The 59,384-nt window shown below is 45.3% G+C and overlaps 5 protein-coding genes across 5 annotated transcripts; all 5 read left to right on the plus strand.

Annotated features, from left to right (window-relative positions):
* The first annotated feature begins 29,940 nt into the window (after positions 1-29,940).
* On the plus strand, positions 29,941-32,844 carry LOC120701496 (beta-glucosidase 38-like). Its single transcript, XM_039985517.1, has 11 exons — positions 29,941-30,172; positions 30,290-30,348; positions 30,448-30,523; positions 30,615-30,686; positions 30,807-30,894; positions 31,037-31,280; positions 31,370-31,485; positions 31,673-31,884; positions 31,964-31,995; positions 32,113-32,215; positions 32,342-32,844. Exons 1-11 carry the CDS (start codon positions 29,956-29,958, stop codon positions 32,614-32,616), a joined length of 1,494 nt encoding a protein of 497 aa, XP_039841451.1. The 5' UTR covers positions 29,941-29,955; the 3' UTR covers positions 32,617-32,844.
* A 548-nt stretch (positions 32,845-33,392) lies between these two features.
* LOC120699320 (chloroplast stem-loop binding protein of 41 kDa b, chloroplastic-like) lies at positions 33,393-36,126 on the plus strand. The gene is made up of 9 exons (XM_039983284.1): positions 33,393-33,583; positions 33,698-33,841; positions 33,982-34,068; positions 34,288-34,378; positions 34,575-34,629; positions 34,729-34,789; positions 34,880-35,218; positions 35,352-35,441; positions 35,566-36,126. The coding sequence occupies exons 1-9, from the start codon at positions 33,494-33,496 to the stop codon at positions 35,740-35,742; spliced, it is 1,134 nt and encodes a 377-aa protein (XP_039839218.1). The 5' UTR covers positions 33,393-33,493; the 3' UTR covers positions 35,743-36,126.
* Positions 36,127-43,024: 6,898 nt separating this feature from the next.
* On the plus strand, positions 43,025-43,558 carry LOC120700945 (wall-associated receptor kinase 3-like). The gene has a single exon (XM_039985136.1). It carries the CDS (start codon positions 43,025-43,027, stop codon positions 43,556-43,558), a length of 534 nt encoding a protein of 177 aa, XP_039841070.1.
* A 3,594-nt stretch (positions 43,559-47,152) lies between these two features.
* On the plus strand, positions 47,153-49,793 carry LOC120699322 (tyrosine-protein phosphatase DSP3-like). Its single transcript, XM_039983286.1, has 5 exons — positions 47,153-47,558; positions 47,663-47,756; positions 48,965-49,022; positions 49,140-49,183; positions 49,280-49,793. The coding sequence occupies exons 1-5, from the start codon at positions 47,404-47,406 to the stop codon at positions 49,505-49,507; spliced, it is 579 nt and encodes a 192-aa protein (XP_039839220.1). The 5' UTR covers positions 47,153-47,403; the 3' UTR covers positions 49,508-49,793.
* Positions 49,794-50,219: 426 nt separating this feature from the next.
* On the plus strand, positions 50,220-51,517 carry LOC120699321 (photosystem I reaction center subunit XI, chloroplastic). Its single transcript, XM_039983285.1, has 2 exons — positions 50,220-50,559; positions 50,800-51,517. The coding sequence occupies exons 1-2, from the start codon at positions 50,425-50,427 to the stop codon at positions 51,289-51,291; spliced, it is 627 nt and encodes a 208-aa protein (XP_039839219.1). The 5' UTR covers positions 50,220-50,424; the 3' UTR covers positions 51,292-51,517.
* The last annotated feature ends 7,867 nt before the right edge of the window (positions 51,518-59,384 follow it).

A 59,384-nucleotide genomic window follows, 5' to 3' on the forward strand; every position in this document is an offset into this window, starting at 1 on the left:
CTCCAAGATCGATCTGAGGTCCGGATATTTTCAGCTCAAGATTAGGGAAAGTGATATTCCGAATACGGCCTTTGTCACCCGATATGGGCAGTTTGAGTTCACAGTGATGTCTTTTGGACTGACAAATGCACCTGCCTATTTCATGAACCTCATGAACAAAGTGTTTATGGACGAGTTAGATAAGTTTGTCGTAGTCTTCATCGACGACATACTTATTTACTCGAAGAGTATTCAGGAGCAGGATCAGCACCTGAGGGTAGTTTTGGAAAAGCTGAGAGTGCATAGACTATACGCCAAATTCAGCAAGTGTGAGTTCTGGCTGGAGAAAGTAGCCTTCCTTGGTCATATTCTGACCGCAGAAGGAGTAGCAGTGCATCCCGAGAAGGTCAAAGCAGTCTCCAACTGGCAGCAACCAACCAATGTCAGTGAGATCAGGAGTTTTCTCGGATTAGCTGGGTATTATCGGAGATTCATTGAGGGATTTTCCAAGATAGCCCGGCCCATGACAGAGCTACTCAAGAAGGAGAAGAAATTCACTTGGACGGAGTCGTGTGAAAGGAGTTTCCAGGAATTGAAGCGAAGACTGACGACCGCCCCAGTGCTGACCCTACCGGATATTCATTGGGATTTTGTCATCTACTGTGATGCATCGCGACAAGGGTTGGGTTGTGTGCTGATGCAAGACGGGAAAGTTGTTGCATATGCTTCCCGCCAGCTCAGGTCTCATGAGCAGAACTATCCGACCCATGATCTGGAACTTGCAGCCGTAGTGCATGCCCTTAAAATTTGGAGACACTATTTGATTGGAAATAAGTGCGAGATTTACACCGATCATAAGAGCCTGAAGTATATCTTCACCCAGCCGGATTTGAACTTGAGGCAAAGAAGATGGCTAAAATTGGTTAAAGATTATAACTTGGAAATCCATTACCACCCGGGAAAAGCAAACGTAGTAGCCGATGCCCTAAGTCGGAAATCCTATGGACCCAAGGATGATCATCTGCGAGAGGAAATGTCACGATTAAATGTGCACATTGTCCCTCGAGGCTCCAGCCAAGTGCTGAACGTCCAATCCACGCTAGAAGACAGAATCCGAAAGGCACAAAGTTCGGATAAGGGGCTAATGGAAATCCGAAGGCAGACTGGAGAAAATAAGGCACCAGATTTTAGAGTGGATAATAAGGGAACCCTATGGTATAAAGATAGCATTTGTGTGCCCCAGAAAGGAGACTTCAGGCAGATAATCATGGATGAAGCTCACAACTCGGCATATTCAATTCACCCAGGGTCCACCAAAATGTATATGGACTTCAAACAAAAATATTGGTGGAACGGGATGAAGGCGGATATTGCGCGGTTTGTCGCCCGTTGTGATACCTGTCAAAGGATCAAGGCCGAGCATCAGAAGCCAGCAGGGCTGTTGCAACCCCTACCCATCCCGGTTTGGAAGTGGAACGAGATAGGAATGGATTTTGTAGTGGGTTTACCCAGAACCCAGAAGGGACATGACTCCATATGGGTAATAGTGGACCGACTCACTAAAGCGGCTCACTTCATACCCGTGCGAACCAACTATGGTGGAGAAAAGCTAGCCAAGCTCTATGTGGAGAACATAGTGAAGTTGCATGGTGTGCCCAGCCGCATTGTTTCAGATAGGGGGACCCAATTCACCTCTAGATTTTGGAAAAGTTTGCATAAAGCCATGGGCACCAAGTTAGATTTTAGCTCCGCTTATCACCCGCAGACAGATGGCCAGACAGAAAGGGTAAACCAAATTATGGAAGATATGCTGAGAGCGTGTGTCCTCTCTTATGGCAAAGATTGGGAGCAGAGTTTACCCTATGCCGAGTTTTCATACAACAACGGTTACCAAGCAAGTTTGGGCATGTCACCGTTCGAAGCCCTCTATGGGAGGAAGTGCAGAACACCGCTAATGTGGTCAGAAGTTGGAGAACGTGCCCTAGTCGGCCCCGCACTTATAAAGGAAGCGGAAGAAAGAGTTGCTGAGATTAGAGAAAAGCTGAAAGCATCCCAGTCCCGACAAAAGAGCTACGCGGACAAGAAAAGACGGGAAATCAGTTTCAACCTGGGAGATTTCGTGTATCTCAAGGTGTCACCTATTCGAGGAACCCGAAGATTCCAGGTATAAGGGAAATTGGCCCCTCGGTACATTGGACCGTACCGAGTTCAGAAGAAAGTCGGAACAGTAGCATACCGTCTGGATCTACCGGAAGAAATGTCGGATATACATCCGGTGTTTCACGTCTCACAATTAAGAAGGTGTCTGAAGGTACCCGAGGCAGAGCACGTGCCAGTGGAAACGATAGATTTACAGCCAGACCTGCGGTACCAAGAAATACCGATCAAGATTCTAGATACTGCCACCAGGAGGACCAGAAACTCCGAAGTGCGGATCTGCAGAGTCCAGTGGAGCAGGCACGGAGTAGAAGAAGCGACGTAGGAACACGAAGACGCTCTGAAGAAGGAGTTTCCCCACCTCTTTAGGAACCAGCCGAATCTCGAGGACGAGATTCATTTTAAGTGGGGTAGGTTTGTAACATCCCCAAATTACTAAAATTAAATCGTTCGACAATTAGTTTCAAATTTGAGTATTCATCGTTGAGCCCAAAGTTTTCCCTAACCCTACTGTGTCGGGAACTCTCCCGATCTCTATTAGAACCAACCCCAACAACCGAATCCATCGCCCTATTACTCCCTCGACCCGCGCGTCGCGCTCATGCGCGCCCAGGCGCCGCGCGTGGCCGACCGAGCGCCGGTGTCGGCGCGAATCTCTCTCCCTCTCTCTTCTTTCCCTTCTCTCTCTACCCTCCTTTTCCTTTTTCTTTGTTTTTTTCTTTTTCCATTTTTCCTCCTTTTCCTTCTTTTCTTTCTTTTCCCCTCTCCTTCCTCCCTTCGCTCTCTCCTCCCACGTGCCGGGCCCGGCTCCTCCTCCCTGAGCGCGCTCGGCCCGACCCCCCCTCGCCTGCCCCGCACGACCACGACTTGGCACCACCCGCGCACGCTCGCGCACTCCGCCCCCGGCCTTCCCTCCCTGGCCAAAGCGCCACGCCGCGCCACGCCGGCCCGTGCGCACGCGTGCGCGTGCACGCGCCCGCCGCACCACGGCGCACGGAGCCGCGCTCACCCACGGCACCGGCCGCCCGCGCGCAGCTGTGCCAAGCTTACTCCCTGCGCGCACGCACCACCACCGCCTTCCCCGCTCGCGCGTGCACCGCGTGCCGCGCCGCCCGCATTGCCGTTCGTCGTCAGGACGGCCGCGCGCAGCAACCCCGCCCTCGCCGCTCGCGCCATCACCACTGTGCAGCACAGCAGCTCGCCCACGTGCTCGACGACGGCCTCGACGCCCACGCCGTCGCCGCACGCCGCGTCACGACACAAACGGACGGCCGAACGCCATTAATGGCGCTCCGCGCCGCCCGTCGGCCGCCACCTACACCCGGCCTCGTCACCGCCTCTCCTCCGCTAAAAAGCGACCCCCGGCGCCGCTCTTTCGCCCCACGACCGCCTCTGCCACCTCCAGCTCGCCTCTCCTAGCCCGCAGCACCGCCGCCGCACGCACTGCAGCACGCCGTCGCCGCTCCCGTCGCCCCGCCCCCTCGTCTCGCCCCGGCCCAAGGTAGGGGGCGCATTGGGTTCCTTCCTCCCCTCTCTCCCTTTGCCCCATGCCTGCTCACCCCGAGCCGCCCCCGCTCGCGCCGCCCATGGCCGCAGACCTCCGCCGCGACCATGGCCGTCGCGCCCACCCCTGCAGGACCCATGCTCCGAAATTGGAGAGGGGAATCAAACCCCCGAGCCTCCACCTCCTTTTTCCCCACGATCCCGGCCACCCTAGCGCCCTGAACCACCGGACCAAGGCCGCCGCCGGCGAGCCCTCTCTCCCCTGTTCTCCAGCGCGTGGGGAGGAAGGAGACAGGGCATTTTGCCCATAACCCCCTCCCCTCCTCTTTATTTACTAAAGAAACCTCCCACCTTTTACTATTTTGCATAGGAAACCCTGCCCTTTACCCTATTTCAAAATAAACCCTTTCCACATACAAACATAATTCTAAATATATCCTTGACCCTTCCAGAATAGTCCAGATGTTTCCAAAAATTACAACCAGGCCCCTACCTCCTGTAGATTAATTACAACTAGGCCCCTGACCCCTTATCCGACCCACGAATCTTTATAAAACCTATCATTTCATGTACCAAACAACCTCCGATCAACCCGAATCTTTACCACACCTCTCATAACCAAGTTTTGGCCATGCCATTAGGAAACCACTCGAAAATATTACTCTGTACTCCATATCTTATGTGTTTCTGATTCGAGCTCAACGATAAATCTTTATTTTTCTGTGTCATGATTGTGTGCTTGTTTGTTTGCGTCGTAGACCATGGTGTGAACGAAGGAGAGCCCGCTAACGAGCAGTACTGCGAGCAAGGGAACGAGGACCAGTTCCGTGACCCCGAGCCCGAAGGACAGGACCTCCCCGAATGCTACGAAGATGGCAAGTTCTATCTCATCCTTTGATGCATGTTTCTGTCCTAGTTTTTATAAACACAACCCAATGGCCTACTTTATAAAAATTGCATATGTTTTGCTTGCATGAAAACACGGTTGGATAGCCACCCCTTGATTTGTGATGACCATTCTTTGACCACGTAGATTAATGTCTGGTTTTGCTTGGACGTTAATCGATACTAGAACGCTTAGGACCTGATACTTTATACAACTTGCTTTATAAAGAAAAGGTGTGTGTGTGTGGGAAGGAATAAAAGTGGATTTTCGAAAGATGAGTCTAGACGGGATGGATGGCATTTTAGTGTGATTTGCCGATTGGTGTGCTCGTGCCGGTGTGGCAGGGCAAGGAAGGGAGATATCCATCTTGTCACCCCTAAGGACCGAGTTGGTATTACATCTCACCTAACTCCACTTTCGTGCAAACCACTCGACCATTGAATGGGCAACGGCTTAGCATAAATCCCACTAGTTAATTTGATAGCCATCAGGAGAGCTGAGAGCAACGGGTGACTAAGGAGAAGGGATAAGCCCCGAGTGACGTATGCCCGGTTATACCTAAGTGAACGGTCGATGACCCCTTGGTGCATCCCGTGATGGCTAGTCAGGTTTAGCTAAGGTGGGTAATGACTTTGTTGGGATCTGCACCGACACTAAGGTGGTCGAGTTGCGGTACCCCACTTGTGGGTAAAGTTGCACATCTCTGCAGAGTTAAGAATCTATTCGAATAGTCCGTGCCCACGGTACTGGGCGAGTTACGGTGTGGTCTCACAACTAGTGTTTACTTCGGGATGGGTTGGCGTGAGTTGTTTTGGAAATGTGTCCGGCAATTGAGCCGTGTGCTACTGCGGATGAGGAGTCTGGTAGCGGTCTAAAATATGGATTCCGTGTGGATCAACCCTTTGTGTTACTCGGTATAAGGAAACTGGTTTTGGAAATGTTTTCTTTCAAATGAACCCCTGCATAAAATATTGCTTTCCGTAAATCAAACCCTAGCCTTATCCTTGATTTATCCTATGCATTATATTCTGCTTATACCCTCCGTGGGTGTGGTTGTACTTGCTGAGTACGTTGTACTCACCCCATTCTTTATTTTTACAGATGAAGATCCAGACTTTGTGCCCGACGACGTTGAGTAGGGGTACCGTCCTGCACCCAGCCTTGCCTGTGGATTAGGGTCACCCGCAGGAGATACCGCATGGCGCCAGACTCTGATGATTTTCTCTTTGTTTTTAATATCGTTGCGTGTGTGTGGATTGTAATCCTCGCGATAGTGGCGTTCCTCTGCTCACTACCGCGTAGAGTTGTACGGTAATGAACCATCTGATGTAATAAATGTGTCATCAGCCTCCTGGGACTAATGTTTGTAACACATTTAAGTCTTCTCCTATGAGGGGACGCTTCAGGTGAATAGGGTCGCTAATCGTTTTCAATCCTAGGGCTCAATCTATTTGCATAAGATAAACCTAACACGTCCTACACATGCTAGTTATGACTAAGGTTTATCTATGTTACTCTCTACTTACCCCAAAAAGATTTGCAACCTATAGCCAATCCTAATCAAACTAACTAGGAAAGTAAAGGCACGCAATATAGAGTAATGCAGAAACGTAATACGGTAAGTAAAGAGGTAAGGGAGAGAATATGCAAACTCTCGTGAAGACACCAAGACACACAATTTAATGTGGTTCGGTTTGGACACCAAGTCCCTCCCTACGTCCACGGCCACTTGTCCAACACGAACAAGTGTAATGCCGAGTCTCTTCGCTTGATCACCGTCTTGCGTTCGCCACCAAGGCTCCCGGCAAGCAAAGGCTAAGTGACCCTAAGTCACCAAGACAAGGCCACCGCCACCGTCTCTCTTGAAGCGTCACCATTGGCACCGTCTTCACTATTGGAGCTTCTCACCAAGAGGGGTCTCCTTCCCCGCACAAAGTGTCGTTGCCTCTCCACACCAAGTCGGAGGGTCACACGACGAGTACACAAGATGCTTGCCACAGCAAGACTTCTCTCAAGCTAGTTCTCTCAAGAACTAAGACTAAACAAGCACTAAGCACTCTCACAAGTGTGCTTAAGCCTATATGATGTACAATGAAGCTCTAAGATGGTTGGAGATGATCTTTAACTCTTTTATGCTTCCATGGTCTCTAGCACCCTCAAATGACCCGGCCTTGGGGGTATATATATAGCCCACACACCCCAAAAGAGCCGTTGGGAAAGGCTGACAAAATTCCTTAACACCGGTTAAACCGACGCTCCAGTTTTGCCAACACCGGTTTAACCGGTGTGTGTACTTTCCCCTCTTCTAGCCATTACAGTCTTCCAACGGCTACTTGATCAATTGACCGACGCTCTTGAAATCATCGTCGGTTTAACCGGTGAGTGCAAGCTCAGAAACCCCCGAAAAATGGAGTCTTGGACAACTGCACCGACGCTCAATTTTGAGCATCGTCGGTTTAACCGGTGCTAAACCCTAGCCTCAGCTTCTGGGTCCATTGCACCGACGCCTTCATTTTTCCCGTCGTCGGTTCATCCGGTGCACTCTGCTGACTTGGTCTCCACTGAGCCAATTGCACCGGTGAGTGTAATTTGCTTCACGTCGGTTTAACCGGTGAGTGCAAATTACCTCTGTCTTGGTCCTTTCGACCTGATTTATTCGGGGTTTTGTATCTTTTCATCCCTTGGACCTATAAGTCTGATAATGATCATCTTAACACATATATTAGTCCAAGTGTTGTGTGTGTCATCAATCGCCAAAACATTATATTGAAATATGGCATGAGAGGCCATTTTCGCTACAATCTCCCCCTTTTTGGTGATTGATGACAACACAACCAAAGCAAGCAAGATGAATTGCAAGAATATGAAATTGATACCAATTTGAAAAGTTAGAAACTACTTAGCTTGCTCGGATGACATTTCAATGCTCATTTTAAAAGCCACCGGTATTTGAAATTGATACCAATTGTAGAACAATGGCTTGTGTGTGGTTTGAACCATATGAGCAATGAAATTTTTTTTGTACCTTAGTCCATGAGATCATCAAATTGCACTTCTCCCCCACATTGACTAAGTACCTCACCCTATCACCATGCATCCTTTTGCATTGCATTTTTCATTCCTCCCCCTTGCTAATGGCATCATTTACTCCAAACTATTTGCTTGCTTTTAGGGTACATTTCTCCCCCTTTGTCATCAAACACCTAAAAACTTCATAACCACTAGCAACAAGGAGCATTAGTAGCAAAAGAAATTTACTAGTGATAGAGTGTTGTACCAACTAACTTTGGCATATCTGCCTTTGTTTGAACAAGCTCCCCCTTTTTCAAAGCTTGTGGCACCTCCTATCTTGACACCAATTGTGATGCCAATTGTGACTTTTAGGAGTAGTGTTCAAAAGAAATTTAACTTATGGAGATAGCTCTAGGTGACTACAACAAATAGCACTTGCAAAGCATATTAGTCACACAAACATAAGCTATAGAGTTAACTCCCCCTAAATTTGTGCAATAGTGTTTGAATCACTTAACCAAATGTATGCACTTGTATTTCACATAATGGGGATCAAACTCTACAACTTGAAAACATGGCACCAATTTAAACAACATACCTTTGTTGAATTTGAGATACCACTTGTAAGATTTTATTTGTGGAAGGTGGTACCATTTTAAAGTGCATGTGCCATGCAAGAGTGGTGCATTTCACACCAAGAATAAGCTCATGTAGAATGCTTCAAGAATAAACATTAGCACAAGAAAACTACCATATGAAATTTCTAGGAAGGCATATCAAAAGAAAGATACCAATAGTAAAGATAAGATCATGCAATCCTAGAGAGGCATTGAGTTACAATGATGCATGAAGGATATCAAATGAATTGAGATCATCTTTTTACCTTGCTCATTACCTCATATGTAGGGGAGGGGAATTTGGGTCACTAATCTTTAATCCATAACTTGGCTTTACTCATCTTTGCATGATGCATCCCTACTCATGTATCCCAAATCTTGTCAAGCCTCCAAATTCCCCGTTGCACTTGTTTGGTGCCTAAGTCTTAGGGACCCAAACCTTTTGAGAGCCATCCATGGTATGAATAATATCCTTGGGCACCCAAATAGGCCGGTTCCATCCATATGTTCTCTACCCCATGACATGAGCCACCACCTTGCCATTCTTCTTCTTTTCAAGTATGTAGTGGTTGCTCTTTTGCTTGTTCTTGTGGGTGGGCTTGGTGTACATGTATGAGGCCTTCAAGTATGGAGATGTGTTTTTTCTTGATCTCTTTAGCCTTCTTGTGTCCCTTCTTGCTTTTGTTCAAGTTCTTGGGCTTGCCATTTTCTTTGCCCTTTGCTTTGCCCTTTGCTTTGCCCTCTTTCTCCTTGCATTGGTAGGACTTGTGGCCTTCTTTGCAACACTTGAAGCAAGTCACGGTTTCTCCCTTCTCAAGCTTCTTCACGCCCGCGGAGGTGTTATCTTGAGAAGGTTGGACTTGCTCTTGAGTGTACTTTCCTTTGAGCCGCCTCAAGTCTGCCATTAGCCTTTCTACCTCTTGTTTAAGCTCATCATTTTCCTTAGCAATGAGATCGTCACATGTTTCTACAATCACATCCTCATTGCAAGGGGTTAGATCACAAGAGGTAGACGCATCTACCTTGATAATGGGAATAGCACAAGAAATATTGCAAGGAAAAGATTTATCCGATGATAATTCACTTTTTAGATTCAAAGCTCTCATATTTTATTTTAAGTTCTTTATGCTCATTGTCTAACAAATTGAATTTGTTTAGCAAGTTCTCATATCTTGAGACAAATGAAGCATGAAGTTTTTCTTTAGCCTTGAGAGTTTTGATTTCTTCATTTTGTTTAGTGAGATATTCTTGTTGATTATGGAGAAGTGTCATCATCTCACTAATTTCATCGGTTTCAACATCGGATTCATCATTTGAGGAGGAGTCATCACTTACATCGTTATTACCTAGTGGCATAAGACACATGGGTGGTGATGATAATCTCCGAGGGCGATGGGTGGTGGAGCTCTTGGAATTTTTCTTGGTACTTGAGCTTTCACCACTTTTCTTGGGCTTGTAGATGACGGAGAGAGCTTGAGATCTTGATTTGTTCTTTCTCCTTGCCATCTTCTCCATCCCAACTGCACTCCCTCTACTGAGAGTTTTGTACCCAAGCTCATAGAGCTCATGTACGTGCTCGGCAATCTTGCGGTGATGGTATAGCACGGCCCTTGGATATTCTTCATCACTTGAACTTGATTCATCATTACTATCTTCCTCATCCTCTTCTTCTTGTTCACTTGAGCTTGATGAGTCTTGTCGCCTTGGTTGATGCTTGCATGAGTGCTTGGCGGCGAGACTCTTTTTGCTTGAAGAAGAGGTGGAATCTTGCTCTTTCTTCTTTGTCATCCCCATACTATATTCATGGGCAATGATTTGATTGATGACTTGGTTGGGTGTAAGCTTGACTAAGTCTTCTTTTTGCAAGAGTGTATTGATGATGTCGTAGTCGGGCTTGCGAAGGCTTTGGAGAATCTTGCGGTTGATTTCTTCATCTTTCACTTGATTGAGACCTAAGGCATTAATTTCATTGACAAGTGTATTTAATCATGAGTAACATGTCATGAGCATTTTCATTTGGAAGTTGCTTAAAGCTACTAAACTCTTCGCCGAGAATATGATACTTTTGATTGGCAACATCCTTTGTGCCCTCATGATTCTCAACAATTTGCTTCCATAGCTTATGAGCATTTTCATTAGCAAATACACGATTAATCACACTATCACATAGAGAAGATAATAGAATTGATTTTGCAATGGCATCATATTGTCTCTCGGCCTTACTCTCATTTTTATGCCTAATTCGGTGACACGCCAAACATCAAGCCCACGGGCTTGGAGATGTGCTTGCATAAGCATTTTTCATCGAGGAAAACCCGTGCCATCGAAAAACGGAGCCCTATCGGTACTCATCCCTTCCCCAGACATGATACTCACTCGATGGTGAAGTCGACGGGTCTCCTACGAGCTTTCTCACAAATTTACCAATGGAATTGGCTAATCCTCGTAAGAGGTGTGAGACCAGGCTCTGATACCAATTGTAAGGATCACCGGGGTGTCCGACCCTAGAGGGGGAGGGGGTGAATAGGGTCGCTAATCGCTTTCTTTCTAGGGCTCAATCTATTTGCATAAGATAAACCTAACACGTCCTACGCATGCTTGTTATGACTAAGGTTTATCTATGCTACTCTCTACTTACCCCTAAAATACTTGCAACCTATAACCAATCCTAATCAAACTAACTAGTAAAGTAAAGACACGCAAGATAGAGTAATGCGGAAACATAATACGGTAAGTAAAGAGGTAAGGGAGAGAATATGCAAACTCCCGTGAGGACACCAAGACACACGATTTAACGTGGTTCGGTTAGGACACCAAGTCCCTCCCTACGTCCACGGCCACTTGTCCAACACGAACAAGTGTAATGCCGAGTCTCTTCGCTTGATCACCATCTTGCGTTTGCCACCAAGGCTCCCGGCAAGCAAAGGCTAAGTGACTCCAAGTCACCAAGACAAGGCCACTGCCACCGTCTCTCTCGAAGCGTCACCAACGGCACCGTCTTCACTATTGGAGCTTCTCACCAAGAGGGGTCTCCTTCCCCGCACAAAGTGCCGTTGCCTCTCCACACCAAGTCGGAGGGTCACACGATGAGTACACAAGATGCTTGCCGCAGCAATACTTCTCTCAAGCTAGTTCTCTCAAGAACTAAGCCTAAACAAGCACTAAGCACTCTCACAAGTGTGCTTAAGCCTATATGATGTACAATGAAGCTCTAAGATGGTTGGAGATGATCTTTAACTCTTTTATGCTTCCATGGTCTCCAGCACCCTCAAATGACCCGGCCTTGGGGGTATATATATAGCCCACACACCCAAAAAGAGCCGTTGGGAAAGGCTAACAAAATTCCTTAACGCCGGTTAAACCGACGCTCCAGTTTTGCCAACACCAGTTTAACCGGTGTGTACTTTCCCCTCTTCTAGCCATTACAGTCTTCCAACGGCTACTTGATCAATTGACCGACGCTCTTGAAATCACCGTCGGTTTAACCGGTGAGTGCAAGCTCAGAAACCCCCGAAAAATGGAGTCTCTGGACAACTGCACCGACGCTCAATTTTGAGCATCGTCGGTTTAACCGGTGCTAAACCCTAGCCTCAGCTTCTGGGTCCATTGCACCGACGCCTTCATTTTTCCCGTCGTCGGTTCATCCGGTGCACTCTGCTGACTTGGTCTCCACTGAGCCAATTGCACCGGTGAGTGTAATTTGCCTCACGCCGGTTTAACCGGTGAGTGCAAATTACCTCTGTCTTGGTCCTTTCGACCTGATTTATTCGGGGTTTTGTATCTTTTCATCCCTTGGACCTATAAGCCTGATAATGATCATCTTAACACATATATTAGTCCAAGTGTTGTGTGTGTCATCAATCGCCAAAACATTATATTGAAATATGGCATGAGAGGCCATTTTCGCTACAAGAACATTATTCAAAATGAGTTTAGAGCCATTGCTTAAATCTAATGTGAGAACTCCAATTGCTTCAGCATCGGCTCTAACTTCATTGGCCACCTTAAGCCATCTTTCTCCTCTTTGTAGGGTCCTCCTCGTACTTATACCCTGTAAAGAAATGGCAACATGAACAGTTGCACCTGAATCAATCCACCAAGTAAATTTTTCATAACTAAAATATAGAGTTTCATCTATGAATGTAACTAAATCTTCCTCACCTTTCTTGATGCAGTGTTTCAGGAATGCTGGGCAGTCTTTCTTCTGATGTTCCTTTGAGTGGCACCAGTAGCACTCATCCTTTTCTGCTGGTGGCTGATCTTTCTTTGGAGCCTTGCTGGGTGCATGAGAAGAAGAGCCTTTCTCCCACTGAGGTTTTTCCTGTGGTTTAGCGACCTTATCGTGAAAGTCCCTTCTCTTGTTGTTGTGCTTCACAAAACTGAGAGAGTCATCATGTGAGGCCTTAAGCCTCTCCTCTTCCTGCACACACATAGCAATGAGCTTCTCCAAGTCCCACTGCTCTGGACTGATGTTGTAGTTAACAACAGAAGTCTCAAACTCTCTTGGCAAGGAAGCTAGAACCAAGTGGACAATGAAAGGAGCTGGAAGCTTCATTTCCACAGGAAGCTTAGATGCCATGTTACTCATCTTCAGAATATGCTCTCTTATGCCCCCACCAATGTACTTGCTAACAACCAACCTCTGAATCAGAGTCTGAGCATAAGCTTTTGAAGAGCCAACAAATTGACTCTCCACTTTCTTTAGGTACTCAATTGTAGTGGGAGCATCTGGAATTGCTCCCCTTATGGTGTCCACAATGGAGCTCTTGATCACCATCAGACACTTGCGGTTTGATGAGGTCCACTTAGCTTTCTCTAGATCATACTTCATTTGTACAACAGCATGTGCCCTTTCTCTTTCCTGCCAATCACCAGCAGTCTCACTATCACCCCTCACCGATGCCACAGGAGCTGTGGGACATTGTGTGGTAATAGCTAAGTCAATGTCTGCCAGTGCTAGTGCCATCTCAACTTGCTCTGCCCACTAGCTGTAGTTTCCTCCATTGAGAGGCTAAATGTTTAAGATGAGGTTCATGGGGTTGGAGCCTGAAAAGAAAATCAGAAAAGTGAGAACTTCAATATAATAATAATTGCATATCTTAATTTAACATTGGCCAAAATTAAGACATACAATTAACTTGCTACATTAATTCTAAATCACTGTTGGGCAGAAATAGAATAAATGCATAAAAAACTCAACTGAATGACATTACAATATTGCTATAATCAACTTTGGTCAGAAAATAACAATATCATAGTTAACTTAATCATGGAAATACTTACTCCTCTAATTAAAATGTCCCGTTGGTTCTAACATAATTAGAGGATGAACTTAAACATAGCAGCGGAAATGTGAAAAATAATCTTATTCTTATTCAGAAGCATCTAACTGAACTTATCTACTCTCTAAAAAAATTAATCACGTTGGTGCAGAATTAATTAGAGAGAAAACTAGACTTAAAATAACAAAATATGCTTCTGAAAGGAATAAAAGAACTTGCCCTACTGTGCTTAGGCGCGCAGCCCAATCGCGCTCGAGCGGCCCAACTCAGCTCGGCAGAGCGGGCCTTCACTCACCGGTCCGACAGCCAACGGCTGGGCTGCCGAATCGGCCCAGCGCGCTGCGCCCCCAACGCCCTCTTGGGCTCATTTCGGCCCGACGGCTGGTCGACCGCCGCTGGCCGTCGGATCGCATCCGACGGCCACGAGCCGTTCATGGCGGATCAAAACCCGATGGCGGCCCTTTCCCTTCCAAACCCTAGCTCTCTTTCCTTTCTTCCCCCTTCTTTCCGTGACAGCCCAGGTAATTAAACTACTAAGCAAGAGGAATTAAACCTGTCATCATGCATCATTAACCAAGAAAAATTTAAATAGTTGCATGTGTGCGTGTATGTATGTGCTTGTAGTTGAGAGCAAATACACCTTTTATAAAGAGCTAGTATACTTTTCACGCTTACCATGAAATGACACATGAAATGCATCAATGCACACTCTAGATGATGTTGCATAAATCCATTAGGATATTCAAACATGCATTGAACAAATGTCACATAAAATGACGGATTAATTCAAATTGTAACAAACCGGCTTTAAAAATAAATTTCAAACCGTAGATCAAATGAACTTTTACCTAAAACCAAAGTTGTAGGGTTTTAAATTTTGAACAACTTTTGTTTTTGGAGATTTTCGAGTTCATGTGAAATTTTTTGAGAAAACTTAAGGTCAAATCTCTTTCTCTCTCTCTACTCTCTCTCTCTCCCTCCCTCCTTTCTCCCTCCTCTGCTCTGCTTCCCTGCTTCCCGAGCGCAGGGCCGAGCAGGGCATCACTGCCGCAAGCCGCTGCTGCACCGTTGCTGCCTCGCTTCCTGACCACAGTCTGCGTTGTCGCTGTGCCCCCGCCTGCTGCCACCGCGCTTGCACCGCCGCTACGCTCTGCTCCGTCGAGCACGCCGCGTCACGACGGCCGCTCGGCGACAGCCGCGTCCGGCCGAGCGCCGCGGCCGTTGCCCGAGCTGCCCGGCCTCCCTGCCCGCGCCATCCACTCCTCCTTCACCATGCCGCCTATAAAAGCCAAGGCAAACCTCTGCTCGCGCGCCCGCGAGCCACAGCCGCCGCCAGTGCTGTACCGCCGCTCGACCTCGCCGGAGAGCTGCCAGGACCCTAGATGCAAGATTTCATTTTATTTTTCTTTTGTTACTAGATCTAAATGCAAACTTAATTGATCTGAGTTCCTTGTTACTAGATCTACAACTTTCATTACATGCACGTTTTCATTTGCTCACTGGTTTTTGTTCTAGATTTAATACAAATTTATTAGTTCTTTATTTAGATCTCAAGTTCTAGCCATGATCTGTAGGTGATTTTTGGATAAATTGTTTTAGACTGCAAGTGTAGGACACTGTAAAAATTTGAGGTCCATTTTACACTCTAGATATAGGTTTTATTTAGGACTTGATGTATGCCTAGGATAAATAGTTTTATTTATCCAAGTTGTTATGATATGATTCATGGGTTCAAACTTTTACAGTACCTTTAGTTTGGTTCCCAGATTCTACAGAAAAAGCTTGAGAATTTTTAGTTAAACCCAACTGGTCCAAATAATTTAAGGTAGGAAGGAATGCACTAAATCATGAAAAAAATAGTTCCTGGGCCTAGAAAAATCTAATATTTTTAATACAGTTTTACTTATGTTGGAAACCATTCCTGTAAATTTTGAGGCTCAGAATCTTGGTATAACAGTCTGTGGAATTTAGTTTTATCCATGCAGCTATATATTGCGCTATTTTTCATACCTTGTGTAATGCTTAGTTAAATCTGAAATTTTTACAGTAGGTTCATCATCATATCCCCGACACTCAGTTAAAGTTTCGTTACTAGTACTCCCACGGTTTCGTCTGTACAATTTGATCTTAATTCTAGTAGTAGCAGCTTATGCTATTTTTAGTGATTAATCTGCTTGACGAAAATGTCTGAAATTTTGACAGTAGGTTTGTGTCTATGCAAAGTACTCTATATAAAAATCTCAGCATCGGAAACTATATTTAACAGTAGTCATGAATAATCCATTTTTGATATTGAAAAATAGCTTTTACGAAAAGGCAAAGCCCTCACTTACTTAATGAGAAATAGTTAATCTAGATAATACTCTATAAACGATTGCCCAATGAGATGTAAAGGAAATATTTTACAACTCTATAGTGAATTAAATTAAGTTTGTTTCCATCACCACAACTTATGCATGTGCATTTCATATAGATTTGACAACTCTCGCCGACGGTACGTACGAGCTGGTGCCGGAGTCCGAGAGTGAGCAGCGTGAAGCCCAAGCTAATCTAACTGAAGCCGCCGAAGACCCGAACCAAAGTTCGAAAGAGCCCAAGGCTAACTTTGCTTAGCAAGGCAAGCCCCGGAGCATGTTCTATCTATTTTAAAATTTATGCAACTTATTATTATTCTTATCCACTTGCGCATTTAAGTTTACAGGAGTTGCTTGGAACCTTAGCTACATAATCTTAGGTACCTATGCATGAACACTAGTATGTGTAGGTCGCTAGTTGGCTAGGCTAATGGTTCGGTAGAAGTCGAGTGATTTCCTATCACTCGCGAGAATTATAGGAGTTGAATGTCTACTACATACTACAACTATAAGGCTCACGGGCGGGGCTGTGGTACTTGTGATGCCCCGTCTATTTAGTGAAAATGGATAAGGCCGCAGTGTGTGGTAGTGGTGGTTAAGCGTTTGAACGTACTAACCACATGCCGAGAAATATGGTAATCGGTAAGCTTAAGTACCTGATCGGCCCGGCGAGTGGACTTTACTTTCACCCTCTTTGAACTGGGTTCACATGCGGCCACATGCGGGTATAAGAAGGCGCACGCCGGGTCTGAATTCTTGTAGTCCATGTGGGTGACCCTGATCCACAACCCAGAAAGAAAGGGGAAATGTTGCACGTGTGACTCTGGGAGTGACCATGTGACGTGTGGTTAGGTCTGCCTTGCAAGGTTAACAAATTCGATTCGAATCGTCCGCCTCTCACGGATATTGGGATTGCTTAACCCTTTTGCCACATAGAGTAAGAAGTGGAACAATGAGGATGATGAATATGGTTGAATGATGAAAAATAATTGTTTTTCACCATGTAAGCTATTGGATAGATGCTCACTTAGAATGGTCAATTGAACTAGAATTTTGAAGCTAAAATTTGAAATTAAGGATTTACTCTTAGTTGCTTTTCGGCGAAACAAACCTCTCCAGCCAAAAGCCTTACATGTCTAGGTAGTGGGCTAAGTATACCCATAGTCGGGTAAGCCTTGCTGAGTATTAGTATACTCAGCCTTTCTTGTGGCTCAACTTTGTTTTCAGGTGATACGTTTGAAGATCAGATAGCTAGCTTGACTTGGCCGTGTACTTACCTCCTGGTTGGTCGGTGGAGTGGGATCCGACTCCGGCCAACGATGGCAATGCCAAGTGATGTCATGTACGGGCTTCATCATGACATCTTGTATCGTCGTTTAGAACTCGCTTTACTTCCGCTGCAGTTGAACTCTGAACTAATTTCAATTTGAATTTCAAGTACCTTTCTGAGATTTCGAACTTGGTTTGTAATAATTAAGTTAAGACTCGGTAATGTAATATATTTGTGAAATATTGTACTCTCTGGACTCACCTTCGTGTGAGTTGCATGTAAGCTTGGGGTTCGATCGACGCTCAGGTGGATTCTTCGGGACTTTACCCGACAGCACTGCCGGATTACTCCGTTTGAAGTGCGTATTAGCTGGGATTACCTTTAGGGTGATGGTTAGCGCACTTGAGCCGGATTAATTCGGACGGTTCTGCCACAGCTGGTATCAGAGCCGAACAAAGTGCACACCTGAGAGTGCGATAAGATTTGAAAAGTTTTTCTTAAAAGTTAGCCACAAAATTGCATTTGCAAAATATGATGGTTTGTTAAGGATTGTGCCTAGTTCGTAAAGCCCTAGGGAAATTATGGGAATACATCTAGGTGGCTATCTAACTTATGATTTATTTTTGACTGACTTCCAGCACATTTCTTTCTGTACTTTAAGTTCAGTACTTTACATTATGTAACGACGCACCTACGCTAAGGTAAGACGGTAAGGATCCTCAGTCAACTGAGAGAGCTTGACCTTTCCGTCGGTGATGCGAACCGAACGCTGCCCTCAAGCAGTGGCTTACTTGAGGTGCTGCCAATATACCAACTATTAGTTGACTATATTGGGAGTAAAGTATAATCAGTCAGCTGAGGGAGTCTGACCTTCCCGTCGGTGATGCGAACCGAACGCTGCGCTCAAGCAGTGGCCTACTTGAGCTGCTGCCAATATACCGACCATCGGTCGATTATATTGGGAGTAAAAGAAACCGTGAATACGTCGCCTCGGTAGCGTATGAGTGCTGTCCATGCAGTGTTGGACGCATGGATGCCGCTTCTATAGTGAGCAATAATGTATGGGAATGCTTTCATGCGTGCTGGCATGAAAGGTTCAATGAATATATATCTATCAATTTTCTGCAGGTACACTAACCACGATTACGTAAGTTAAGAACGGTTAGAACTCGGCTTGATATATATATATATATATATATATATATATATATATATATATATATATATATATATATATATATATATATATATATATATATATATATATATATATATATAGGGAGAGACGTAAATTGTGCCATGCCACCGGTGCTAACCCCGTAAGTCCAAAGCTATTTGGCAGTTGTTTTCCTTGTGAGGACGAATAGGTCGTGCATGGATCATGATCATAAACTGAAAGCAAATGAAAATGTATGTTGGTTAGTTGGGAATATTAAGGTTTGCACATGAGCACGGTTCATTTTCTCTCGATTAAGGTCTATCTAGAAATCTGTCATTTTCTGCCATACCTGGGAAGATAAAGTTATGTGAGATATAAGATGACCTCATCTGTAAAAGTGCATATTGATAATTTTGTTCCAAACATTGTATACTACCTGCTGATAAAATTTGGTAATTTTTGGTTTAGAAGATATTTTCTGGTAAGCGACTCCCTAACTCTCTGTCCACTGAAATTTCTAGGTGGACAGCTACCCAAAAACTTAAGGACATGACCATCTTAGAGCCTGTCCTAGCCAAAGTGTTAGCTAGCAAAGATGTGCACAAATAACTTAGGGATGTTCTGGTCAAGTTTGAAAACCTTTGGACAAGCCAAATTGGAGATATGATCATTTTACTAAGTCTTTGTCCACATGAAACTCTGTGTACATTCTCCTGTCCAACCCGCCTAGCTCCTATGTTAGTATTTCGAAGATGAGTAAAGGTGCTTCCCTCGGACGGGTTACAGGAAATCTCACTTGCCCTTCTTGCTCATATAATTCTTTTTGAAAACTAAAAATGGTGCATAGAAATACTAGAATATCATGTTAATGTAGGATCATTACAAGCATGGTTGTGGCATTGCCTTTGCCAAATCACATGCATTTTTGGGGCTCCGTCTCCATTAACATCATATGCATCTAGGAAGGACTTCTGATTATCACCCGGCTCTCTCTTCCTTCCTAGCTATGCACATTATTGGGATGCTATATTTTCATCTTGTCATGGTGTTTGTCACTGACATATTGTGCCGCGACGGAACCTAGGGCCTCGTATATGCTGCAGCCATACGCTTGTGCCACTAGGTGCGCGTTGGTATTATAGTCTGCGATAGCAACTCCGCGACATACTATTTTTCGCAACCTGCATAATGTGATGACTTGGGTTCAAATTCGGGTCAAAATAAAAATAATGAGTACCTGCATGACTCCCACGGTTGCTAACATGCATTCCAACATGTGCACCATCAGTCATGCATCATGACCGGCACATCATAACCAACGCAACACGCCATGTGCATAATTTCATAAATGCATAGGTCATCGCATCCATGCATTGTATCATCGATCCCCTGGCATGTTGGCATTTCCATAATACCTTATTTTTCTCAAAACAAATATCAACTCCATTAAAATAAAAGCAACTTTGAGCAAGAATGTCTTGAGAAAACCTTGCTTATGCCACATAATAAGACCTCGGGTTAAAAATGCCTCAAATAGTAGTAGCGTTGATCCTGTTGTTTTCCATGCTACGCATGTGCCAGTGCAACTATTCGATTATATACGTATAAGATCCTCAGGAGTCACCATACCGAGGATGAAGACACGTGGGACACTGAAAGTATCTAAACCAAAATTTTTGTGTTTTCCTAATCTCACTCCAAGGTACATGCACGTTCCACTCTAACTTTACTCACCCGAATCTCGGGACGAGATTCTTTTTAAGGGGGGTAGGCTGTGACAGCCCAGGTAATTAAACTACTAAGTAAGAGGAATTAAACCTGTCATCATGCATCATTAACCAAGAAAAATTTAAATAGTTGCATGTGTGCGTGTATGTATGTGCTTGTAGTTGAGAGCAAATACACCTTTTATAAAGAGCTAGTATACTTTTCACGCTTACCATGAAATGACACATGAAATGCATCAATGCACACTCTAGATGATGTTGCATAAATCCATTAGGATATTCAAACATGCATTGAACAAATGTCACATAAAATGACGAATTAATTCAAATTGTAACAAACCGGCTTTAAAAATAAATTTCAAACCGTAGATCAAATGAACTTTTACCTAAAACCAAAGTTGTAGGGTTTTAAATTTTGAACAACTTTTGTTTTTGGAGATTTTCGAGTTCATGTGAAAATTTTTGAGAAAACTTAAGGTCAAATCTCTTTCTCTCTCTCTCTACTCTCTCTCTCTCTCCCTCCCTCCTTTCTCCCTCCTCTGCTCTGCTTCCCTGCTTCCTGAGCGCAGGGCCGAGCAGGGCATCACTGCCGCCTGCCGCTGCTGCACCGCTGCTGCCTCGCTTCCTGGCCACGGCCTGCGCTGTCACTGTGCCCCCGCCTGCTGCCTCCGCGCTTGCACCGCCGCTGCGCTCTGCTCCGTCGAGCACGCCGCGTCACGACGGCCGCTCGGCGACAGCCGCGTCCGGCCGAGCACCGCGGCTGCTGCCTGAGCTGCCCGGCCTCCCTGCCCTCGCCATCCACTCCTTCTTCACCATGCCACCTATAAAAGCCGAGGCAAGCCTCTGCTCGCGCGCCCGCGAGCCCCAGCCGCCGCCATTGCTGTGCCGACGCTCGACCTCGCCGGAGAGCTGCCACCTCCGCTCGACCTCCACCCCTGCCCACCCCGGAGCGGTTTCACTACCGCCCACTCCACCTCCCAGGGCCGCCAAACCGACCTCTCCTTGCCCCAACCGAGCCAGAACGCTGGCGCCACCGTCGGTGCCGCGCCATTGCCGCCGCGCTTAAGCTCGCCATGGAGCTCGCCCTCCGGCCCCTCCCCGACCCCAACCAACAACAGGAATCGGTCCCCCCCACCACCCACCACCCACCAAAGCCGCCCAGCCCGGCCTCGCCCTCTCTCCCTCACCGGAGCGACGCCGCCGCTGTCCGCCACCGCCACCTCCGCTACTGCACGCCGGCGAGCCCCTTCCGGCCGCCCCCAGCCCCAATCGAGCACACCTAGAGGTAGAGCGTGGCCTCCTCATGCTGTTCCCCCTCTCCTCCCTCGCCGCCGCCGGCCGGACTCGCCGGGATTCGGCCGGGCGCCGCCTCCTCTGTTCCTGGCTCCGGCCAAGGGCATATTTGCAAGCCCCCAAATCATTCCAGGGGCCTAGATGCAAGATTTTGTTTTCTTTTTCTTTTGTTTTCAAAAACAGCAAACTTCTAAAATCGATATAAATTCGTAAAAAAATTATAAAAATGCAAACTCAATTGATCTGAGTTCCTTGTTACTAGATCTACAACTTTCATTACAGGCACGTTTTCATTTGCTCACTTGTTTTTGTTCTAGATTAAATACAAATTTATTATTCCTTTATTTAGATCTCAAGTTCTATCAATGATCTGTAGGTGATTTTTGGATAGATTGTTGTAGACTGCACGTGTAGGACACTGTAAAAATTTGAGGTCCATTGGACACACCTAGCTATAGGTTTTATTTAGGACTTGATGTATGCCTAGGATAAATAGTTTTATTTATCCAAGTTGTTATGATATGATTCATGGGTTCAAACTTTTACAGTACCTTTAGTTTGGTTCCCAGATTCTACAGAAAAAGTTTGAGAATTTTTAGTTAAACCCAACAGGTCCAAATAATTTATGGTAGGAAGGAATGCACTAAATCATGAAAAAAAATAGTTCCTGTGCCTGGAAAAATATAATATTTTTACTACAGTCTTTACTTATGTTGGGAACCATTCCTGTAAATTTTGAGGCTCAGAATCTTGGTATAACAGTCTGTGGAATTTAGTTTTGATCCATGCAGCTATATATTGCGCTATTTTTCATGCCTTGTGTAATACTTAGTTAAATTTGAAATTTTTACAGTAGGTTCATCATCATATCCCCGACACTCAGTTAAAGTTTCGTTACTAGTACTCGCATGGTTTCGTCTGTACAATTTGATCTTAATTCTAGTAGTAGCAACTTACGCTATTTTTAGTGATTAATCTGCTTGACGAAAATGTCTGAAATTTTGACAGTAAGTTTGTGTCTAAGCAAAGTACTCTGTATAAAAATCTCAACATCGGAAACTATATTTAACAGCAGTTATGAATAATCCATGTTTGCTATTGAAAAATAACTTTTACGAAAAGGCAAAGCCCTCACTTACTTAATGAGAAATAGTTAATCTAGATAATACTCTATAAACGATTGCCCAAGGAGATGTAAAGGAAATATTTTACAACTCTATAGTGAATTAAATTAAGTTTGTTACCATCACCACAACTCATGCATGTGCATTTCATATAGATTTGACTACTCTCGCCTACAGTACGTACGAGCTGGTGCCGGAGTCCGAGTGTGAGCGGCGTGAAGCCTAAGCTAATCTAACTGAAGCCGCCGAAGACCCGAACCAAAGTTCGAAAGAGCCCAAGGCTAACTTTTCTTAGCAAGGTAAGCCCCGGAGCATATTCTATCTATTTTAAAATTTATGCAACTTATTATTATTCTTATCCACTTGTGCATTTAAGTTTACAGGAGTTGCTTGGAACCTTAGCTGCATAATCCTAGGTACCTATGCATGAACACTAATATGTGTAGGTCGCTAGTTGGCTAGGCTAATGGTTCGGTAGAAGTCGAGTGATTTCCTATCACTCGCGAGAATTATAGGAGTTGAATGTCTACTACATACTGCAACTATAAGGCTCACGGGCGGGACTGTGGTACTTGTCATGCCCCGTCTGTTTAGTGAAAATGGATAAGGCCGCAGTATGTGGTAGTGGTGGTTAAGCGTTTGAACGTACTAACCACATGCTGAGAAATATGGTAATCGGTAAGCTTAAGTACCTGATCGGCCCGGCGAGTGGACTTTACTTTCACCCTCTTTGAACTGGGTTCACATGCGGGTACAAGAAGGCGCACGCTGGGCGTGGATTCTTGTAGTCGAGATGGGTGACCCTGATCCACAACCCGGAAAGAAAGGGGAAATGTTGCACGTGTGACTCTGGGAGTAACCACGTGACGTGTGGTTAGGTCTGTCTTGCAAGGTTAACAAATTCGATTCGAATCGTACGCCTCTCACGGATATTGGGATTGCTTAACCCTTTTTCCACATAGAGTAAGAAGTGGAACAATGACGATGATGAATATGGTTGAATGATGAAAAATAATTGTTTTTCACCATGTATGTTATTGGATAGATGCTCACTTAGAATGGTCAATTGAACTAGAATTTTGAAGCTAAAATTTGAAATTAAGGATTTACTCTTAATTGCTTTTCGGCGAAACAAACATCTCCAGCCAAAAGCCTTACATATCTAGGTAGTGGGCTAAGTATACCCATAGTCGGGTAAGACTTGCTGAGATTAGTATACTCAGCCTTGCTTGTGGCTCAACTTTGTTTTCAGGTGATACGTTTGAAGATCAGATAGCTAGCTTGACTTGGCCGTGTACTTATCTCCTGGTTGGTCGGTGGAGTGGGATCCGACTCCGGCCAACGATGGCAATGCCAAGTGATGTCATGTACGGGCTTTATCATGACATCTTGTATCATCGTTTAGAACTCGCTTTACTTCCGCTGCAATTGAACTCTGAACTAATTTCAATTTGAATTTCAAGTACCTTTCTAAGATTTCGAACTTGGTTTGTAATAATTAAGTTAGGACTCAGTAATGTAATATATTTGTGAAATGTTCTACTCTCTGGACTCACCTTCGTATGAGTTGCATGTAAACTTTGGGTTCGATCGACGCTCAGGTGGATTCTTCGGGACTTTACCCGACAGCACTGCCGGATTACTCCGTTTGATGTGCGTGTTAGCCGGGATTACCTTTAGGGTGATGGTTAGCGCACTTGAGCCGGATTAATTCGGGCGGTTCTGCCACACTTTCCCGGCGCGAGCGGCGGCGGCTACTGGAGCCATGACGGCCGGAGGAGATGCTGGCGCCACCGCCAGCCCCCACGCCGGCGCACGCGCTCTCCTGTGTGGGAGCGAGCCGCCGTCGAGTGGCCTGGCAGCGGTGCCCTGGCCCGCGCGCGCACTGCGGCTAGCAGCCGGTGGCGGTGGTCTGACGTGCGGAGGCGGTCAAGCGCCGGCTAGCCGGCGCTCCTCGGCAACTTTCCCGAGCGGCGTGAAGCCGGAGGCGGTGGCAGCCAGCGGGATCTAGGTAGGACCCGCGGCTCCTTACTCTTGCTAGGCTTAGGGTTTGGCTTTCTTGCTTCGATTCGATTCGGTTCAAATTCGTTTCTATCTCCTTCTGTAATTCTAACCCCAAACTGGATCTACACACTAGATCTAGGCGACTGATACCAATCTTAAAACTAACGGATCGTCTAGGCATAGATCAGTGGGTGCTACTCTATTAACTTGCATGAATCGAGTACAAAGTGAGAGACTTTGGTCCTAGTGTACGAGAACTAGATAGAGAGGGGGAAGATGCGCAGACCAAAGGCTTCGGCGTTGTTGGCCATGGAGTCGAAGTAGTGGAAGAAGTCGACGGCGAGGTTGGTGTAGTGGTGCAAGGCGCGACGTAGGGGCCGTCGATGTCGCTGCACAGGGACGGCATCGAGGTGGTCGGCCGGAGTCGTGGACGAGGGACACCGGGGTGGTGATGCAGAGGTGGCAGGACGGCGAGGTTGACGGTGCTTCCCGTCGCTTCAGCGCCCTCGCCGATCGGATCGCGAAAATGTTGGTGGGTTTAGAGGACACAGGGAACCTTGGCGTGAGTGCCTCCGGCCCCCACCCTTGCTTTTATTTGGCGCTGTGCGACGGGGGCCCATCAATCACGAGTTGATTGAGCACCCCCGATCAGGGCGCGAGATTTGGGGATTGACCAACCGTTGGGCGGGTCAGGAGATCAATACTAATAGAAATATCTCCTAACTCGCAATTTCTATGGGTCTCCACCCCCTCCCACCTCCCTCGGTCCTGACACCGGGTACAGCGTGAGGGGTACGTTGGACCTGACACGGGTGAGAAAGATTTTCAATTGTTTTCGATCTTTATTGTATAGATTAGCATAGTGCATTGCTAAACATAATATAAATTTTACCTAGATTAATATAAGACTATCAATTTTGTGCTCTTCCATTCCGTGTACAAGTCGTACTGTGACCGCACAAGGTATTGATTGTCTAGGTTCTAATATATGGTCGAACTCATTCCTCATAAGGTACCTTGGAATCTGTGTGTTAGCTGGCTGGCTGCAAGCTTGCAGTCCACTTCTCCTCTCTCGTCCACTTTAGTATTATTGTGATATGGCACCTCATACAGCCTGCTAAGGTGGCCTTATAATACGTGCTCTAAACATTACAACAATCTTTAACAGACCTAAAACGGGGGGGGGGGGGGATTTTTGCCCCCACATTGAGCCACGTCAGCTAGAATATCCCGGCCGTCGGATCGCACGTGAATGGCTCGGATTATCCGTAAGGCTTGGCAATTTTATAAAAAAAACTCCTCGAACTTTATTAAAATTAATATATAGTCTAGCCCACACTCAGTTAATTTTATAGAAACCCAGTTAATTTTATAGAAACCCCCTTGAACTTTATAGAAATAGGATTGGCTCAAGCCACCTCGCAAACAGTTTTACAGCAACCCCCTCGAGCTTTATAGAAATACAATTTGAACCACGTCATCGGGAATTTCTCGGCCGTCGGATCGCGCATGGATGGCTCGGATTATCCATGAGGCTCGGTAATTTTATAAAAAACCCCTTGAACTTTATTAAAATTAATATGTAGTCCAGCCCACACTCAGTTAATTTTATAGAAACCCCTTTGAACTTTGCAGAAATAGCATTTGCTCAAGCCACCTCTCAAACAGTTTTACCACAACCCCTTCGAGCTTTATAGAAATACAATTTGAGCCACGTCATTTGGAATATCCCGATCATCGAATCGCGCGTGGATGGCTCAGATTATCCGGAAGGACTGGCAATTTTATAAAAAAACTCCTTGAACTTTATTAAAATTAATATGTAGTCCCTTGAACTTTACAATCCCCTTGAATTTTATAAAAACCCCCTTAAGCTTTGCTGAAATAGTATTTGCTCAAGCCACCTCTCAAATAGTTTTACGGTAACCCCCTCGAGCTTCATATAAATAAAATTTTAATCAAGCCAACTCTCAGGCAGTTTTATGGAAACCACCGCTAACTTTGAATGAATACCAGCAGGGCTGCCAATTTTATAAAACTCCCCCAAACTTTATTAAAATTAAACTATAGTCCAACTACTCTTCCGACAATTTACTAAACCCCCAGCTTTTCATAAATACCATTTATTCAAGCCCCACCTCTCCAGCAATTTTACGACAACTCTCTCGATCCAGCCACCTCTCAGGTAATTTTATGACAACTAACCCACGATCCATGCATTTTTTACAAACCCAAGCTCTACATCAATTAACCCATGCTCCACAGACTTTTACGAAAAAGGCTCTAAACTTCCTAAAAATGTGCCCACAGCCCAAAACTTTGCAAAAAAGGCCCCCAGATTCATGACAATCAACCCACGGCATAATAATACACTAAAATTTCTATAAATTAATTCATAGCCTAAAATTTCATAAAAAACATTCCCAGCCTTCGTACCAATCACTGGGCTACAGGTCATGGCGCGGCAATGCCGCGCCAGTCTTTCTAGTATAGTCCTATAAATACGCTTGGCTTTTATATATGTAAGATCATCATATTGCATAAATGGATGATTGATTGGTTTGTTGAGAGGAGCTCTAATATTAAATGAATACTTGCTCTGGCTAGGTGTGATTTCTCTAGCTGTACTCCGGTATGCACAAAGTGAAATATGATTCTGCTAGGTGAGAAAACAAATTATGCGAAGGAATGTCCTGTATGACTTTATAAACTAATGCGATCAAAAGGAAAATGGAAGAAAGGAAAAATAAAAAAGAAAAACGAAAAGGATAAGACTCAAAAAAAGAAAAAAGAAAAAATGTATCTACATCCCTGAATCAAAATGCAAGCATAGACACGTCGTCATTCACAGTCTAGAAAAGCATCTCATATCTTTTAGATATGCTTAGCAAAATGTATCTGCAGTCCTTGACACATGTGGAACCGCTCCAGACACACTTTAGCAAAGTGCATCTGTACTACGCTAAAGATGAAATAAAAACGTGTATCTAAGTAATGATTAAAAACATATCTACATGTTCTTAATATGTGCTGAAGCTTTCTCGCGTTTACGACATGCAGCAGAAGAAAGTGGAGAGCTGGAGGGAGTTAAAGTGTGTCAAGATGCACTGAGTATTAATCATCTCTTGTTTGCTGATGACTCATTGCTACTCCTAAAAGCTGATGCGCGGAGTGCAAATCATCTGCAAGATATTCTTTCATTGTATGAGGAATGCTCGGGGCAAACCATTAATAAAGAGAAGTCTTCCATTATGTTCAGCCGAAATGCAAGGATTGCAGACAAGCAGCAGGTGATGGCTGCGCTTGATATTGCTGTTGAAGCTCGGAATGAGAAGTCTAAGGTGAGAACTTTTGCCTATCTCAAGGACAGAGTATGAAAACGAGTGCAAGGATGGAAGGAGAAGTTACTATCCAAGGCTGGGAAAGAGATTAATTAAGGCAGTGGCACAAGCTATTCCTAGATATGCTATGTCTTGTTTGATCTCACCAAAACACTATGTGATGACATTGGCTCGATGAATGGGCGCTTTTGGTGGGCTCAACAAGAAAATGAAAATAAGATGCATTGGCTGTTGAAGGAAACCCTGTGTACTCGTAAAGAAAATGGAGGACTGGGTTTTCTGGATCTTCACTTATTCAATCTGGTGATGCTTGCCAGGCACGGATCGCGCCTGATAATAAACCCGGAGTCCTTGTGTGCACAAGTCCTCAGAGCAAAATATTTTCCTGATGGTGATATCATGAAGGTGCAAGAAGGGCCGGGTATGTCTTATTCATAGCGCAGCATAGTGCGTGGAGTGCACGCTCCGAAGAAAGGGATAATACTGAGAGTTGGTGATGGGACAAAGATTAACATATGGGATTACAAGGAGGACAATAACACCTAGGGGCCACACGTTACTGACAAAGGTCTCGGAGTTGATAGATCCAGCTTCTGGCGACTGGGACCGTCAGCTGATCAAAGATGTGTTCTGGGAGGAGGATTGGGAGCACATTCTTAGTATACCAATCAAGCAAGGAATGGATGATCTGTTGGCCTGGCACTATGACAAAAAAAGTATGTTCTCGGTTAAATCACAGTACCATATTCTAGCAGATGAGCAGAAAAGAGAAGCATGAAAACAGACTGGTGAGGGGAGCTCGGCCCTAGGCCAACCACCAGATGTCGGGTTTGGTTGTCGTAAGATCTGGGAGCTAAAATGTCCACCCAAAGTCAAACATTATTTTGGAGATTCACACACAACAGTCTCCCTCTCAAAAGAAACATTTGCAGACGAGGATGGAGATTGATACTAGATGCCCGATATGTTGGAGGATGGATGAGGATGGGGGACATTGTTTCTTTAAATGCAAGTATGCTAAATTGTGTTGGAGGGCTCTGAATTTGGAGGAGGAAAGGCTGCTACTAAATAATCTGTCATCAGCTGAACAAGTGGCAGGACAGATTATGTCCATGTCTGATCAAAAGAGACTAATCATTGGACTGTTCTGGGCATGGTGGGATGCACGTAGCAAAGCAAATGCTGGGGAGAAAAGGAAATTGACTGAGGAGATTGTCTACAAAGCTCGATCAGTGTTGATTCAGGTGCAAGAAGATGTGATGGAAGGGGGTTTGAGAGCTGTCAGGATGAATGATCAGAGGTGGATTCCACCGTCACCTACTCACCTGATATTTGGAAAATTAACATTGATGCGGCGTTCTGACCAGAGGAAAGATCGGGAGCTTGGGGGTTTGTTGTTCGTGATCATCATGCAAATGGTGTACTAGCAGGTGCAGGGGCGGCTGAGGGTGGTGAGTGACGCGTTGTGTGCGGAAACCCATGCATGTATAGCAGCGCTTCAGGTAGCAGTGATCCATGGCATGCAGAACATTGTGGTGGAAACTGACTCTAAGACACTGGTGAAGGCGCTGCAAACGTGCGAGTATGATTTGGCCCCATGTGGTGTGCTATTTAGGGAGGCGAAGTTTATCTCGTCAACCTCATTTATTTCTTCGTCGGTAATTCATGGATATCGTTCTTAGAATATGGTGGCTCATAAGTTAGCTCGGGTAGGTCGTGATCGGGAATCGGATCATCCAGTTATTTGGATGCATCCCCTCCCAGCTTTTGTAAACAACTTATTGGTCAGTGACTATGCGACAACCTGAATAAAGTAGCGAGCGTTGCCATCAAAAAATAAAACATATCTACACGGCTGTTTTGTTGTACTGAAAGAAGAATCATGGAGATGGATCAACAAGCAAATGCAACGTCAAGCAGGCAAAGCCTAACTGTTCCAAAACCCCTAAAAAAAAGACAGTATGAAAAAAAATTACTGGTGGCTCAGGACCAGTACAAAGGCACACCTCCACAATCACCGGGACGAGGAGCGGCATGGAGTCGCTGCTGCTAATGCGTGTGCAAGAAAGAAACAGTCTCTTGTCCGACCAAACCCGGCGCCGCCATTTCAGCTCTGCTCTTGCATGCGGCGCGCTGCCGGGTCGCGGCCACCGCCCTCCCTCCGGTCTCCATATATAGCCACGCGGATCAGGCTCCTCCCCCCACACCTCTCCGAGTCCCTCCCCGGCCACTGCCCTCAGCTCCGTCATGGCGGCCCTCGCGCCATTGCTCCTCCACGGGCTCCTCGCCGTCTCCCTGGCGCTCGGCGCGCACGGCATGCCCGGCGACCACGGCAACCTCACCAGGCAGAGCTTCCCGCCCGGCTTCGTCTTCGGCACGGCGTCGTCGGCGTACCAGGTCGAGGGGAACACGCTCAAGTACGGCCGGGGCCCCTGCATCTGGGACACCTTCCTGAAATACCCAGGTGAGATGGACTACGCGAATCGATCGAGCACAACCATAACTGCATCTCTTGGGATTTAATTTCTTTCACTTGGCGACGCATCATGTCGCGTCTCTGATCTGATCCATGGATGCGCAGGCACTACTCCTGATAACGCCACTGCCAATGTGACCGTCGACGAGTACAATCGCTACATGGTTGGTCCAATGCATGCCTGACCTTGGTGCTTCGGTTTCTGAATGATCCATGTCGATGTGTGACCCATTTGAGTTTTCTGCCGGCGGCCTCTCTTGCAGGATGATGTGGACAACATGGTGCGGGTCGGCTTCGACGCGTACCGCTTCTCCATCTCCTGGTCGCGGATCTTCCCCAGTATGTGCTGAAACATACAAATTCTGGTGATTCATTGGGTTTTCACTGCATTATTGACGTGTGTCTGTTTTGGGGCAAACAAAAAATGCAGGTGGAATTGGGAGGATCAACAAGGATGGTGTGGATTATTACCACAGGCTCATCAACTACATGCTGGCAAACCGTAAAAACACTGGATTTAGCCTTCTCTTCGTGTTCTTGCGACAGAAATTTCTTTCATGTTGATGTCAGATTTGGAGGCATGTAACGGACTCTTGTTTTTTTTCTCTCTTTTGCGCGCCAGATATTACTCCCTATGTTGTGCTGTACCACTACGACCTTCCTCAGGTGCTGCAAGACCAGTACAACGGCTGGCTGAGCCCCAGAATTGTGTAAGTGTTCAACTGCCCATCTATCTGAACCTTCTGTTCGGTGTCAGGTCTGACAAGAATCAGGCCTCCGATTTGCATTGCATACCGACATGCGGACCTGATCTGGTTTTGTGACTATGGCTACCATGCATGCATTTTGCAGGGACGATTTCACGAGGTTCGCAGATTTTTGCTTTAGGACATACGGTGACCGTGTGAAGAACTGGTTCACCATCAACGAGCCCAGGATGATGGCCTCCCACGGGTACGGCGACGGCTACTTCCCCCCGGCCAGGTGCACCGGCTGCCACTTCGGCGGCAACTCCGCCACCGAGCCGTACATCGCCGGCCACAACCTCCTCCTGGCGCACGCCTCTGCTGTCAAGCTGTACCGGGAGAAGTACCAGGCTAGTGTGGCTTGCCCGGATCACGTTAACATTTTTGTTTGGTCTCCAGCTTGCACCATGCTCACCGTTCCTGGGTAAGCTCGTTTCAGGTCCAACAGGGTGGCAAGATCGGCATCCTGCTCGACTTCGTCTGGTATGAGCCGCTCACATCCTCCATCGACGACGAATACGCGGCGCACCGAGCTAGGATGTTCACCCTTGGCTGGTAATAACAAATTTAAACCTTAACTTTTTTTGTAAGATTACACGGTACAACTCAGACACTCGTGATGTATGCACATTTATTTCTATGGACATACGCACGCAAACCCTATCCCTAACCGGCCATCACATCAGCATCTAATGGTGTCTGGGATGAACTGAACATCCATCCATTTCCAACCTCGATTCAGGTTCCTGCACCCGATCACCTACGGCCATTACCCGGAGTCGATGGAGAAGATCGTGATGGGGAGGCTGCCCAACTTCACCTTCGAGCAGTCCGCAATGGTGAAAGGCTCGGCGGATTACATCGCCATCAACCACTACACCACATACTACGCCAGCAACTTCGTCAACGAGACGCATACGAGCTATGCCAACGATTGGCACGTCAAACTTTCATGTACGGTTGTTTAGTGTAACACAAAACCATCTTTTTTTTTGTTTGCTGAGTCTTTTAACACACTGGATCATCTTTCCAGATGAGCGGAATGGTGTGCCCATTGGAAAGAAGGTACTAGTAGCAATGATCTTCGTCGATTATCGCCACGTTTGACCCGGAAAATGTAAAAGATTATTACACATTATGCAAGATTTTTTCTGATCGCTCGAGAAAACACTTACTACGCAGGGATACTCGGACTGGCTTTACGTGGTACCATGGGGGCTCTACAAAGCTCTCATTTGGACAAAGGAGAAGTTCAACAACCCTATCATGCTCATCGGCGAAAACGGTAAGTCACCTAGCAGCCCTTCCCTGATCAGTTGTCAGAAAACAAATGAGCAGTAGCACTGACTGTGTGACACAATTTCAAAGGCATGAATCCTGATGCTAAGTTCAATGCTGGTGACATCTCCAGGAATCGATCAATCTGGAAGTGATTCTTTGCCGTATGCGCTGTACGACAACTTCAGGATAGACTACTTCGAGAAGTACCTTCATGAGCTCCAATGCGCGATACACGACGGCGCAAAAGTCATCGGCTACTTCGCTTGGTCGCTGCTGGACAACTTTGAGTGGCGGATGGGGTTCACCTCCAAGTTTGGGATCGTGTACGTCGACCGAAGCACGTTCACGCGGTACCCCAAGGACTCTGCGCGCTGGTTCCGGAAGATAATAAAGAACGAAGAGTGAAACGAACTGAATGGTAGCTAGCATGTGCTTCTTCGCGCTCTGTGGGCATCAGTTTTGGTTCTTACGAATCAATTGTGATGTAGTTCAGACTTCCAATAAAGATAGTGGCTCTTTTCTTTTTGGTTTAGAATATCGTGTTGAGGATGATTGTTTACTGATCTGTAACGGCATTATTGGGCAACACATTCATACATCTGAAGATAACAGAGAGGAAGATTTCACTGTCTAGCTTTCTTTTCTGCTGTTCTTTCATATATTAGTCCCACTTCGATTGTTTATGCAAGTTTTTACATGTAGAACTTTAATTCTGACTCTGGAATATCAGACTCTGATAAATTTGGTATAAAAAAACGCAATGTCATGAAATTGGAAAGTTCAGTTCAAGATCCACCTGTTGCCTTTGCAAAGATCAGTTGCGCAGGAAAGTAAAGGCCCTCATTTCTGGCCCTGTGCCCCACTTGCATTGTCAGCCTAGCGTCGGCTACAGTTTTCTGATTGTACATATTTCTTCACTTGTCAGTCTCACATTAGATAGCATTTTTGAATAATATGTATTTTTGTGCCACTATTATTGGACAAACCTTTACCCCATTGTATGTCCTAGAACAAAGGCGTCCTTATCAGCATCAGCTGATCATAATGGTGACAAGTGGACAGATGAAAGAAGTCCCTATCAGTATCAGTTCATCAGAGTGGTGCCAAGTGGACAGATCAAAGAAGGAGAGGAGAGGATCGTGAACCACAAGTTTCAGACAAGATACACAGCCATCCATCCGATCCTTCCCCTCTCTTGTTTCTTTACCACTTCGTTTTATACTAGTCCAGGCACAGCGAGGAGAGAGAGAGAGAGAGAGGGGCAGAGCAGAGGAAGAGCGACATGGCGGCCACGGCGTCCCTGAAGAGCAGCCTCCGCCTCCCGTCTCCTATCTCCGACTTCAGCGGCGCAGCCGTCTCCGTCTCGCCGCAGGTGACCAACCGGCAGAACAGGAATGCCCTTTGTTGGTTGAGCAGGCGTGAATGGATTCCGGCGTGCCGGAGAGCCTGACATGGTTGAGGGGTGGGGAATTTTGTTTGGCCGCAGAAGAGGAGGAGATCATGGCAGCCGAGGGGGGCGAGGGTGCAGATCTCGGCGGCGGCGGCGGACTCCAAGAACATTCTTGTCATGGGGGGAACCAGGTTCATTGGTGTTTTCCTGTCCAGACTCCTTGTCAAGGAGGGCCATCAGGTCAGTAGTGCCTTTGCTCACCAATGATCATTAGGCCAAGCAATACTACAGACATTCAAAGATAAAGTGTTTTTTTCCTTAAAAAAGGATAAAATTTTGTTTGGGCATCTTAAAAAAAGGATAAAATTTTGTTTGGGCAGGTTACATTGTTCACTAGGGGAAAGGCGCCCATCACCCAGCAGCTGCCAGGAGAGTCCGATGCAGAGTACGCAGAGTTCTCCTCCAAGGTGTGCTGTTTCCTCCTCTGTTTTCCATGTGTACAGTGTGTCAGTATTCAGTAGGATTCATCAGAGTAATGTGCACGTAAGAATCCATTAAGGTGCTAAACTAAGGTACAAAGGATATCTTAGGACAGTGTAAAAGGGCTTGCTGGGTTACCACTTTCATCAGTAATTATGCTATCATACCAGTAATAATGGGGTTTGGGGTGATTTACATCTGTACAGATCCAGCACTTGAAAGGTGACAGGATGGACTTCGAATTCGTCAAGACAAGCCTTTCTGCTAAGGGCTACGATGTCGTCTACGACATCAACGGTAATGCTTCCAACTCTGCGGGCTATAAACAAACTTCTCCTCATACCAATCATTTTAGGAAGGATATCAGTAAAAACGCTAGCATTGTGTAGCATCATGCTGTCAACACGCATTTCACCAAAACGTTAGCATTGTGTAGCATCATCATGAATTCATGATGTTGATGTTAACGCCTTTCGCCACATGACGGTTTCAGGACGCGAGGCTGTGGAGGTCGAGCCTATCGTCGACGCCTTGCCCAACCTGGAACAGTAAGCTAGCCACTTCACCTGACACTTCATTACAAGCTACAGTTACCCAAGCGCATCTCTCTCATGCTCCCCAGTTTCAAAAAAAAAATCAACTTTCAGGTACATCTACTGCTCATCGGCCGGAGTGTACCTGAAATCGGACCTTCTCCCCCACTGCGAGGTATGGCCAGATCCTCGACACAAGCAATGGCGCCATGAAAATGGCCATAAACATGACCACTCACCATGGTGTCTCGCTCGTGCACTGCAGGCCGACGCCGTGGACCCCAAGAGCCGGCACAAGGGGAAGCTGGAGACGGAGAGCCTGCTCACCGCCCGCGGCGTGAACTGGACGTCCATCAGGCCGGTGTACATCTACGGCCCGCTCAACTACAACCCCGTCGAGGAGTGGTTCTTCCACCGCCTCAAGGCCGGCCGCCCCATCCCCATCCCCGGCGCCGGCAACCAGATCACCCAGCTCGGCCATGTCAAGGACCTCGCGACGGCATTCAACCTGGTGCTCGGCAACCCGAAGGCGAGCCAGCAGATCTTCAACATCTCCGGCGCCAAGTACGTCACCTTCGACGGCCTCGCACGGGCGTGCGCCAAGGTAACGAGATCTCGCGAAAGGAACTGTGCTGGTTTCCTGTTGATCTGCCTGGGTTCTGTTCTGCTCTGCTCTCTTCAGTGTTCATTAGCAGTTTCAGCAGTGGCTGTGACTGTTTGATCGTTGATGCGTGCAGGCTGGAGGGTTCCCTGAGCCGGAGCTCGTCCACTACAACCCCAAAGACTTCGACTTCGGCAAGAAGAAGGCCTTCCCGTTCAGGGACCAGGTACAGCTCTGAACTCCCAAGACTGAACGTCTGTCAGTCTGACCAAGAAACTCTGTTACTACTGATAGATGATAAGATGAGTGGCCTGTGTCTCTGACGGTGGGTGTGTTGATTAATTTCCCAGCACTTCTTCGCGTCGATCGAGAAGGCGAGCAGGGAGCTCGGGTGGACGCCGGAGTTCGGCCTCGTCGAGGGGCTCACCGACTCGTACAGCCTCGACTTCGGCCGCGGCACCTTCCGGAAGGCGGCCGACTTCACCACGGACGACATGATCCTCGGCAAGAAGCTCGCGACCGTCTGAGCCTTCCGTCACCTTTGGGAACGATGGCTGCAAGTGACACGGGAAACGGGGCCGCTGCAGATGCTGGCTGTAGAGATGTGGGGAATGCATGGAAAAATATCTCAATTTTTGTTTGGATCCGTTCCGGATCGACGCATCGATACAGTTGGAGAACTTATCTCAGTGCACTAGAATTATCCGCGAAACTAAAAGCAGCTCAAATTAATGGACTAAAAGCAGCTCAAATTAATGGGGGCTTCAGAAGGTTATTGGTGATCTGTAACCGGTTGGTACTATTCTCGAAAAGGAAATGCGTGGGGAAACTTAAGCTATCGACTACTGATATATCTTATCATGTATATGAGATACAGACAGGAACAAGGATTCAGAAGGGTAATAGTCTTACGTTCTGCTTGCTGCTGATTACATTATCTCTCCAGTGTGATTACAATGGGGATCTATCTAATGTTGCACTACTGAAAAAACGATTTGTTGAGCGCCCCATTTTTTCCTAGGAGTGGCTCGAATGCTAACCCGCTCTCGTTGGCAGAATAGTTACTTTTTTGTCATTTTATTTAAAGTCTCCAGATTGAGTCTCCACTATTGGTAAAGCAGTCATCTGGAACTACTAATAACAAATAGAACGGGGTTACTGAGCAGTTCATCATCCGTTCTTCAAAATGCATTTTTAAGGGCGTGTAACGCCGTCATCCGTCCCTAGAAATACATTTGTAGCGGCTGGTGACACTATCACTTGCCCCTGAAAATGACCACTATTTTCACATGCGGGGATGACGTCACGCCTCTAAAAATGCATTTCTAGAGGTGGGTGATGGGTGCCACCCACACCTTAAATAATTTTCAGTGGCGGGTAATGGCATGACACAACTCTACAAATGATTTTATAAAAAAAGTTTATAACATTTTCATGTAATCTTGAATGAAGTCAAACTTTATATCAAAATTATAGAGGTGGATGAGATCTAAATTTTTGTAGTTCATAATTTTTTCATTTAAGGTCATTAATAGTTCAAAAATTATTATGAATTCTCTAATTTCAAAATTTGGAAGTTTTGATTTTTTTTTTCAAACAACCTCAGGTGTAGAGTAGTTCCATATCAAAGATTTAGTGGTAAGGTCTAAAATTGTATAATTTATACATCATTCATTTAAGATCATTTTCATTTAAGATCGTTTAGGATCACAAGATCATTACTACTTATGCCTTCACATGGCTACGACAATATAGTATCTCATACAACTCAAGTAATACTTTGAGGTTTCTACTATTCTAAACTTTATATACAATGAAATATATTTGAGTTTCAGGTTTAATACAAAAGAATAGCATGCCTCGTAGAGTCATAAGTAACAGTATAATGTGGCGGAGAGGATGATGCACACGAGGCTTAAAGTAAGCAGTTTGAATTCCGATTTCCGCAAATATGCATATTTTGTAATAAAAAATATATCTTAGATGTACAGTGGCTTGTGATTATATCTGGTTGACTGGTCTATCTTTTCAAAAGAGAAAAAAAAACAAATCATAGATAGGATTGTAGCCATTGCGTAACTGATCCTCTTCATTGCATAATTTTAACACATATCTACAAAATGCGCCACACATATATAAATTTATCAGATCTCCAATTTGTTCAACGGATGTTGCTAGAATGGGTCATGCCGTATTGGGTAATTCGGCAGGAATGCAGACATAAACAGTGACGGACTGACCTACTGCGCATAACTGCAAGCCTGCAATTGCTGATCTCCTGCACCGTCGCAGCATCGCACAACCCATCGGCGCAGGCCACGCACATAGTGCCAACATGGCAACACCGGCTTGCCCGCCGGCCCGGGGCACTGCTAGTGCTAGGTCACCTGTGTGTGATCCCATGGCCATCAAACCTGTCACACTAGGTCATTTTAGATTTTATATTTTTGTCTAAATTAGTCCAACAAATCGATTTTCAATTTATTTGTGTAATCCAATCAAATTTATTTTAAAATAATTTTTTATTTCAAAATAATTTTTAATTGTTTCAGTAATACAAAAATTTGTTCAGAAATAAAAAATTTGTTTGAAAAAAAAGTTATTAAGCCTTATATGATGGTTTGAATGCAAATCACCCGAACAACTTCTAATATTTGCGCCGAGCCGCACAGCACGACGCCACCACGTATGCGGCGGGGTCGACACGCACAGCAGCTGGGCGTTTGCTGGGCCAACGGGGCATCGGATATGACGGGTCGTCAGTCCATTGGAAGAACAATTGGGCCAGAAAAAAATTAAACAGGTTATGAGCGATTTTTTTGGCCACGACTAGGACCACGGCTTTAGTTGCCCTAAGCCCAAATCCACTCCTGCAACAACTGAGATATGTGCGAAAGGATCTGTAGCCTAGTAGTTACAAGAGAATCGGTAACACTTGAGGCCCTGGGTTCGACTCCTCATGTGAGAGAATATTCTAGAATTAAACAGCATTGTGCATTCAGTGGTAGGCGACGTTCCCATCGACAGCGAGACGTTTGTGGTGACTTCGTCAATTTCGAAGATTTGCCAGCTCAGTACTCGAAGGTGCTCATAGAAATAAGATTTGTGTACGTGTATTCATAGGAATGTGAGTGTATGTGCGTTGTGAGTGTCTTAGTTGTACTGTGTAATCTTAAAAGAAAAACAACTGAGATGCGTAAAATTAATTGCATCTCAAAATGTAAAATTAACTTCATCAGTTCTAGATTTTTTTATTATAATCATAGATTTATCCCACAAGACTCTTCAAAATTGAACTTTCATATTTATTTATGGATGCATAGATTTATTTATAGATGCATAGGATGCTCTGTGGTCCTGCGATAAGTTAATACTCCCTCTGTTCCAAATTGTAGGTCGTTTTGGTAAATCTAGATATATAGATTTTGCTATGCACCTAGATAAACACTATGTCTAGATGCATGATAAAAATTATGTATTTAGATTTACCAAAACGACCTATAATTTGGAACGGAGGGAGTATAAAAGATGATTTACATGGTTTTGCCTGAATTATCTTTTCCGTAGCAATGCATGGGCGTATTTGCTACTACTATAATAAAATTATGGAATCCGAGCGTCATTGTACACTCCGTCATCATGAGCTGTAAATATTGTGGCAGAAAAAAGAAAAAAAATGAACTGATAGGTGGTCCCGCTGGTTGCCGCGGCGCCTAACCCAGCACTAGCTGCGAAGGAAGACGGCTCTCTTGTTGCTGATCCGTTTGCACACTCTGGCAAGTGGCAAAGAGAGCGGGTGCCCGTCGTTGACACGCCCTTTCTTTTTTTGGGAAAATTTTGCGACAGACACTCCTCAAACGTGGCTTTGGCCACCGGCCACCGAAAAAGATCGGCTTTGCTGGAGGACACTGAAATTCCGTGGTTATTTGCCACGGCACACTAAGAGGACGGTCTTTTTGCTTCCATTAGCTACAGAAATAAAAGGCCCACCTGTCATCCGCTCCCTCCCCATCCTTATCTTCTTGCTCGAGCGGCAGCGGCGGCCAGTGCCGCACCTCGCCTCCTTCGCCCGGCTCCGCGCACGAGCTCGCCGAGCTGCTGCCGCCGGGCCTCCGCCGCCCAGCTCCGCGCCCGAGCCAACGGGCGAGCGCACCGCGGGCCTCCGCGCCAGAGCCGCTGTCGCCAAGCCTCCGCCTCCGGGCTCCGCCCCTGAGCCACTGTCGCGGGGCCTCCGCCGCCCGAGCTCGCCGAGCTGCTGCCGCCGGGCCTCCGCCGCCCACATGTCGCCGAGCCGCTACCGCCAGGACTCCTCCTCCCAGCTCCGCACCACGCCGCCGCTGGGTGCGGGCACCACCGCCGCTGCGTTGTGCGGGTGCTCGGAGCGGGGGTGACGCGGCCGGGTGCGGGCGCTGCAGCCACGCCGGCCGCACCGCTTCCCCGCCGTCTCAGCCGTGCCGCTCCCCGCCGCCGGCTGTGCCGACTCGCGTTGCACCTCGGCCACGCCGCGACGCCGCTTCCCCGCCTCCGCCGGGACTCGCATCGGCCACCGACCCGCGCCACCGCGTCGCTCGTCAGCGCCCTGCTTCCGGCAGGAGCAGGGGTCGCCGCGAGGAGCAGGGTCGGGAGGGTGTGGACTCCATGGAGAGCTCCGAGGAGATGGTGACACCCAGGGCCGCCGCGTGGGAGGCAGACGAGGAGGAGAGGAAGGCCGCCGCTGCCGAGGTCCTAGTGGAGTGCGCTGCCGAGGCGGACGGCGCGGGGAGCATGGTCGGGAAGGGGATTTGTTTGTATGCATGTGGTCGATGCAAACGGAGTGGAGAACGGCGAGCAACGGTGATGTGCTGTGGCAAATGAACACAAAATTTGAGTGTGATGGAGCAAAGACCATTTTTTTAGTGTCCAAGGGCAAAAGTCACCTTTGAACGGTGTCCTCCACCTAATTTTCCCTTCTTTTTTCAGGCGAGGAGCGTTGACATTGCAACCTCCACATATGTGTTGTGGTTATCTCTAGACAAGACAGCCTTAATCATGCTTAGAGCCTTGGACACACATGCATGCGCTGCTGCACAAGAACTCATCAAGTGCCATTGCTGCTGCTCTTAGCTTGGAGCTGCACCAGCACTCTGGCCTCTTGATATCTAGACCTTAGCTTCTTCTCTCGCCGCCGCATCAATGGCATCCGGCGACGACTTCGCTGCCCGGATAATGGGCATCGCCCTGGCGAACGAGCAGCACAAGCAGGAGTTTCAGGCGCAGCTCCAGGCAATCGCGCAAGCCAGCAGCTACGCCCAACAACCCCAACAACAGCAGCAGGCGATTCATCATGGCCAGCTGCTCTACCCTTCTGCGGCCATGGGGTAAGTCGCTGCGCGTATGTGTAACGTATTCTCTTTGTTTCGCTCTCTGTGTCATGCATGTCAAGGATTTTTCAGAACATGGTTGACCACAGCAGTGATCTAGTTGATGCTGAGTTTTATTTTATCTTTATGTGTTTTTGTCAGTTAGAACATTTCAAGTTGTCGTTCATTTATTTTCCCCATGATCATGCATGGAATCTTCCAATGCAGCTCCTTCTTTCTAGTGCCTATGATCATGTTGCTCGATCAATTAATTACCAGTTATATATGTTATATACTTTCGTTGCTTACCGTTCTGGATGATGAGTAGGTTCTGCAAGTTTAGTTTACACAAAGGCTCCAAACTTGATCGTATTATCTCATCTTATGCAGGAATCAGCAGTTTCCTGTCACAACCCAAAATAATTATTTGGATAATTTTAATGCTCTGCAAATAGCGAAAGAAAACGAGCTACGGAAGGCACCACCCCGCAATCAACTACAGGCTCACGGTCATCCTGCCGTTGGCATGAGGTAAAAACCTAATAGACCTGTATCTCCATCCCCTCGGATTAAAATTTGGACCGTATACTTAGTTCAAGAATTTTATCATTTGGGTATGCAGCTGAAGAAAAATATGTTATAGGCTTTCACCTATATATTTTAGGAAATCCAGATCGATTGATCCAAAAAATTCCAAGCCCAACAGGGCCGGAGCCAAGAATGCCCCAAACGGTTGATTGGTTCTTACTATAAAATAAAATGCACATAGTTATTTTTATAATTAATGTGCAATTGCGCGCGGGGGGGGGGGCACCCCCTTGGCCTGCCCCTGATGGGCATCACATTACCCACAATCACCGAAACTAGTTTGTGGGACTGATGATTTCCTGGCCAAACAACTCATTTTTATTTTCTTGTTTCCCACCAACCACCCGAAGGAAGCATTGTGATGACTCTCTTCCTCCTGCACCGATTTTTCTTCAAATGCAGTAAAGTAGTATTAAGAAACTAAGAAGCAATGTTTTGAGAACTTCAACTTCTTTTACAAAATGTGAACTAAATAAGGATAAAAGCTAGATTCTTATAAATATATATTCCCAACTACCTTATAGTATATTTCTGTTTTTGGATGTTTTCATAAGGACATTGCAAGGTAACCAATAAATAGAAATAATAATGAATCCACTGACAAACACAAAATTGGACCATAATGTAACTAACTAACTAACTAACTAACTAACTAACTAACTATAAATCCATGTCTAACTAATGAAACCCCTAGTTCTCGTGAATAACTTTCAAGGTCTCAATGATATTTTTTAGTTATAATACACCATTACTTTTTAGGATCATTTAAATAGTATGTTTGGCAAGGATCTTTTAGGATAATTTATATCCTATTTCAGCCTTTATAAAAATTACCACTCTTCATCGGAGACCCTGCCTCTTTCCTTCTTAAAGAACTATGGCTCAACATTAAAAGGTAATGTGAAGTCACATTTCTTCACCATCCAGAATCGCATGAGAAAGAAACAAAACTTCCGAACAAGGGCAAATGAAAGAAACATATTTTGACTTCCTAATCCATTCTTAAAGTATTGAAAACTCAAAAAAGCTACTGTTGTGTGAATATATCAGCTAAGAGAACTTGATGGTAGCTATAATGACCACCAATCATGATATTATTACTCTACATTCGATATTCATATTTTTCCAACAAAAGTATCATTGTATTTTAGTGTTTGGATAGATAAAAGCATAGACCACAACTATATGTACACTAACTAATTTTGTGCTCACCTTTCCAATTTTTTGGGAGACTAGGACAAATTTACCAGCATATAATCCATTGCCTCGGTTTCCTCAAAAGCAAGAACATCTCTATGGAGCACATCATGTTGAAGGAATTCCTCAGAACACTCATGTAAACATACCCCAAATATTAAGTCATGGAACCGGGAATGTCAATCAAGTATCTTCTTCATTAAGCAATGGAGCCTTTCAAAGCAATAATTATGATCAAAAGTATCATCGACCTTATTTCTCAGAAGCACATGAACCCCAAAACGAACCTAAGCAAAGAACTTCATCTACACCAGCATGTCAAGATGATGAGTGTAATGTAGAATCTTCAATAGGAGACATTGATACCATAAGAGTTTACCATGGGAACCAGTTAAGGCAAATCACCAATGATTACAACACCCTCCTCGGTAAAGGTGGATTTGGTAAGGTGTACCTTGGGTTTCTACATGATGGCCAAAAGGTCGCAGTAAAAATGCCAATTCATATAGCTGATACAAATATAGCAGATTTCAAAAAAGAGTTGAGGATTCAATCGAGTATTAAGCACAAGAATATGGTCAAGCTATTGGGCTATTGTCTGGATGGCAACGTCCCAAAGTTTGTGTATGAGTTCGTAGAAAATGGGAACCTTTATGATAGGCTTCACGGTAACAATAAGAGGGACATGTCGCTCGACGTTCGCTTGCGGATTGCTCTTGATTGCGCAGAAGCACTTGCATACATTCATTCATCAACTGATTCGCGCATCCTACATGGTGATGTCAAATCTGCCAACATACTTTTGGACACGAACCTAATGGCAAAAGTTTCTGACTTTGTTTTATCAAGGCTACTCTCAACAAGTGGTTATACAATGCATACCCAGAAAGTAATATGTAGCAATGGCTATGGTGATCCGAAGTTCAAGGAAGAAGGCATACTCACACAAAAGAGCGATGTGTATAGCTTTGGAGTTATACTAGTAGAACTCATCACTAGGAAGAAGGCTTGTGATGAGTTTGGGAAGAATGAACTCGCGCCGTACTTCCGTTCTTGCTTCGCTAAAGGGAAACAGATAGTTCATGATATGGTTGATGATGAGATTGCAAAAAGGGAAGAGAAAGTGGTTATTGAAGACATCTTCAAGCTTGCATTCAACTATTTAAACACGGAGATCAAAGATCGACCAGATATGAAGAAAGTGGCACAACAACTGTAGTTGACAATTGAACAATGAAGAGAGGGTCAACAGAGCCATAAACGGAAGCCCTTGCATATATTCACTTCTATGTTTACTAACTTTACATAATATATGTTAATTCTGTCCCCTATATAAATTAAATACCATCAATTGTAACGTGAGCCCTTTGTCGATCAAACTCTTATCATATATGATATTTGATTTTTAGAAATGGTTTATTGTTCAATAATTGTTGCACGACACATTTACTATTTATCAATTATATCATGTATGATTGAGGATTCTCTCTATTTTTTTTGAAAATCCTCGGAGAATTTATTTTGCGTAGTAGCATAAAAAAGGTATTAAGAGCATTTCCAAGAGTTCTTTATATTTTCTTTTTCAAACTTGTTGTTTGTCAACTCCCCAAATAGATATGGGGAGTCAAAACAAATCTATCTCCAATAGTTCTCTATTTTTGCTCCAAAAAGAAGAAATTGTGATGCGAGAAACGTCGTGCTCCCGCGAATCCTATCGCCGCGCGTCTGCTTTTCCGCCCGCCGCCGCTTGCAGCCTGCCGTCCGCCGCCTGCAGCCTGCCGTCCGCCGCCCCTCCTTGACTGGCATCACCACCTGCCACTGCCCCTCCCTGGTCGCCCTCACCACATGCAGGTCCAATAGCTGGAACGATTTTGATCTCAACTGACCGACCAAGGCCAAGGCAAAGGAAAAGCAGGCCGACCATGCATGCAGGGCGGCAGGCGCAAGACGACCATGGCCAAGGGGCAGCGCGCAGGGCAGGGCGGGCATGCGCCAGGCGCAGTGCAAGGAAGCAGGCCGGCGGCAGGCGCAGTCCAGGGCGGCAGGCGCAGATGGATGGGATCCATGATTTACCTTAAGCCTGAACCGTGGGCGGCTTGCTTTGGTTAACGACGATGGCGCAGAGGTCGACGCGCGGCGCGAAGAAGGGCGGGGAGAAGAGGCGGCGACGAAAAAAACATTCGCGAGAAGCTGATCGGGAGTCACAGACGTATTTTTACGCACAAAGATGGGCAATTTGTCAACTTTTAGGATATAAGAAATTATGATAGAAAACTACTGGAGATATGTTTTTTTCTTTTTTTTTAAAAAAAAAATAAAGATGAGGAAGAGAGATAAAAAAACTCTTGAAAATGCTATAAAGAAAAAAAGTATTGTGCTTTGTCTCTTTTTTTTATCAGAACATACCTGTATTGATGTTAAGGAAAGCGTACATGGACCCATACAAATACAGATACATTCGACAAGGATACATGAAATATGTTTTTTGCAGACCGGCCCCTAACAAACAACAAAATTACATATAGATCCCTAGGACCTTCTGCACCTCCATCGCCGGCCGCCGCTGGACGCCACCGGAGGCCATCGTCGGTTCGCCACCATCCCCAGACCAAGAGGAGTCCCATCGCCACAAGGCTTGGAAAAGAGTCGCAAGAAACTCTCACCCAGACGGATGAGAAGGAGGCGTCGCCGGTAGCCCATCGGCCGGGGCTGCACCCCAAACTCCTCTGATCCAGGCCCAAAGCTCGCTGTAGACAACCGCTGCCGTCGCGGGATGATCGAGTTTGGCCCTACCACCAACCATCCACCGATCCTCCACCCTGCACTGCATCCAAGAAACAAAAGCCCCGTACCTCCGTCGCCCGCCGGAGACAAAGGCGAACCGGGACGATCCTCCTGTACAGGAGCTCCACGCTGGGAGCCCCTCCTCCACGGGCACGCCAGCAACGCTGGAGAGAAGCGCCACCAGGACGAGGAAGTACCCGAGAGGACTTATTCCCTCTCAGCGCCGGCGCCGCCACCGTATCGCCGCCACCGCTGGGAAACTCAACCCTAGATCTACTAGGACCTAAGCCTATACACCCAGCACCAACCGGCGCGAGCGCAGCGGTCCCCGCTACCTCCCGACGGCACACAGGCCATCGGAGGTGGAAGGGACCGCCGGCCCCACCGGCGGCGACCGCGCCGCCCTTTTCCTCCTCTCTCAACTTTGTAGCTAGACGCGAGGCTGAGAGAGGACCCTTGTGCTTTGTCTCTTTGGACGAAAGCTAATGCACTTTCCTAGGTAGCATCATCGTTCGCCAATCACCAAACATAGGCAAACGGCCGAAAACCATCAACCAATCTTTTAATTTGAACGGCTGGCATCGCAGCCATCATGCATGCACCCACCACTTGTTTCTCTCCGATCGTTGAAAAGCTAAGGGCGCGTTTAGTTCCCAAAAACGAAAATTTTTGGGTGTCCCATCAATGTTTGACCAGATGTCGGGAGGGCTTTTCGAACACTAATTAAAAAACTAATTTAAGAACTCACTTGGAAACCGCAAGACGAATCTTTTGAGGCATTTGACCGCATCAACAGAACATATGGGTACTGTAGCACTTATGGCTAATCATGTCCTAATTAGGCTCAAAAGATTCGTCTCGTCGTGTACATCCAAACTGTATAATTAGTTTTGTTATTTAATTACATTTAGTGCTTCATACATGTATTTCAAAGGGGAGGTGAAAATTTTTGGGAACTAAACGCGCCCTAAAATTCCAGTCTGTGCGTGCTGCGTTGGCGGCGTCACCAACCCCCAACCCACAGCACAACACAGCAGGCAACCAACCGCGGCCCTGCCCGTGCGCCGCCGCCGCGGTCAGGCGTCACCTACCCCCGCTGACCCGCAACCCATTCAAGAAAGACGAGCAGCCGAGCCATCCGTCTCTAAAGTTCACTTTATCTAATTATCTGTTACAAATATTTTTAATATTTTAATAAAATTAACTCAATATTTTGTTAAACATGTTCAACATTCAACTTATAAAATGTTGAAACTGTAAAAACAAAATATTAAAATAGAAAACATAAAATATTAAAAATAAAAATACTGAAATGGAAGTATTGAACATGGTTTCTTCTTCGGCGAGCTGTGCGTTCTTCTCCTACAGCTAGGGATGAAAGTGGTAATCTGAACTGTTAGAATAAATTTAATATTTTAAAATAGATATGTATAAAATTTGATGGTGATAATTTTTTATATTATCAAGCATATTATTACAAATAAGAATAAAATTTTGCATAAATTATTTTATGCATTATTTGCTCCCTACAATAAAAAAAGTGAAAAAAATACCGAATTTGTTTCCGAATCCATACCGAATTTTATATCTATCATTTGAGAAAATATAGGATGAATTTAAGGTTTACCTTTTATGAATTTTTACAAGCTCAATGCTCAAAACAAGAATACAAATTTGTATACAAGATTCTATATCCTATTTATTCGCAATCAAAGAAAAACGATCAAAAAAACTAATTATCGAATAATTACTGTTTCCGACCGTTTTCAGCCCTGCGCGCGGCGGATAGGCAAGCGGGGACGAACGCGGCTGGCGCGGCGCTTGCGGCGGGTGGAGCACGAGTTCAGGGGGCGACGGCGGCGCATGGTGAGGAAAAAAGCAGGAGCAGAAAGAAGTACAGAGTTTAGAAGTTTCAAGAAACGAGATGGTTCCTACAAATATCAAACATTGGAAGATACGTAGAGAAAAAAAACTCTTTGAAAAATATATAGGATTGGCGCAGCCAAGCAGGCGAGTCAGCCCAGCCCAAGCCACGGGGCCCCTTCCTCCCTCCCCCTCCCTCGCCGCCTCCGTAGGACCGTCCGTCCCCACGACGGCCGAGCCGACCGTTGCGAGAGCTTGCGACCCACCCCTCTCCTCTCCTCTTCTCTCGCGGGGACCGAGCCCCCAGCCCTAGCCGACGCCCTTCGCGCCCTCCCGTCCGCCCCGATCTCCCGCGCCGCCACCGAATCCGCCCCCCGGATTCGCCGGCCGGTGGTCCGGGCCGGGCCAGGAGGCGGCATGATCCTGGAGCCGGTCGGCGAGGAGGAGGGGGCGGCGGGGCTGGTGTCGCCGCCGGCGAACTTCGGGATGGTGGACGCGGGGGTCTACCGCTCGGGCTTCCCCGACGCCGCCAGCTTCGGCTTCCTCCGGGGGCTCCGCCTCCGATCCGTCGTGTGAGCCGCCAAATCTCCCCCTTCCCCCCTCGATCGAATCGTTAGGTTGGAATTGTTGGGATTGGATACGATCGGCTGGTTTGGTTCCCCCGCTGGTGATGCAGGTACCTGTGCCCGGAGCCCTACCCGGAGGCCAACGCCGCGTTCCTCGAGGCCGAGGGGATCCGCCTCTTCCAGTTCGGGATCGAAGGCAACAAGGTGGGTCTCGTTTCCTATTTTCCTCGCCTGTGTTATTGAATTTGACTGGACTAAAACATGTTTTTTTTTCCTGAGAAAGAAAATTAATGCTTGCAAATGCATCTGATCTACAAGTTCATAAGGATAATTACTCTTTAATGAACATTTAAGATGGCTCCTTTCCCCCCTTAAAATTTAAGGGTTTGCATTTATTTAATCTGTTGTTTGTTAGTACTTAATTAATTGTTTGGTGTTACCTCGATTGCGAGTGGAATCCGATGTGCTCAAAGGGCATCTTTGGGGGTCAACTCACTACAGCTATATGTTTTTTTCATTGTTTTTGCTTTGGTAAATCTGCTGGCAAGCTTTAGTAGTCACCCCTCCAGTCACAGGATAAGATAGTTTTTAGTTGGATTGTCAAATCAGGGCGCAAAATCGGTGGTAATGATAAGCTGTGCTTGCTTGAATTTCAACTGCGAAAGGTCTGATGTCCTGAGGATCTTCTTAAGATCACTGGATTCAGAGGTATACTGCGCTATAACATTGAGTGATCTTTATAATTAGCCTTTCTTTACTGTGTAATCGGAATCCATGAAGATTCTGACATTATGTGCCATGCTGTTTTATTAAGTACCTTCAAAAGGGTATGTATTGCTGTCAGCTGGGCAGGCATCAGATGCCTCCCTCATTTTTAATACCTTGCCTTAATAAAATTTTGGAAAATAGACCGTTGGACATTATCTGACAATTGTCAAAGATGCAATGCTGTGGACAATCATCAGATAATTGTCTGATACATTGAATTGTCAAAGAGTGCCACTGCGATGGTTTTTGAGGTGCTCATTAATCTGGTATTTGGAAACAAATGTGGATGGTAAATTACATATATGGTATCCAAGTGCAGAACTACTACAACATTGTCTCCCCTTATCCATGGTTATGAATAGGTTGTTACAGGTACTGACGAATATATTTCCTTGTCAAAGGATCAGTTTGTTTCTTCTGGTATTGGACACTTGAATACTGCATTACTGAAAACAGACATGCAGTTTCTTGTGCAATACATTGTCTTCCTTTTATTTGATTCTCCTTGTTGCACCTTACTGATCTGTAACTTGGGACCTCTGTAGTGTTAATTCCTGTTGATTTCCTTTGAAGCAACTACTGTTGTCTTCTGATTTTTTGAATTCTTATATCAGTTCAGCACATTTTAAATGTTTCCTCTGCAGGACCCATACGTGTCCATACCTGTGGATGCCATCGTGGGGGCTCTTAGGGTCTTGCTTGGTACTGAATTAGGCTCCATCTTTCCAATTTAACTTTGCTGTTGACTAATAATGTTAAACGATCATATGAAACTATTTTGACCCATTAATGACCTGTTTCCTCTTTTATGGTCCTCAGATGTAAGGAACCACCCAGTTTTAATCCACTGCAAAAGAGGAAAGGTACCTAGAAATACTATTCTTTCTGTCTTCTAAATTGATGATTCCTTTCTTTATCTTCTCATGTCCTTGAATTCTTGTTTTCTCTGTCCTTTGCAGCACCGCACTGGATGTCTGGTGGGCTGCTTCAGAAAGCTGCAGAATTGGTGCCTATCATCTATATTTGAAGAGTATCACCGCTATGCTGCTGGCAAATCCCGGTTGTCAGACCTGAGGTTCATTGAATCCTTCGATGTCACCTGCATGAGGGATTGCATGCTCAGACTCATCTACCGCTACCATGACTGTCTTCAGAAAAGCAAGCGCCTACAGTACGATGCCAGATAACAACAAGGGGACTGGGAACCGACGTCCCAGGCCCTTGAGTTTTGATGGAGCATGAACTGCTGAAAGAGTTGTAAAACAAATCACCAGGGCATTTGTTGATTCTTTTATGCCTTAATGCCTTGTGAATGATTCTTCAGTAAGTGAAAGTTTATTGAGCACAGGCCTCAGCCATTGATTCAATGCACGGTTCTTTTCCTCTGAAACAGTTTGTCACTGCAAGTGTTGCAGATTACATTTTGGTGATGGGTGATCCTGATAGTATGCCAAGGCTGTTTGGCAAACTAACTGATTGTTTATGGACTGCGTTCTGTTTGCCGAGTGTAAGTTCTTAGCTTATCAGGGAGATTGAATCGACAACGTCCCAAAGGAATCCGTATTATATCCTGTACATGAAAGATGATTTATTGAGAGCCTGTTTGGATGTTGAATTTTTTATTCAAATCCCTGAGGTTTAGTTAAAACCTAAAAGAAGATCAACGCCAATTCCCTAATCCAAAGCACCTCCAACACACACACACGCACACACACAGCTCTGCTTTCTCCAGGCATATATTCCTCCAGTGTGCAGGGGAATGAAGTCCAGGCCACTAGCACTGCAGATTCTGTTTCCACGTGGCGGGACGCCGCCAGCGCCAGCTAGGCGTCCATTGGGAGGAGGAGATCTCCCCGCGTTGGGATAAGGGATAGGGTTGCTCACTCCTTTCACCCAACGAGCGCCACACAGCTCTGAGCCATATCTCAGCTGCTGGGCCCGTCCCTGAGATTTTCTCACACACTGCCCCCTCCCTGCAGGATCCAAAGATCACAAACTTTAATTGGGCCGTCACAAGCAAACCTCATCTACAATTTTTGCAGGAAGGAAGAGCTAGCTCCTTGTGTGTGTGTGTGTGTGTGTGTGTGACAGGAAGAGGGTCGAGATGGCTACGGCGTACGCTCCCATGGCGAGCCAGGTGATGAAGAGCGGCATGGTGCACTCGAGGCCGAGGGGCCTCTCTGGCGCTGCGCTGACGAGGCGGCCACGCTTCACCGTGAAGGCCATCCAGCCTGAGAAGGTCAGTACACCATCAACTGATGAGCACTGAAAAGATGCATCTTTTCTTGATAGTTTTGATCGATTTCGGTTCATTCATCTTGGTTCTGTGATTCATTTTGAACCTCATGTACAATTCAATTATCATTTCGATACACAACAGTTTGATGTTTCAGTTGTCTTTGTAGTATGATCAATCAAAACAAAATTCTCTGCTGCCTGGCTCAATCTGATAGATAGATACTGTGTTTGTGTCGTGCAGCCAACGTACCAGGTGGTGCAGCCCATCAACGGCGACCCCTTCATCGGCAGCCTGGAGACGCCCGTCACCTCGAGCCCGCTCGTGGCCTGGTACCTCTCCAACCTGCCGGCCTACCGCACCGCCGTGAGCCCGCTGCTCCGCGGCATCGAGGTCGGCCTCGCGCACGGCTACCTCCTCGTCGGGCCCTTCGCGCTCACCGGCCCGCTCCGCAACACGCCCGTGCACGGCCAGGCCGGCGCCCTGGGCGCCGCCGGGCTCGTCACCATCCTCAGCGTCTGCCTCACCATGTACGGCGTCGCCTCCTTCAACGAGGGGGACCCGTCCACGGCGCCCACGCTCACGCTCACGGGGCGCAAGAAGGAGGCCGACAAGCTGCAGACCGCCGACGGGTGGGCCAAGTTCACCGGAGGCTTCTTCTTCGGCGGCATCTCCGGCGTGCTCTGGGCATACTTCCTCCTCTACGTGCTCGACCTCCCCTACTACTTCAAGTAGACGTACGGGCTCCATATGCAAATCCCCTCCTCTCTACACATGTGGGTAGGTGATGTTTGTGTGGTTCTTGATTGAGCAGTGATCGAGCACGTGTATAAATTAATGTATTACTTTCTCTGGACATGGATGGATGGGGTTGTAACTTGGAACGGTTAATTTCTTACTTGGATCACTTGGGAACAAAACATCTGCTGGTGTTGTATTCGTACATAATCTTCTTCGTTCTCGGCCGATTTTCTTAATTAGGATCAATAGGGACTATGTTTATTCAGTAGATTTGGCTTTGTCAGAAATTAGCCAAGACTTTGGTCACATTGTTCATTCATCCTCTCATCATGACCCGAAACCTTTGAGGATGATGATGGCGTCTAAGTCGGAGAATATCATAGATAATAAATTCAGATCAATTATGTAAATTATTATTGTATACCATTATTCTGTCAGAAGGAATGGATCACCATGCTGAATGTTTTTTTTTTCCTACAAAGCACCATTTTACATCATTGTTAAAATTATTAGAGGGAGAATCATTTGACAAATTAACAATGTTGTCGGACTTCCACTAAGCTCTAGTTCATAGACCTGCTCACTAATAATAAAGTTGAAGCAGAAATCCATATTATACTAACCTGCTGGATGCGTATCAGCAGATCAAATAATCGCATGTGTAATTGCACTTAGAGGAACCATGCACAACAGTGGAGATAGACAGGGGCGAGGGCCACGTTGGGCGTCGTCCTTGGTGTGCCCATGCACCAGGTTAAATTTGTTTTCCCAGTAACTAATCTTATATTCATCACATAATCCTAGAAAAATATGCTACTCCTTTGAGCTGTGCACCGCGGTCAATTTAGCAGCGGCTTCGCCCATGGAGATAGACCTGCAACACAGTGATTCGGTCCCTTCTTCCTTGATGACTTTATATAGCAAGAGGAGGCTTCGAGGTGCATGATTGAGACAAAGCACCAGAAAGATTAAGAGATTAGAATAGATGTATATTATTTCATAAATCAATTAGTCAATCTAAACTTGTTGGTGAGAAAATCCTTCAACGACAAATTAATCTAATGGGATAGCACATACTAGGAACCATCTTAAAGATGGAACCCACAGTGACTGTTGGAAATATGCATTTAAAAGGACCAGATTTCAATTTGAGGAAAAATTCAAACAACAATGCTATTGCTCAACTGTAGAAATGACACAACAAAACAAGCTGAAACAAACTCAAATAAAATTTTATTTCACTTATGAATCAGCGTTCCATCCTTGTGAAGAATTGATGCAATGCAGATCGTAGTTGAGGCAGCACAGAATGTAGTTGATCGGCCTCGAGCGGTCGCACAGTTGCGCTGTCCGGAAACCTTATTGCCGTCCCACATGCAGCCTTCACGACAACAATGGCTCAGAGATACACCGCTCACCCTTCATCTCGGTGCACGCCAAGGAGAAGAGCCGGCGAGATCCAACAGCTCAGCGGCATAGCACAGATCACCCACAGGAAAAAAGAAAGAGGAGAATGTGGATGGTTTTCGTGTGTGTTTTACCTGGACATCTCCAGGTCTTCTTATAGGCTAGAGGCTGCTCTCAGCTGACCAATTGTGCTGTAAAACACCACATAATGGCAGTATAATCATCTAATTACTACTGCTCATTAAACTAAGGATTATGGCATTAATTGGACATTGATTAGCGCCTAATTAGTGCTCAACGGTTCAAATGTGAGAGATACAAGTAGCAAAAATATGTGCTAAATTGCAGCCACGCGATCACAAGTTGCAAGTCGCGATTCACGCGGAAATGCATTTGAACATTCAACCGTTTCCCCGGATACTCCGGGTATGTCCGGATACTCCGGACATTTGTTTGGACATCCGATCCACAACCCGGATACTCCGGGTATATGTCCGGATACTCCGGAGTTAGCCACATGTTGCTTTGGAATTCTGAATTGCCCATAAATGGGCCTAATTCCAACAATCCCCCACCAATTCCAAAGTAAGAAATGAAGGAAAAAGAATTACTGTACTGTAATACAGTTAATATACCAGTGGTTTAGCATAAGTCTCATACAGGTTGAACTTACACCTTGAACAACAAGGTTCATCTTCCCGCGGCCCGAGAATGGACTAGGCCTTGAATTCCCAGCTTTTGTGCAATCAAACATCACTTGAAATCATAGCTGATACTAGGCTGCCAAAGTGACCTCGCCTAACCGGAGCGTTAAAGGTCTGCTCCCATATCTTTTAGTGAGTTTTCGATGAGAGCGCCCTGTCTCAAGAACTGCGGCCTAAAGTTAGACTCACGTAGGTGTCCCCTTCAAGAATATCCTGCTGGCTAATATCTTTTCAATGGAGAACATTAAGGCTTTCTGCCATCCTTCCAAGCACTAAAGAGCACTATAGTTGTCATTTGGACATGGGAACATTTTTATTAATTTTTAAATGTACTCTTTGAGTTACACCATCAACTTGTTCTTCCTATTTTCTACTTCACGGGATCTCCGATCATATAGAATAGATTACCATTGTGGCATAACATACTCAAATGGGTCTCATACCCATGTCCTTAGACATCTTGGAAATCGCATTCTGTGATAATCCCTTTGTGAAAGGGTCTTCAAGTGCCAGATTGTTTTCAGTTCTCACATAGCTCACAGCTATTACTCCGAAGTTTCTTATTTTTCTGACTATTTTAAGCCTCCACTTAATGTGCTTGTTGGACTTAGAATTATCCTTTGTATTCATAACCTTAGCATTGATTTGTTATCACAGTACATTAGGATGGGTGGTACCAGCTTCTCAAGCAAAGGCAAGTCCATAAGCAGCTCTCTAAGCCATTCAGCCTCATTTGTGGTGGCCTATAGTGCTACTAGTTCTGCTTCAGCCGTTGATTTTGTAAAGACTGTTTGTTTGCAGGACCTCCACGCAACTGCAGCACCCGCTAGAGTGAACACATAGCCACTAGTAGCTTTGATCTCATCTGCATCTGAGATCCAATTGGAATCACTATATCCCTCTAATACAGGTGGGTATCCCGAGTAGTGAAATCCATAATTTGAAGTGCCCCTTAGATATCGAAACACTCGCTTGAGTGCTTTTCAATGATAATCTCCTGGGTTTGATGTGAACTGACTCAGTTTGCTCACAGCATAGGAGATGTCTAGTCTGGTCGCACCAGCCAAATACATAAGAGATCCAATTATCTGAGAATATCTCAATTGATCTCTTCCCTATTCTTCGAATTTTCAAAGTTTCACACTTGTGTCATAGGGAGTTGGAGCAATCTTACAGTCTGCAAAGCCAAAGCGGCTAAGGACCTTCTCAGTGTAATGGGATTGACTTCTTGTAATCCCATTCTAATGTTTAATCAATTTAATACTCATGATTACATCTGCTGGTCCCAAATCTTTCATATCAAAACACCGAGATAGGAAAGGCTTGATCTCATTAATCACATCAGTGCTAGTCCCAAATATAAGTATGTCATTGACATACAAACACAATATAACACCTTCACCCCCACCATAAGGGTAGCACACACACTTATCTGCCTCGTTCACATTGAATCCTGCAGATGTTAAAGTGGTGTCGAATTTTTCGTGCCACTGTTTAGGTGCTTGCTTTAGGGCATATAGAGATTTTATTAATCTGCACACTTTGTTCTCCTCTCCAGGGACAACAAAGCCATCTGGTTGCTCCATATATATTTCTTCCTCTAACTCTCCATAAAGGAAAGCCGTTTTTACTTCCATTTGATGGACATGTAAACCATAGGAAGCTGCTAATGCAAGCAGTACTCTAATTGTTGCAATCCGGGCTACTGGAGAGTAAGTATCAAAGAAATCCTCTTCTTCTTTTTGGGCAAAACCCTTGGCCACAAGTCTTGCCTTGTACTTTTTAATAGTACCATCATGCCTTATTTTCTTTTTGAAGATCCACTTGCATCCAACTGGTTTACACCCGCTTGGACAATCAGTGATTTCCCAAGTCCCATTAGACATGATTGAGTCCATCTCACTACGGTCTGCCTCTTTCCAATACTCTACATCAGGAGATGCATAAGCCTCTGGATGTGTTTTTGGCACGTAATCCACAAGATAAACAATAAAGTCATCACCAAAGGATTTCGCAACCCTTTGTCTCTTACTTCTGCGTGGAGCATCATCGACTTTATCATCATCTTCGTCAGATGTAATAGGTTCACTATTTGGTTCAGGTGGAGCAATTATTTTAGATTGAGTGAAATTCTGAGTTTCACTATTGCTTGTTGTTCTCATGGGATAAACGTCCTCAAAGAATGAAGCATCAGGCGACTCCATGATTGTGTAAATGTATCAGGAGAATCTGATTTCACAACTAAAAAACTATAAGCTGTGTTGTTTTGTGTGTAACCCAAAAACACACAATCAAGGGTCTTTGGCCCATGCTTTCTTTTTTTTCAGCGCTGGTATATTGACTTTTACCAAACAACCCCACGTGTGAAGAAAATTGACATTAGGCTTACGCCCTTTCCATCCTTCATAACGAGTGACATCTTTGTTCTTTTTCACAACCCACCATTAAGGACAAAGTTTGCTGTCAAAATAGTTCCCCCCACTATTCATAAGACATACTAGAACTCTCTAACATGGCATTTACCAAGTCTGTAAGTGTCCAATTTTTCCTCTTAGCCACCCCATTTGATTGAGGTGAATATGGTGGTGTGACCTTATGAATTATACCATGATCAACACAGAACTGAGAGAACTCATTGGAGATGTACTCGCCTCCAAGATCATCATGTAAATGCTTAATCTTTCTCTCACGTTGGTTCTCAACCTCGACCTTAAAAATTTTAAAATAGTGAAAAGCCTTGTCTTTTGTTTTCAGCAAGTAAATATGGAAATAATGTGTAGCATCATCTATTAGTGTCATGAAATATCTCTTTCCTCCTCTAGTCAACAATCCATTCATCTCGCATAGATCCAAATGAATAAGATCTAATGGTGTCATATCTCTCTTTTTCTCTAAACTCTTGAAAGGTTTTCGAGGTTGTTTTGCTTGTACACATGATTGTCACTTTGATCCTTTGATTAATTTGAATTTAGGTATAAACTCTAATCTGGACATTCTAGCAATGGTGTCAAAATTGATATGACAAAAACATGAGTGCCACACATTGGACTCACAAACTTTGTTCATGGATGCAATATTTCAATGGAAATTTGGCTCAATAGTATTTAAGCGGAACATGCCTCCGCTATTATAGCCTTTACCAACAAAGTTCCTGAATTTAGAAATTACATATTTATTGGACTCGAACACTAACTTATAATAACCATCTCGACATAGCAATGACCCGCTAATAAGGTTCCTGTTTATTAACGGAGCATGCTGCACGTTCTTCAAGTGGACAATCTTCCCTGAACGCAGCTTGTTAGACCGTACCAACACCAAGAACAAGTGCAGCAGATCCATTTCCCATCAAGACGGAGGAAGTCCGCGCTCCCTGGTAAGAAGTTAACAAGGACATGTCAGAGCATACTTGTATATTCGCACTAGTATCAACCCACTAATATGTAGATTGAAGTACTGAAAATACAACTAGAAAATTACCGTATCGAGATCCACCGGCCTCATCGCCTTCACCTATGGTGATGTTCACTTTCTTGTTAGGCTTGCCATCATCTCGGTCCTTGCGGTAGCGACAGTTCTTCACAACATGCCCTTCTTTGCCACACACATAACATGCTCTGAATTTATCATCCTTCTCAGATTTCTTCTTTTTGAAGTTAGTGGTTTTCTTAGGCTCCCCACTGTTATGCATGTTGCCCTTATTCTTGTTGTAAAATTTCTTCTCAACAATATTTGCACTAGCACCATTCTCTGCTACGGCAGAAGTGCTTGGTGCATCTTTTGCTCTTGCCTTTTCCTCCACATCGAGGGCTATTACCAGATCCTTCGTGGAGATATCTTCTCTCTTGTGTTTCAAGGTAGTGGCAAAATCCTGCCAAGTAGCAGGGAGTTTGGCAATAATGCCTGCTCCCACAAACCTATCAGGCAAGGCGCAACCCAGACCTGCAATCTCTCTTGCCAGTAGCTGCATCTCATGAGTCTGTGCATCTATGGACTTTGCAGCATCAATGCTGAAGTAATAGAATTGCTCACAAGTATACAACAAACGACCAGCTTCAGAGACAACATATTTGCACTCCAGTGCATCCCACAACTCTGTGGGGTTAGTGTACTCCATGTACAAATCATACAGATTATTAGTAAGAAGGGTCAAATGCTGCGAAGAGCAGAATCACTCATAGTTTGAAACGTGTTGGTCTTCTCAACTGTAAAGGGCATTACTGGGTGGATCACGCACCACAACCCCATAGACATCAGCCAAAACTTGATCTTAGTCTGCCATCTATGAAAGTTTTGGCCACCAGTAAACCTCTCAGGTTTCGTAGCATCCGATGCACCAACCATTGCTAGAATAGAATAAACGCATAAATAAGGTTTTTGGATTATTGGAAATATGCATTTAAAAGGACCAGATTTCAATTTGAGGCAAAATTCAAACAACAATGCTACTGCTCAACTGTAGAAACGACACAACAAAATAAGCTGAAACAAACTCAAGTAAAATTTCATTTCACTTACGAATCAGCGCTCTGTTCTCGTGAAGAATCGATGCAGTGTAGATTGTAGTTGAGGCAGCGCAGAACGTAGTCAATCAGCCTTGAGCAGTCGCGCAGTTGCGCTACCCAGAAATCTTATTGTCGTCCCTAGTGTAGGCTTCGCGACAACAATAAGTCGGAGATACACCATTCACCCTTCACCTCGGTGCACGCCAAAGAGAAGAGCCGGCGAGATCCAGCAGCTCAGCGGCACAACACAGATCACCAGCAGGAAAAAGAAAGAGGAGAATGTGGATGGTTTTTGTGTGTGTTTTACCTGGATGTCTCCAGGTCTTCTTAGGCCAGTCTCAATGGGAGTTTCATGGAGGGTTTTATGACATTAAATACCATCACTTTTGCTGACATTGCAAGGAGAGAGAAGGATGGAGTTTCATGGGATGTGAGGAGAGTTTTATCACCATGAAACCCATCTGACACAGTTACCTAGTTCTCAGTATAGGTAACTGTGTCTATGAAACTCTCACTTAGACTGGCCTTATAGACAAGAGGGCTGACCAATTGTGCTATAAAACACCACATAATGACAGTATAATCATCTAATTACTACTGCTCATTAAACTAAGGATTGTGGCATTAACTAGGCATTGATTAACGCCTAATCAGTGCTCAACGGGTCAAATGTGAGAGACACAAGTAGCAAAAATATGTCCTGAATTGTAGCCACACGATCGCACATTGCAAGTCACGTGTCATGCGGAAATGCGTTTGAACATCCGACTGTTTCCCCGGATACTCCATGTATATGTCCAGATACTCCGGACATTTGTTCGGACATCCGATCCACAACTCGGATACTCCAGGTATATGTCCGGATACTCCGGAGTTAGCCACATGTTGCTTTGGAATTGTGAATCACCCATAAATGAGCATAATTCCAACAATCCCCCACCACCAAAGTAAGAAATTTGTTAATATTTAATCTTCAATCTCAAGCTTTCCAAGTAAAAGATTTATAGCCTGTGTTCCCCGTTAGAAATAATTACATTCTTTTGTGAATTTCAAGAACAAAAATTGTGTATATCCTCCCTCTATTCAATTTTGATTGATATATTTTCATATGACACAATGACCACGGGCACCACAAGTGTGCTTATCAATCTAATAAATGTCACAGACTTTTTTGTTGGTCCTCCAATGTTTTAACTGGGAACTCCTTGTAACTAGTGCTATTTATTGCCACAGCCCATGCCAATAGTAAATATAGCTATTATTTTTTAATATTTGAGTTTTTAAAATATAGCTATCAAAAGTGAATGGAGTGAGTAAAAATGAAGAATTAAAGTAAGAGGCAAAGCCGTAATCAGATCAGGAGATGGAACTGATTTACAGCCAACTTTTGGTGATGGTATGGATGATTGTTGACTGGGATTTAACAACCAAGTTAAATCCCGAATTAGGTTTTCCCAGATATTGGCTTCTC

The sequence above is a fragment of the Panicum virgatum genome, chromosome 3K (genome assembly GCF_016808335.1).
Source record: "Panicum virgatum strain AP13 chromosome 3K, P.virgatum_v5, whole genome shotgun sequence".
Classification (NCBI taxonomy): Eukaryota; Viridiplantae; Streptophyta; class Magnoliopsida; order Poales; family Poaceae; genus Panicum; species Panicum virgatum.

What these genes read in the sequence shown, in the direction of transcription:
- LOC120701496 (XM_039985517.1), top strand. Translation starts at nt 29,956, where the DNA reads ATGGCGGCCCTCGCGCCATTGCTCCTCCACGGGCTCCTCGCCGTCTCC. An exon ending in TGTACCGGGAGAAGTACCAG is followed by an intron (nt 31,281 to 31,369) that starts GCTAGTGTGGCT and finishes AGCTCGTTTCAG; the next exon opens with GTCCAACAGGGTGGCAAGAT. An exon ending in TTGGCACGTCAAACTTTCAT is followed by an intron (nt 31,885 to 31,963) that starts GTACGGTTGTTT and finishes TCATCTTTCCAG; the next exon opens with ATGAGCGGAATGGTGTGCCC.
- LOC120699320 (XM_039983284.1), top strand. Translation starts at nt 33,494, where the DNA reads ATGGCGGCCACGGCGTCCCTGAAGAGCAGCCTCCGCCTCCCGTCTCCT. An exon ending in ACGCAGAGTTCTCCTCCAAG is followed by an intron (nt 34,069 to 34,287) that starts GTGTGCTGTTTC and finishes ACATCTGTACAG; the next exon opens with ATCCAGCACTTGAAAGGTGA. An exon ending in TCGCACGGGCGTGCGCCAAG is followed by an intron (nt 35,219 to 35,351) that starts GTAACGAGATCT and finishes TGATGCGTGCAG; the next exon opens with GCTGGAGGGTTCCCTGAGCC.
- LOC120699321 (XM_039983285.1), top strand. Translation starts at nt 50,425, where the DNA reads ATGGCTACGGCGTACGCTCCCATGGCGAGCCAGGTGATGAAGAGCGGC. An exon ending in AGGCCATCCAGCCTGAGAAG is followed by an intron (nt 50,560 to 50,799) that starts GTCAGTACACCA and finishes TGTGTCGTGCAG; the next exon opens with CCAACGTACCAGGTGGTGCA.
- LOC120700945 (XM_039985136.1), top strand. Translation starts at nt 43,025, where the DNA reads ATGTCGCTCGACGTTCGCTTGCGGATTGCTCTTGATTGCGCAGAAGCA.
- LOC120699322 (XM_039983286.1), top strand. Translation starts at nt 47,404, where the DNA reads ATGATCCTGGAGCCGGTCGGCGAGGAGGAGGGGGCGGCGGGGCTGGTG. An exon ending in TCGGGATCGAAGGCAACAAG is followed by an intron (nt 47,757 to 48,964) that starts GTGGGTCTCGTT and finishes TTTCCTCTGCAG; the next exon opens with GACCCATACGTGTCCATACC. An exon ending in GGCTCTTAGGGTCTTGCTTG is followed by an intron (nt 49,023 to 49,139) that starts GTACTGAATTAG and finishes TATGGTCCTCAG; the next exon opens with ATGTAAGGAACCACCCAGTT.